Source organism: Astatotilapia calliptera, chromosome 9 (genome assembly GCF_900246225.1).
Source record: "Astatotilapia calliptera chromosome 9, fAstCal1.2, whole genome shotgun sequence".
Taxonomy (NCBI): domain Eukaryota; kingdom Metazoa; phylum Chordata; class Actinopteri; order Cichliformes; family Cichlidae; genus Astatotilapia; species Astatotilapia calliptera.
This window is the reverse complement of record NC_039310.1, coordinates 4,617,853-4,689,941: the sequence shown is the minus strand read 5'-3', so window position 1 is coordinate 4,689,941 and position 72,089 is coordinate 4,617,853. Positions and strand designations below refer to the sequence as shown.

The following is a 72,089-nucleotide window of genomic DNA, read 5'->3' as shown; positions in this document are numbered from 1 at the left end:
AATATGCTTAAAAAAAGGTATTCAGAGCTGAGGCTTACCAGTGGAGGGGCAGGGATGCCACGCACAAACTCAAAAAAAAGAAAAGAAAACACACCAATACACAAGTGCAACACACTCTCACACACTCACACTAATAAAAGAAGACAGGTGTGTAACACTCAAAGGATCCCACACCAAGGCGCCCCCAGTCTCCTCCACGTCAGCCCTCCACATCTGAATAAAAGAAACAATTTTTTTTTAATATATTACAACAAAACTAATATGCAGCGCTGGGGGATAACCCAACTGCAGGACCACACTGGTGATCTGCAGATAGAAAAAGGGCCTCCCACCAGTGGCGTAACAAAAATCCAAACTGCAAATCCAAACAACAGAAAAACAACATACAATCTAAATAAAACTTTAGAATCTGGAGCAGACGGAATCGCCGTATTGCTCCAACTTGCCGTCTGCCCGACTATAAGTTAATCGTCCAGTCAATCAATGTGCACGCCAGCCGACTCCCGTAGCCGGCATGCATATGGCCGCTGTCCACGCCGACGTCCACTTTAGGAGGCTGGCAGCAGCAGGAAAAGAAACCTCGCAACAGGAACAGACGGTAAAAGCAAAGCAGCAGCACTTCAGTTAGCGTAGCGTTGTGTAAAACTAAGGCCCACACTTCTGAGTAAACAGCGTCATGAATCATGAGCAGAGTGGGTCATAGGAGGCTTCTACAGCTACGACCTAAAAACAACATCTGTTTACCACCAAGTAAGGTAATGTACACACTACAATGAGTAAACAGCCGCGATGGAGGCTTCAGAAGGGTAACCCGCAGATGATCTCTGCAACACCAAGTCAGGTGTTTACGTTTACACCGTAACTTTAAGCTAGCACCATAAAGACGGTAAAACACGTAATAATATCTACAAATGCATCTTAAAGCTGTTATATTAGCACTCGGTGTGTTACGTTTACACCGTAACTTTAAGCTAGCACCATAAAGACGGTAAAACACGTAATAATATCTACAAATGCATCTTAAAGCTGTTATATTAGCACTCGGTGTGTTACTAAGATAACCACATTAACATTACTGACACTCGCTGACTTTTAACAGTCATTCTATAAATGCTGTCCGTTTAAACGGTCTTACCTGTACCCACTGCATATCCACCGGATTCCAGCCAGAGTGGATTCTGGAGTCTTCCACGCTCCTGTTAGTGATCCTCCATCTGGATGGATGAGAAGAACCTTCTGAACAATGTAGCAGGAGATGGCCCATATCTATGGGACTGATTTGTGCTAATAACGCCCATTGTATGGACTGATAACAGCCGAAGAGGGTGAATAAAGTCACCCAATCGCTAGCTGTACCATTACCCAGCATACATCATCCCTCCATCAATGCAATAAACGATACAAAAAAATAGCCTGTATTTAATTTATCTACTGTATCTGCTGTTTCTCATGTAGTTGTTTACATTATATAATTTATCGTGTTCTGTACACGTCACTACCATGTGATTTTGGGAATATATAAATATACGGACAACAGGCTCTTCCGCGGCGTTTAGGGAGCTCTATAGCATTCAATAACAGGACCCTGCACATCAATTGTGGACACGAGGGGGGTACCCTGCGCGTCGATACTGTCACGGTTCTGGGTCCGTTGGACACAGTATTTTGAGTTTATTATGTTTTGGTTTTATTTTGCATCATGGATTGTTTCCTTGTTCTCTTGTGGTTGTGGGGATTATTATTATTATTATTAGAGTTTCATGTTTCTGTTATCCATGTTTTAGGAATTGTGGTTTCATGTATAGTTCAGTTCCATGTGTCATTTTCTGTCTCTGTGTTGAGTCCATGTCTCTGAGTGGTGATTCATGTTTCCTGTTTTATTGTGAAAGTCTTTGTCTTATGTTAGTGTGTGCAGCTTTGTTCCCCCTGTCTCGTTAGCCCTGATCTCCCCCAGCTGTGTCTCCCTCCTGTTGCCGATTCCCCCGTTACTACCCTGTGTATATAAGCCCTGTGTTTTCCCATGCTCGCTGTCGTGTCGTACCCTCAGATTATGCCTGTGTGTTCCTGGTCTCCGGTTTCAGTGGTCACTTCACGTTTGGTTTTCATGTCAGCAATGAAGCTGAGGTTTTGAGTTTCACGTTTGTGTCCGAGTCCTGCGTTTGGATCCTCCTCTCCGCCTGCCCGCACACAGAGCCCTGACAGATAAGTGACGCAGAGGGAGCCTCACCATGCGTCAGGCTTGAGTTTGCTTGGTAACAGATGACTCAGAATAAGTCAGGAAGTATACTTCTAAAATGTCTTTGTTTCCTCTGTAAAGTGTACATTTTTTGGTTGTTATTTTGAGGAGCCGTTTGGATTATGCTATTTGAATAACCAAGTTATTCATTATTATCTTTTATTTGTTTATATGCTTTTTTATTAAGCTTGTAGTAGTGGCATTTGATTAAAACATTTATTCAACATATTACATATATGGGCTGTATGGCCTATATTTGTATAGTGCTTTTACTAGTCCCCCCTAGGGACCCCAAAGCGCTTTACACACCCAGTCATCCACCCATTCACAGCTACAGGCAGCTACAGTTGTAGCCACAGCTGCATATATACATATATAAAGAAGTCCAGACGCTTTTCTTTGCAAGCTCCTTTGACAATGTGCATATATAGTTTCTGTTAGGTTATTACACACATGAGAGTGGCCTCTGTCTGTGAGGTGAGACAGAGTGCATTTGAGGTCGACACACATAGAGTAGACACACTCATTTTTAGGTAAGAGTTCAACCATAGCTTGCAAAGCCTGTGACTGCAACTGTTGTAAGACGTGCGTCTGATGTTGCAGGAGATAAGCGAGGGTTAGAAGATCAACAGGAAGCACCTGACGTGCTGACGGAGAAAACGTTCTTTTTAAATGTGTCGAGAGTTGTCAACAGAACATTTGTGGTTTTGAAACTTAATCATGTATTGTACCTGCTTGATGTAAGAGTCCAACCGTGATGTTGTAAAAACAACTGCTTGTATATTATTGGGCGGAGATCGATGCTGATGTTGCAGTGTTAATCTCCCCACGATGCGTGTTTCATTAAAATCATCATTTGACTTAACTCTTCTGGACCATGGTTGTTTTTGCTTTCATCCTCAGTATTTGAACCCGCAACACATATACATATACATATATCTCCACAGCAAGAGACCAAGTTCCCTTCATTAATAAACGTTAGAGCTATACTCTACTGCCCTCTGCTGGCTTCTTAATCAAGGATTTTATTTTTAAACACTATATAGACTGTAATATAATTCTAACTTTCACGTCATCATCACCTGGATGAAGGAGAACAGCAAAAAGAACAAATAAGTCCAATGAAAGGAAATTGATCAATATCAATTTACAGGATATGGAATAGTGAAAACATCAGTCATTTGGCAGTTTATTGAAACTACAGATATATAGTTGCGTCTACAAAATGCCAGAAAATAGTTAAAATTGTAAATGTAGGTACAAATAATGTGATTTATAGAGCAGCTATGATTTTGGGGTTTTTTGTTTTTCCTTTGTTAACTTGTGTGATTGTTTTTACTCACACAGAGATGGTACATATTTGTTTAAACATGCTTAAATGACATAAATATGTTCCTTTAATCCCTCTGTACACTTCTTAAAAATCCTTTTAAATAGCTGAAAGTAATTTCACAACCCAATGGGCTACACTGTGCAAGTTAAATAAAGGCAAGAAAGACTAAAACTGCTGGCAAGAAGAGAAAAACCAGAAAGGAGAGCTACGTCATCGACGTGTACAAGGTGCTGAAGCAGGTGCACCCCGATACCAGCATCTTGTCCAAGGCCATGAGCATCATGAACTTGTGACATTGTCGAGCAAATCGCTCCTGAGACCTCCCACCTGTCTCACTCCACCATTTCATCCAAATAAACAAACACAAAAATGTTCAAAAAAACCCCTCAGCACGTTGTTCACTACCGCCTGAAAAACAGCAGGGGCAGTAGTGAGTCCAAAAGACACGGCATGATTCAAAATGTCCATGGTGTGTGTTCAATTCAATTTTATTTATACAGCGCCAAATTACAGCAACAGTCGCCTCGAGGTGCTTTACATTGCTATGCTAGCTAGACCCAACAAGAATACATACAGAGAAAAACCCAACAATCATATGACCCCCTATGAGCAGCACTTTGGCGACAGTGGGAAGGAAAAACTCCCTTTTAACAGGAAGAAACCTCCGGCAGAACCAGGCTCAGGGAGGGGCGGGGCCATCTGCTGTGATTGGTTGGGGCGAGAGAAGGAAGACAGGATGAAGACATGCTGTGGAAGAGAGACAGAGGTTAATAACAGATATGATTCAATGCAGAGAGGTCTGTTAACACATAGTGAGTGAGAAAGGTGACTGGAAAGGAAAAACTCAATGCATCATGGGAATCCCCGGCAGCCTACGTCTATTGCAGCATAACTAAGGGAGGATTCAGGGTCACCTGGTCCAGCCCTAACTATATGCTTTAGCAAAAAGGAAAGTTTGAAGCCTAATCTTGAAAGTAGAGATAGTGTCTGTCTCCTGAATCCAAACTGGAAGCTGATTCCACAGAAGAGGGGCCTGAAAACTGAAGGCTCTGCCTCCCATTCTACTTTTAAATACTCTAGGAACAACAAGTAGGCCTGCAGAGCGAGAGCGGAGCGCTCTAATAGGGTGATATGGTACTACAAGGTCATTAAGATAAGATGGGGTCTGATTATTTAAGACCTTGTATGTGAGGAGCAGGATTTTGAATTCTGGATTTAACAGGAAGCCAAAACAGGAGAAATCTGCTCTCTCTTTCTAGTCCCTGTCAGGACTCTTGCTGCAGCATTTTGGATTAGCTGAAGGCTTGTCAGCAAGTTTTTTGGACATCCTGATACTAATGAATTACAGTCGTCCAGCCTGGAAGTAATAAATGCATGAACTAGTTTTTCAGCGTCACTCTGAGACAGGATATTTCTAACTTTAGAGATGTTGCACAAATGGAAGAAAGCAGTCTTACATATTTGTTTAATATGTGTGTTAAAGGACATGTCCTGGTCAAAAATGACTCCAAGGTTCCTCACAGCGTTACTGGAGGCCAAGGTAATGCCATCCAGAGTAAGAATCTGCTTAGATACCATATTTCTAAGCTTTTCAGTGTTGTACAGTGTTGGGAAAGAAATGACACCCACCTCTCCCACAGGGGAATTGTAGAAAAGGGGAGGGGCCAAAAGGGGTACCCCAAAATTTACAGGGTTGCACCAAAGAAGAAGAATGAGGAGGGGCTCTAACTGATAATAACCATAAGTGCAGACTTGGAGGTCCTGAAAGTCAGGTATCAAAGGAACAGTTTGGTTCCAATAATAAACTACATACTAATGCTCACTATTGTGTAGTTATTATAAAGTGCGACTAAATCCTCCCTCTGGATGGGAAGAGTCCATGTGTCAGTATTCAGACACCTGGCTTGGGTTTCTGCAGCTAATTTGTCACCAGTGAGGACTCAAACCCACAGCATGCAGGGCATTTCTACATCTGTCGGTGTGTCCTCAGTTTCCCAGCATGCCTTGGCTGTGCTCATGGAAGTGAATGAGGGGGAAAGATCAGTACTCGGATTTCATACCTGGTGATCTCAGAGGACAACAGCAGCGTTACAGCGGCGCACATCGATGAGAGCTGATGCTCTCAACACTTCAGACCTCCGCCCGTCTCTGAGAAAACCAACAATGGCTGTCAGCAGCAACTACACCTGCTCCACCAGTGCTGGGAGAGAAGAGCTGAGACTGACAGCTCTTTGTACAGGTCAGTACTGCAGAGGTCATTTAAAAACATCTTTGAGCTAAAATCCATGGAAGTCACAGAGGAAAGAAGAGACACTGCAGAGAGGATCCAGAATATTTGATGTTTTCTGATGACAGTTAAAGTTTCCAGCTATCAAAAAGTGTCACAGCGCAGCCTTCATGTCCTTTCAGTTCTCCATCATTAATGATGACTGTCCGTTATAAATCATGTTGGCTAGTTTTCTAACTCAGTCCATGTCTCCAAAGCAAACTTGTGTCCCACACTTTCTGTGCTGAGTCTTCAGGGATTCTTTTCACTTGGTGCTGAACTAACTTTAATGAATTGGGGCTCCAAAGAAACCCAGCCCTCCCTAAACAAGGCTAACAAGCAATGCAACAACTCTGTGGGCACTCTGTAGTGTAGCTATTAATCACAATCAGCTTCACTGACCACAGATATGCACACATGACAGCTTCATGACAGAAACACACAGCCCTCATTTACTCAATACCATTAAATAAATGGGCTTTGGGTGCTTTCTCTAGTGTACTCTCGTACGATACTCTTACATTAACTCCTCTTTTGTTTCTGGGATCAATGAAGCTTATTCCTTAACAGTAGCAGTTAGGGATGGGTATCGAAAACCGGTTCTTGTTGAGAACCGGTTCCCACTGTTTCAATTCCTTGGAATCGTTTGCCATTTTTGCAAAGGATTCCCTTATCGATTCCAGTCGCCCCGAATGACGTCACCACGTTGCGGAGCGTCATTTACCTGGCAGGAAACACGGCGCGTAAGCGGCTCAAACGCTCAAAAGTTTACGAGAACGGATGACAACAGGGCAACTTGCAATACTTGCAAAGTAGATACTTCATTTAAGGGAGGAAACACTACGAATATGCAAAAGCATTTGCTCACAAAACACGTGATAACCTTAAATGAATGTCATGTTTTTAATTCAGCTCCGGGCTCGTGAATCTCAACCCAGCAGCAGCGGTAACGTTTGCACGTCCTCTCCCGTTAATGCGGCAGGTAAATAATCAACTAACAGTGCATATTATGTTAGCGCGATCTGCCTTATTACAAAACCTGCTATTACTGTGCATGTAGGTGACCATGATGAGACAGACAGAGTCTGGCTCAGATGCTGGCAGTTCTCACTGCAGTCTACCGTTAGCGTCTCCTTTCAGGCCAGGATAGACAAATGTCACCGAGCAGTGACTAAGTTTGTGGTAAAATGCTTGAACCAGTGTTGCCAACTCCTCAGTAAGGAAAATCGCTATTGGCTGTCCTAAAAGTCGCTAGAAGTCGCTAAATGATGTCATCGCCTGATTTGCATAATTGGTCATGCTAATCTAATTGTAACCTATGTTGTTGGAGAGAGAAATAACATCGTGGAAGAGACATAAAGTGAGTAAAAAAATTCCTAAATGCATTTAGAGTTTATTTAGAACTACAAATTAAATTTATTTTAGCAATTATTGGTTTTTTTAATGTCACAATTCCAACCCTGCTCCTTTATCCGGGCTTGGACCGGCAAAAGTGACCTGAAATAGGCGCTCTGGTGGAGTTACTTTGTGTGTGTGTTTATAAGTAGTTTTAAACCTTGTGATCCACAAAACAGCATACGAGTAAAAGAAGAACTGACTGCGTTACAGCACCCACTGCTTGTTGAGAGTAAAATCGATACACGCTTTCACGTCCTTTTTTTAGCGACCTTTTTTCTAAAAAAAAAGTCGCTAAGGGGTCTGAAAACTCGCTAAATATAGCGACAAAGTCGCTAAGTTGGAAACACTGGCTTGAACCCATTTGCCACAGCAGATGCCCCCAATTTTAGGTAAGTGAATGTGTTTAATTGTAGGCAGGGACATTACTGGATATTCTTGTGTAATTGCTACTGAATAATTTATGTTATGCTTTGTTATTGCTACAGAAGAAGATTTATTTTATTATTTTACATTTACAATTTTTTTTCCTGGGGACCCTGTGACACCCCATTGAAGAGCCGTAGGCTGGATCTCTTAAGATCTCACTGTTGGGTTTGTAAGGCCATGTTACTCCTAAATTTCTATCTTGTTCAAAGAGAAGATATAAAACAAAGTTCTAAGCTAATCGACCTTAGTGTTCTCCTTTTTTAAAAATAAGAATCGATAAAGAATCGAATCGTTAAACAGAATCGAAAATGGAATCGGAATCGTGAAAATCTTATCAATACCCATCCCTAGTAGCAGTACACACGAAAATGAACACAAGTGTCTACAGTGCAGCAAATCATGTCATACACATTGTAAAGTAGAGCATGCAACCCTTCTTTAATTTACCAAACAATGAAAAACAATAAAATAATAAAATGTCAGGTTTCAGTATTCAGGCAAACCAAAAACACACACAGCAATTTACCCACTGTACACAGAATCCCCCCACACACAGTGTAAACCACCAGTGATAACACAATTACAGTCCCAAACTAAACCTAAAGCCGGCAGAGATAAACCCTACGTTGCAGGCCTGTGTTGATCCATGTTGTTTAATAAAGTTTCTATGGAGAAAAAAAGGGGGCTGTCCACAGCCGCTCACTTCCTGACTACCCGTCCGTCTAAGGACACTACCTTGTGACGTAGGTAGGTAGTGTCCTCATGAGCATCCTTCCCCTGAATTCGGACACAGCAAGAGTTTTCTATCAGATTGATCCACCCTGAGGTCAGGGGTCAGCTCTGTCTCACACCCAGTACAAACCACCAGCATCACTCAGTCTGCAAGTGTCACGTTAGTCGACTTTTTTTAATTCATAAGGACTGAAATACACACACAAACAGTTTTACTGCAATGACAGCTCCATGAGGTAACTCCCATCCCAGCAACACAGCCACTGTGTTTAAGGTGGACTGGATGAAGAGTCGTCAGTAAGAACAGACAGATGAAGGTGAACGAATGCTCAGACATGTGAGATAAAGGCTGTGTACTTGTGCTGGTAGATGTCTGGGTCTGGGCTGGTTCTGATGTCCAGGTCGTCCCATAGACAGCAGCACCGCGTACCTCATCACTCCAATCCTGTTTGTAATCTGCAAGAAACCAGGAAGGCTCACTGCTCTGTGCAAGCAAATGTGTTTTTGAAAGGATTTCCTCAAACTACCAGTCTTTGCATCTCGTACGAGCACATCACACATTATCAGGAAATGATGCTTTTGTCTTCTCTGAAAGCTGTGATGCTGCTTGGAGGCATAAGTACCAAAGTAACGTGTTCAGCAGCAGCAGCTCAGAGCTGGAAGTACAAGTGTGCAACATGTGGCCAGAGTGGTGACAGAGCTGAACACTAACCTCTGTTATAAATAATGCAGCTGCATCATTAAGGCTCCTCATGGCTGCACAATACAGGCAGCAGCAAAGGACAATGATCCCAACTAGGAGGAGAGCCCAATACGGTATTCAGAAAGGCACGAATAACTTTAAAAATATTTGTATTCTGGAACAAGAACAACGTTATGTCAAAAACCTTTATTTAAGCCGGAAGTGAAGGTTAGAAACTCTTTGTGAGAGTGTGTTGAAGTGACACAGGCAGTTTGAACTTCATGTCAACATGACTCCATCCTGTAGGACACGGTGGAGGCTCTTCAGGCTCTCTGCTCCACTCTGGTGTTCAGTCCTGAAGGTCGGAGCACAGGGACAGTTCAGGCTCCAGCAGTCTGCTGACATTTGATGGAAATCAGGGCAACAAACTGCTCTGTCGCGGCCTTTTACTTTCCAAACACCAAAAAAGTCCAAGAAAAGGCCGTGGGTGGCAACGGGAGGTTTGTTTTAGAACGCACTTCTGACTCCATTGTTTAAAAATCATATGCCGTTTATTTCGTGAAAAATTACAAACAGAAATCAGCCAAATAACTTCTTAAAACTTAAAATTAAACGAAAGTTAACTTAATTTGCTTTAACAACTTCAAAAGTGGTCAAAAAAATCATTTTCTAACCCTCCCGTCTTCCCTGACATTTGGCAAACAAAAACCTCTCTACCACACCCATCCAGGGTGCTCTTAATCTCTTGATTAATGGGAGCTACTCTGACCTGATGAAACATCCCTTTAATGTCTGTCATAAGTGCTATTGAAGCACAATCATACACAACACGCAGTGTTTTCATGGTAGACCCCATGATGAGGTATATACCACACCTTTCCTTCCTCATTCTTCAACTGTTCTTGTGGTATGATTTCTGAATGTCCATACTAACATTGTGCATGAATTCTTTGTATTCTTTAAAGAATAACTGGTCCTTCTGAAACCGTTTTAGCAGATATTGCGCCCTCTGCTGAGCCACCTGCTTGTTGTTTGGCATTCTTACTTCAGGTTTACGAAAGGGTAATTTCAAGTAATAATGGCCATCCTTAAGTACAGCTGACTCTGACATTATGTTCATGAACTGTTTATCTTCTACAGACATTTCTGCACGCTCATTACACTGGTTCTCCACAAAATCTTGATTATACTGCTTAACCAGCATTTCCTCTAAACTACTTATAGAAATGCGGTTTACCTGGACAAAACTAGCATCATGCTCATCCTTTTCACTACCCTGATTGAGTGGCCCATTGACAACCCAACCAAGACGAGTTAGCACAGCATAGGGTCCATTACCCTCACTGTTAATGATTCTCCAAGGTTCCAGCGCTTTGGGGGAATTTACACCAATAAGCAGCCCAATGCCAGCATTTATCGGTGTCAACTCAACATCCTTTAAGTAAGGCCATTTTCCTAAGTTTTCTTCTTTAGGGATATTTTCTTTAGTGACAGGAATAAACTTGAGTGTACACATCAGGCAACCTCAAATACTCATTCTGCTTCAAAGCAGCTACTTCCATACCAAAAGGTTTATAGCTACTTACTGGCCTTTCCTGACCCATAGTCTTTAACATGATTTCCACTTTTTTTCCAGATGCATTTAACTGCATCATCAACGCCTCAGTGCAAAAGGTTGCAGAGCTGCCGGGATCAAGAAAGGCGTACGTCTCCACAACCTTCGTCCCATTTTCCAACTTCACTTTTACTGGAACAACTGACAAGGCACATTCATTAGCCCCGGCCCCAGTATGGCTACCAAAGTTCAAAGAAACAAGAGCATTTGAGACTGATGATTCCTTACATTCAGCTTTAGCTGCTTGCCACTGCCGTTCATTTGAGTCTATGTGGAGAACAGTAGGGTGATTTTTGTTACAGGTGTGGCACGTCAAACGATGTGGACAAGCTTTACTCATGTGGCCTCTCTGTAAGCAACCAAAGCATAAACCTTTACTCTTAAGGAATGTCACCTTTTCTTTGTTGGCTTTTAGTTTGAATGAGTCACATACGTCCAAAAAATGAGTTTGGTCACAAAACAAGCACCGAGTTTGATTTAACCCTTTAACTTCATGGCTTATCTGAATCCGTTCCGGTTTGTGTTTGTCATTGATCTGTTCTGAAACTACAGCAACAGAAGTAGCAAAGCTACTGCTTTTAGTTTTAAGCGGTGTCTTTGATGGTTTTGAAGCCATCTTTTCTTTTGTGTTTTGACTTTCTCCAAAAACAGGATCTAATGCAGCTCTTGTTTGCTTTTCAAGAAAATCAAGAAGATCTTTAAATCCTGCACTGCGATCGCACTTTTCTGTTATATCAACGATTATTAGTCGCCATTTATCACGAAGTCTAAAAGGCAACTTTGAAACAAGAATCCTCATATTGGTTGAATTTTCCAGCTCATCAAGAAACCCAGCTTCATCCATTGTGTTGAAGCAGCTTCTTAGAAAGAATGTGTAAGCTCGTAATGCTGAAGCATCATCAGACTTTAAAACTGACCAGTTAAGAGCCTTGTCTATAAATGCAGACGTTATCTTTGCTCTGTTACCAAAGTTCCACTCAAGCTGCCTTTTTGCCTCAACATAAGCTGTCTGTGGACTCATGTCACTAAAATTCTGGGCTGTCCTGTAGTAAACTGTTCTAAATAATAAAGCCTATCCTGCATATTATCAGTTTTAGTCTCTATTCCTTGTTCAAAAGCCTTAAGAAAGGATCTAAAACGCAAAGGATCACCACCAAAAACAGGAATGTCTATAGCTGGAAGCAGTGACAACCTCTGTTGTTTTACAAGCATCTGAGCAATTTCATTTTGCTTTGTCATAATCTCTATTAGGGCACTGCTGTGAACATCAACCTGTGAAGAGATTGGCCTTGGGCTTTCCCCTTCTGGTTTGACCTTAGCAGGTGCATGTGTCTCTAGGGGCATTGGCAAAGGAGAATGAACTAAAGGGGCTTTCTCTGTTCTTGGAGCCTTTCGAGCTGTAGCAGCAGGTATGAACTCAGTAGATGTTCCAGAAGGCGCTGTAATCCCGCCTTCTGATTCAACCTCAGCCTTGGATGCAAGGCTCTGCCGATCCTGAGCAGAGGTAAGAATTTGCCTTTTTGCATCAGCCTTAACCAACTTAGTTCTTAGAGCCAATGCTTCTTTTCTTGCTTTTAATTGAACTTCTTCCAGTTCGAGCGCATGTTTTTCTTGCAGTGCGTCCACCTCCGCTTTCAAAGCGGCTCTTTCCACTTCCGCTTCCATCAGCGCAATTGAAGCCGCACGCGAGCTTTTACTCCTTAAACTTAAGGCTGCAGTTACATTACTGGGCGCTTTACTAGAGCCCTTGCTGCCAGGTTTAGCAACTCGTTCAGAAATCATGTCGCTCGCTTCTTGCGCTACTTGTGAGACACTATCATGCGGCGCAATGTCACTGTCATGAGATTCTACCTGTGATTCAACATTAGAGGCTGCAACTTCATCCTTTTGTGGATCAGGGTCTGCATTTATCCAAGTGTCGATTTCATGCAGAAAGTCTTTAAAACTGATCAGCTTAGGTTCATACCAATCGCTGTGATCTGTTTCTTTTTCATCATCGTTCAGCAATTTTTGAACTGAAGTCTGTAAGTCCATAAACTCTCCCAAATAATCATTAAATGTTCTCATGTGTTCATCTATGGAGGCTTTTGATTCTCCAGCATCAATGAGAGCATTAATGTCATTTCGTTTTCTTGTCAGAACGCCAAGCTTCGCTCTGCGTTTTTTAATTATATTAAAAAGCTCTCTTTCTTGTTCCTCCATTTTAACCAGAAAATTCGTTTCACAAGGTCCAAAGGATAATTGTTTAATACAAATGTTTCATGTTGCAGCTCAGCATCTCGGTTGATCCAAACAAAGTTTCGCATTTACTCACGAACTTTGCGTCATTTTTTCAGTCCATTCTGCGAAGATCCAATCTTCCAAGTCCAATTCTTGCAAGTTTTCCCATCTTCCAAGTTGACATCCAAGCGAGTCAAAATGATTTTTTGACTTAAATGTCGCGGCCTTTTACTTTCCAAACACCAAAAAAGTCCAAGAAAAGGCCGTGGGTAGTGATGTGACGTTCTGTATCGAGGCTTCGGAGCGTGTGTCGAGTAATGGAGGGGGCGTTTCCGCGAAGCGCGTATCGAGGCTTGCTTCATTTATGGGAGCTATTCATGCCAGCTATTATTTTTACGTCCAGTAGGTGTCCTGCTAGAGCAAATGAAGCTTCAAGAAGCTTTGCGTTGGGGTGAATCAATTGGATGGAAAGCTTCAGTGCTTCATGGGGCTTCATCTGCCCATCACTAGCCGTGGGTGGCAACGGGAGGTTTGTTTTAGAACGCACTTCTGACTCCATTGTTTAAAATCATATGCCGTTTATTTCGTGAAAAATTACAAACAGAAATCAGCCAAATAACTTCTTAAAACTTAAAATTAAACGAAAGTTAACTTAATTTGCTTTAACAACTTCAAAAGTGGTCAAAAAAATCATTTTCTAACCCTCCCGTCTTCCCTGACATTTGGCAAACAAAAACCTCTCTACCACACCCATCCAGGGTGCTCTTAATCTCTTGATTAATGGGAGGGTCCATAAGCTAATAAACCAATCACTTTCCAAAAGCTTATCCAATAAAATTAATTACAAATTTACAGAATAAAACCAGGTCAGTATATTCTTACACCTTTAAAGAAAGAACAAAAATGAATACAAATTGCATTTTATAAACATTCAACAAAAATGGCCACAACATGCTCTACCAGGAGGAGGCGCTGCAGGACGTGTCAGGAAAATACAGGCTGGAGGTGAAGACTCTGTGGACTGATGAGACAAAAGCTTTCTGACAGCTTTGAGTCCTGTTACATCTGAAACTAACACAGCATCAATGAAAAGGAGCCAACAGTCACATATGTAGTGTGATGGTCCCATGTGATGCATCATGGCAGCAACAATACAACAACAAATACACACACGTGACAAATGTACAACAACAGATCATTAAGTGTCACGGCGCCGTGCACATTAGTATGTTTGACTTAAGCTTAATAATCAGAATGATGCTCTGATCTCTTCAAATAAATGAAATCATACCTTTCTACTGAAACCTTTTCCTGAACCAGACCCTGCAGGATCCACCTGAGGGTCCCAGTCCTGGACCCTGTTTGTAACCAGGAGGATCCCAGGCCTGATTATTGCTGATGTGTTATAAATATTCTTGTTTTATTCTCATTAAATAAATATGTGTATAAATATGTGGACTCATGTTTCAGTCCTGGACGTTGATGCTTGTTTAAAAGGACACAGATGGACCTTGTCTCCTTCTTTCCTTCCTTTTGTGTCCTCTGTGCTTCATCTGCTGCTCTTCACTCTGTTACTTTGGACTGATTTCACTCACACTTTGTTTCCATGGTTTCTTTGCGTCACGCTGACAGCACGTGAACAACACGACATGTTTGATCTCAAAGAAGGAGCAGCATCCTCTCTCCACCCTGTTTCTCCATCTTCTACATCACCTGATTCATTCCAGTTTCTCTGCTTTCACTTTGATTCCTGAGCGTCTGTGATGAACACACTATCAGCATCACTGACATGTTTCATCATTTAAAAACACTTCCTGTCCCTCTGTGGTTACAGTGACATCATGCAGTTTGTGCTTTGACCTCCAGAGGGCGACAAATCAGCACAGACAGAGAGCTCCATTCAAACTTTGCTGCCATTGTAACCCAGTGTTAATTTGGTTATCTGATATTGTGTGATATTCAGTATATATGTATATATCTATATTGGGTGTTATAAAATGTTCTTCAATGATTTTGAGTTTTTTTTAATTGCTATTGGTTTGCGGCTGCTTTACGACAGTCGACTGTGGTAGTACATCCTAGCAGGAGGGGCTATGAGCTCACGTGGCTTGTAGCTGTGCCAGAGAGCAAGCTTGGGTGAGCTAGCGAGGAATATCTCCTTCTGCAGTAGCCTTAAAAAAGAGACTATTGTTCGTTCTCCTGCCAGACGCCTCGCTGCTGTGCTGTCTTACTGCTGTGCTGTCTTACTGCTGTGCTGTCTTACTGCTGTGCTGCCTTACTGCTGTGCTGTCTTACTACTGTGCTATCTTACTGCTGTGCTGTCTTACTGCTGTGCTGCCTTACTGCTGTGCTGTCTTACTGCTGTGCTGTCTTACTGCTGTGCTGTCTTACTGCTGTGCTGCCTTACTGCTGTGCTGCCTTACTGCTGTGCTGTCTTACTGCTGTGCTGTCTTACTGCTGTGCTGCCTTGCTGCTGTGCTGTCTTACTGCTGTGCTGTCTTACTGCTGTGCTGTCTTACTGCTGTGCTGTCTTACTGCTGTGCTGCCTTACTGCTGTGCTGTCTTACTGCTGTGCTATCTTACTGCTGTGCTGTCTTACTGCTGTGCTGCCTTACTGCTGTGCTGCCTTACTGCTGTGCTGTCTTACTGCTGTGCTGTCTTACTGCTGTGCTGTCTTACTGCTGTGCTGCCTTACTGCTGTGCTGCCTTACTGCTGTGCTGTCTTACTGCTGTGCTGTCTTACTGCTGTGCTGCCTTGCTGCTGTGCTGCCTCGCTGCTGTGCTGCCTCGCTGCTGTGCTGCCTCGCTGCTGTGCTGCCTCGCTGCTGCGCTGTCTCGCTGCTGTGCTGTCTTACTGCTGTGCTGTCTTACTGCTGTGCTGTCTTACTGCTGTGCTGCCTCGCTGCTGTGCTGTCTTACTGCTGTGCTGCCTCGCTGCTGTGCTGTCTTACTGCTGTGCTGCCTTGCTGCTGTGCTGTCTCGCTGCTGTGCTGTCTTACTGCTGTGCTGCCTTGCTGCTGTGCTGCCTCGCTGCTGTGCTGCCTCGCTGCTGTGCTGCCTCGCTGCTGCGCTGTCTCGCTGGTGCCATTAAAGGACAAGTGGCCGCCATCCGTTCATCCATCCGGACCTCGATTATTTGGACCGAAGTACTCACACACACGCCCGCACTCAGTGCCATACACTCTCTTTATTTTGCTGGCCAGCTAACACCATTGTTTTTTTCTGTTTGCATTCACAAAGACTATCCAAAGACATTTTGGTTGTTGTCAAATAGACACTCTCTGATTACGGACTGAGGAGGTTGTGCTGTTACAACCCCAGGACTGAGAAAAAGGACTCTTTACATAATATCTTCACTTGTCTCCTGGCTAGGAGAAGTGACTATTGATGGAAATATTTTTCTTCTTCTTCTTGTCTTTGTTTACATTGTATCCCAGAGAAGTTTTAAGATGTTCAGGTTGAAACATTTGCACTTAGAGTCGGCTAAGTTTCCTTTGATGTATCCGTGTCACGCTGATGTTTAAGTGGGTATGTTAAGGACAGATGTGCTCCAGTCCAATCCTTTAAAGTGCTGGACATCGATGGTAAATTGCCATCAGACCCTAAATAAATTGTCCTCTGCTGTTATCCATATTGCTTCACTCATTCTTTGGTGAGTAGACGTATTGGTTACACCATGAGTAATAATGCTTCAAATATAATCATCAGTGTTTGAGCAGCTATGATATCAGGGACAATCTAGACACGTGTGACAATACTGAACATGTCACATGACTCACCTTAAACATCATGTGATCCACTCTCAGTCTGCACTTTCATTCATGACTTCAACAGGTTGAAATGAGCTTTGAACAAACATCAGTTCAGTGCTGAAATATTCAAACGCTGCAGGAAGAAGAACAACAAAGTGATGACACATGTTTGTGCTTCAAACAGGAAAACCGGCAGAAATGAATCAACCAAGGTGTTGGTTGAAGATTTGTGAATTTCCAAGTTTCACTTGAATGCAACACAGACTTCCTTCTGAGTGTCCTCAAACGCCTCTCTGGGTGTTTCCTTCCTGCTCGAAGTTTTTTTTTTTTTTTTTTTCCTGCTCGAAGTTCGTCTTTGCTGAGCTTCGTGGAGTGGAGCTTGTTGTTGGTATGAAGAAACTGTAAGTTTGCTTCGTTTCCTCCTTTAACAGTTTGTGTTTAGGAACTTTACAGTTTCTTCACACAACAAACTGTGCGTGTTTGTATTTCCGGTCTCTCCGTTAAAGTCAGTGTGTAATGTTTTCTAATGAGGCCGAGTGTGTCCGCCATTTTTTGTTAGTGTGTGATCAGACTCCGGGAGTCGGACCAAACACACTGAATGTGGTCTGAGCTCGGCCGGAGAGCCTCTGAGCTCCGGGTGTTTATATTTACAGGGACAGCAGGATATTACTTAATATTTAGATATATTTGCTTACATTAATATTTAGGATAGAAGTGTGCTAGATACAGATTCAACATGGCGGTCTTACAGAAGTTATTGTAGTTCACTAAAACTGAACTCACAACTAAAACTAGAGCTCAAAAAGTTCAAACAGAAATAAAAACTAAACACAAAAAATGAAGCTAAATTATTGATAATAATAAATGAAATTAATTTGGAAGATTAAACAACGTTTTATAGGAAATGTCCTGTTAGTGTTTTTTAGTTTGGCTAAAAAAAACAACAAAAATGAAAAACGTGCCTCATTATTTTTCAATAGACATTTATTTGGCATTTATTTATGACAATGAAGGCTATTCTATTATTTAGATGTTGGATGTGAGTTCAGTTTGTAATGGCTGCATTAATCTCTGACACAGACCCTGAATACATAATAAATAAAACTAACATCTAAATTTAAAGAAGCAAACAAAACCTGATTAAACTGTAATATAAAGTATAACACCTGTGCTGTCTGTGGATATGTTTTGGGCTTCAGCCATCACAGACGTTCATCAGGACTCTGTGCTTAGTTTCTAGCCAGTCCTTGGTGGATTTGCTGGTATGCTTTGGTGTATTGTCAGTAGGGGTGGGTTTTGATAATCGATTCATCGATTAAAATCGATTCTGGCTTGGATAACGTGATATCGATTCATTAAAATCCTGAATCGATTTTTTAATATAAATTTATTTTGCCTGAAATGCCAGAATCTCAGTTTCGACAACCACCAAACATTTAAAACAGTAAATGAGAGCAGGTACACAGCTTCTGCACAAAGACGTAAACACAAAGCGCGGACCCGCAGATCAGAATCAGTGAGACGTCGCCTTTCTCACCCGACGGCACGGACATGGTCGGGGCTGAAAGCCGACAGCTCGCTGATTTTGATGTTTCGGCGGGTCCGCGCTTTGTGTTTACGCCCTTTTTGCGCTGATTCTAAAGCTGTTAGTTTGATGTCTCTCCAAACAATATTGACTGAACCAGCAGCAAAAGAAGATCCAAACTATGCTTCACATAAACATCGTCATGAATTCACTCTTTTACTGTTTTGCTTCCACCACGATGCACAGCTCTCTCTCTCTCTGTCTGTACTTCAAGAACAGTTTCCCGTCTAAAAATCTGTTTTCTGCATTATTCGCTTGCTTGCTATCACAAGTCTACCGTTGTTTACAGGCTGTCGGCCGCTGTTTTTTCCCTTTTACTTACTTCCGAAAAGAAAACCTAATTTCTGCCGTTCAATAGGCTTCTGAACAAATTTAAACTTTTTAAAATTATGCAAAATGCAAAACGCTGTGTCTCTAATAAAACCGCTGTAACGTCAGAGGTAATGTTCATAAGTTGATTAATGGTTTTGTTTCGTTTTTGATGTACTGCAGAATATTTTTATAAAATCCCAGAACAGGAAAATCACCTTCATGTGTTTCTGTGTTTTATCTTCAGCTACTTTGACACAAAGGCCTCTGCTGTGATGTTTACACATTTGATAAAGTCTTGTGAGTGTCAGCTTCCTTTTTATAGATACAAAAATATGTAAATGTACTGATCTGAATTCTAATATTTCTGACTGTCTGAGGCAAAATTTCCCAGATTCAAATCGAATTGAATCGAATTGAATCGAATCGTGGATCGAATCGATTCGGGACCTTGTGAATCGGAATCGAATCGATTCTAGAAATCAGTGACGATACCCAGCCCTAATTGTCAGGCTGCAGTGTCCAGTTCTGCTTCAGCTTTAATTTTTTAACAGATGGTTTCACATGTTCTTCAAGCACCCCCTGATACACAGTCAGATGATGATCTATGATGGTGAGCTGGCCAGGTGCTGCTGCAGCAAAGCATCCCCAAACTATGATACTGCCACCTCCATGCTTCACAGTTGGTATGAGGTTCTTTTCTTTGAAGATTGGATTTGGTTTACGCCAAACATCTTGACTGCTCTGGTGTCCAAATGACTCATCTCTCCAAAGAACTTTATTCCAGAAGTCGTGGTCTTTGTCTACGTTCGGTCTGACTTCAGTCTAGCCTTAATGTTTCTCGTGGCGATCGTGGCTCAAGAGTTGGGAGTTCGTCTTGTAATCGGAAGGGTGCTGATTCGAGCCCCGGCTTGGACAGTCTCGGTCGTTGTGTCCTTGGGCAACCAGTCATCCACACATTCACACACTGGTGATGGCAGCTACATTGTAGCAAGACACTTCCCCCGTTGCCTACTGGTGGTGGTCAGAGGGCCCGGTGGCGCCTGTGTCCGGCAGCCTCGCCTCTGTCAGTGCGCCCCAGGGTGGCTGTGGCTACATGTAGCTGCCATCACCAGTGTGTGAATGGGTGGATGACTGGATGTGTAAAGCGCTTTGGGGTCCTTAGGGACTAGTAAAGCGCTATACAGGCCATTTACCATTTTCTCAGAGAGCAGCGGTTTTCTCCTTCCACAGCTCCTGTGAAAGTCAAACTGGTGTAGTCTCTGTCTGATAGTAGAGTTGTGCACTTTCACATCGAGCCAGAGCCTGCTGTAGTTCCTGTGATGACATTTTAGGATTTTTGATGACTTCTTTGAGAATCTTGCACTATGAATATGCAAGAATATGCTTGGACGGCCAGACCTGGGCATGGTGGCAGTTGTTTTGAATGTCCACCACTTATAAACAATCTTCCGGATGGTGGAAGGGCTGATGTCAAATTCTTTTGAGTTGTTTTTAAACCCCTTACCAGTCTTTCTGAGGGCATCACACAGCTCTTTAGATCTCACCATGGCGCTCACTTCGACAGTCAGGAGCACACCAAACTCAATCTGAGGTTTAAATAGGGCTCCTTTAAAATGCTGGGTAACAATCTACTGATCGTGTGCACCTGACGTGATGTTTAACCAGTTTAAGTAGGATGACACGTGGGGGTGTACTAATTTATTCCTCACCAGAAATTGCATTCTTTCTAAATTACATTTCACATAAAGTTTTAAAAAGGATTTTCTTATTTTTTAATTGTTTAGTTATGTTGTTTGGATCCCTCAGTATGATTTTAATTGATATTAAATATCTATATGTCCAAATATGTTGTACAATATACAGGTTTTCATAGGGTGTCCTAGTTTTCTCATGTGACTGTCCTCCGATGAGTAATTTAGCCAGTAAATGTTGGATCTACTTCAACAGGGAGTCATTATCACCACCAGTCTATGACAGTACACAGAGGTGGTTGCTTCTGTTATTCAGACTGACGTCTTTAGACCGAACAAAATGATTATATTACTGGGAACATGAACAGACATATGAGCTGTCAGGTATGTCAACAGGTGAAGTCAGATGTTGAGACAGAAGAAAGATGTTGCAAATAAATTGTCATGAACTGTGTGGAGCAGGCAGGACTGTGGCTCAAAAACATCCAGCTTTATTGCATGAAGGAAAAATAAATACAACACTCGACCAGGATAAAACACAAAACTAAACTCACAAACGAACACACAGCCATGAGGGAGGTCGCGATGCAGCACAGAGGGAGACACACACATAAATGTGGGCAAATGGGGATGGCAGCACAGCTGAAGGTGAGCTAACTTACAAAACAGGCAAACAAAGCTGAACAGGAAGCACACCAGACTACCAAAAGTAAAACAGGAAACACTATGGCGCAGACTAACTCACACAAGAGGTTGCTTTTGTGTGGAAAAGACTTTCAGGGTTAGGGAGATAATGGGAGGAGACAGCGAGGCGATGTGGAAACGCCACTGTGTGGTGGTGTGATTGAGAGACCGTATCGCCTGCGGGAAGAAGCTCCTCCTCAGTCTCTCTGTGTTGGTCTTCAGGGAGCGGAATCGCTTTCCTGACCTCAGCAGAGAGAACAGTCTGTTGTTGGGATGGCTGAGGTCCTTATACTTATTTTCCACCCTGATTTACAAATAAATTCTTTACAAATCCTACCATGTGGATTCATGGATATTTTTTTTTTCCCATTCTGTCTCTCACAGTTGAAGTGTACCTCTGGTGCAAATTACTGACCTCTGTCATCATTTTAGGTGGGGGAACTTGCACAATCGGTGGCTGACTAAATACTTTTTTGCCCCACTGTACGTGTATTCTAGCTAAAGCACTTCTGGATGGATGCAAACTGTTGCCTTGTACTTGTGATGTGTGCAATGACAATAAAGTTGAATTCTATTCTGTTCAGATTCTGATGGCACAAAGTTCTGCTCATATCACGGCTCCATCTAGTGGCCTGATAGCAGAGCAGCTGATGGCAGCTTCCTCTGCCTCACACTGCTGTCTGGCTGCATCCAGCTGACACTGAGATGAAGCAGGAAAGAAGCAGCTGATGTTTGGACAGCACACATGATGGACATCAGTTGATGTGCACATGAATGATTTGTGTTTCCTCTGCAGGTAGAAAGTGTGTGTGAGCTGAGCAGCATGGATCAGTGTGAGGACAGAGAGGAGGGAGCCCCTCCCTCTAAGAGAGCCAGAGAGAGCCAGACCAAAGCTCAGAGGTGAGATGACCATCTCTAACTGTCCATGACTCTTCTCCATGTCACAGCTCAGCACTCACATCACTGCTCCATCATTATTCACAGGAACCAGCCTGGACCTCCACCCAGCTGTGTGTCCTGTAAGAGTGACCGGTCGAATGGTCACATCATTAATTTTAAAGGCCGGCCTGTGTCTGCTGCAGAGAGGTGAGCTGTTAGTAACATGAACTCTTTGCTGTCACTTTGGTGTCTGATTTAAATGAACTGTTTGATGTTTCCTGGTCTCTAATGAATGAGGAATTCCTTTATTCTATAAAACATTTAAAACTCTTGCTGCTCACAGTGGGACCATCAACAACACAGACTCACCTCAGATGCATTTAATGTAAGGTACAGGTATCTGTTTAAAAACAAGTAGCCCTGCACAGTGTAGATGACTGTGTTTACCTCTGGGTGGCGCTCTGTTCTTGCACTGCTAACACTAGTTCAGATGATCCTTCTGCTCATTCTCAGCCTTTAAACAAGTTTCTCTTTGGGATGATGAAGGTAATCTAAGTCTTCATCAGCTTCTGTTGCTCCAAATGGAAAAACACATTTTTCTTCTGTGACAGGATCAGTGGGAGCCCTGCTGGACCTGAACCTGGACCCAGCTCTGCGTCCTGTAAGAGTGACCGATCTAATGGTCGCATCGTTACTTTTAAACGCCAGCCTGAGTCTGCTGCAAGGAGGTGAGCTGTTAGTAACGTAAAGCAACCTGTTTCTCTGTTTGGGATGATGAAGGTAATCTAAGTCTTCATCAGCTTCTGCAAATGAAAAACACATTTTTCTTCTCTAACAGGATCAAAGGGAGACCAGCTGGACCTGGACCTGGACCTGGACCTCCACCCAGCTGTGTGTCCTGTAAGAGTGGCTGGTCTGCAGATCGTCCCATTAATTTTAAATCCCAGCCTGTGTCTGCTGCAGAGAGGTGAGCTGTTAGCAACATGAACTCTTTGCTGTCACTTTGGTGTCGTCCACCTGTCCTCCTCCTCTTGCTCCACACCTCCACTTTAGTGGTCACAGAGGGACTCGGAGCTGCTCCTGAATGATGGTGCCTGTGTTTCAGCAGACTGCTTAGCCTCAGCTGCAGAGTACAGAGCTGCTAACACTGCTTTTATTGACACTTTTAATCTGTTTGTGAAATCCTTTTTCCCACGAACCCACAGAGTCCGTCATCTTTTGCCTGATTTGTCATAACTAACTGCTCCTTCTTCACCCTGACCTGTCGTGTTTGGCTCTGCAGAACTAAAATACCAGCGTAAATCCTGCTGCTTTTACACACGTACTTACATAACGGTCAGCGATTCTTTGCACACTCAGCCTCTCACATGTTTAAGCTGCGAGAGATTTCACTTGTCGCGTTTGAATAGTAAGCTAACGATTGATAAGACGATGTCAGAGGAATTGGTGCACAATTAATCTGTGACTCACCAATCAGTGCTGCTGCTCTCTACACACAGTTCGTGCGATTGCAAAGTGAAAGCAAAAAACAAGCGCAAATTCAAACGTGATTTCAATATGTCACATATTGACAGTGGCTCACCGATGACGTAATTACTCAGCTACATTTGTGAAAGAATGCAAAAGCATTGACATATCTTTCCTTAATATGACAGCCCGATTATGGAGTGCCAGGACTGCTATAATGAATTAATTAAATACACCAAGGCAAGGCAAGTTTATTTGTATAGCACAATTCAACAACAAGGTGATTCAAAGTGCTTTACAGAGACATTAGAAACAAGAACAAATAAAAAGCATGATTTAAAATTGATTAAAACAAGCAAACAAACTAACTAATTAACAAACAAACAAACAAACAAAACAGTATATAAAATCAAAACAGATAAAATCAAAGATAAAATCAGTAGTTAAATGTAAGTTTTGAAATTTAAGCTTAAAGTGTGGATTTGGTGCTTTATTCAAATGCAGCTGAGAACAGGTGAGTCTTCAACCTGGATTTAAATAAACTGAGTGTTTCAGCTGATCTGAGGCTTTCTGGGAGTTTGTTCCAGATATAAGGAGCATAAAAGCTGAATGCAGCTTCTCCGTGTCTGGTTCTGACTCTGGGAACTGATAAAAGACCGGATCCAGATGACCTGAGGGATCTGGATGGTTCATACTGGGTCAGGAGGTCATTGATGTATTTTGGTCCTAAACCATTCACAGCTTTATAGACCAGCATCAGGACTTTAAAGTCTATCCTCTGACGGACAGGCAGCCAGTGTAAAGACCTCAGAGCTGGACTGATGTGGTCCACTTTTTTGGTCTTAGTGAGGACTCGAGCAGCAGAGTTCTGAATGAGCTGTAGTTGTCTGACTGATTTTTTAGGTAGACCTGTAAAGATGCTGTTACAGTAATCAAGCCTACTAAAGATGAATGCATGGACTAGTTTTTCCAGGTCCTGTTGAGACATCAGATCTTTTATCCTTGATATATTCTTGAGGTGATAGTAAGCTGACTTTGTTATTGTCTTAATGTGTTTTTCTAAGTTTAGGTCTGCATCCATCACTACACCCACATTTCTCGCCTGGTTTGTGGTTTTTAGGTGTATAGATTGAAGTTCTCTGGTGACCTGTAATCGTTTTAAGAAGTAACTGAGCTGTTGAGAAACTGCTTTTTCAATGATCTTACTTAAAAACGGGAGATTTGAGATCGGCCTGTAGTTGTTCATTTGTGTCTTGTCAAGATTGTCCTTTTTCAGTATAGGTTTGATTACAGCAGTTTTTAGTGATTCTGGAAACACACCTGATAATAAAGAAAAGTTGACGATCTGTAACAGGTCTGACTCCAAAGTCTTTGAGACCTTTTTGAAAAAACTTGTTGGCAGGACATCTAAACAGCAGGAGGAGGAGTTCAGTTGACCTAAGATGTCCTCCAGGTCTTTGCTGTTAATAGGTTGAAACTGTTTCATGGTGTTTAAACAGTTTTTTGGTGGACACAGTACATATCCTGGATCTGCTGTTGATGTACCAATTGCTTGTCTAATTTTTTGGATTTTGTCTGTGAAGAATTTGGCAAAGTCATTGCAGGCCATGGTTGAATGAAGTTCAGCTGCCACTGACACAGGAGGGTTTGTTAGCCTGTCCACTGTAGAAAATAAGACCCGAGCATTATGGCTGTTTTTAGTGATGATGTCAGAGAAGTAGGACCTCCTTGCACTCCTCAGTTGTAAATTATAATTGTGAAGTTTCTCTTTATAAATGTCATAATGAACCTGGAGGTTTGTTTTTCTCCATCTGCGCTCAGCTTTCCTACACTCTCTTTTTTCATTTTTCACCAGTGTGGAGTTTCTCCATGGAGACTTTTTCCTTCCAGAGATAACCTTCACCTTAATGGGAGCAATAGTGTCCATTACATTTAACATGTTAGCATTGAAGCTATTGACGAGCTCATTGACTGACCCTCTGGACAGGTCAGGTGTTAATGGGAAGACCTGGTTAAAAATTGCACTACTGTGTTCAGTTATACACCGTTTTGTGATCACTGTTGTTGATATATTTGTGTGGGCTGAGATTTTACTTTCAAAGAAAACACAGTAATGATCAGACAGGCCCACATCAGACACAGTAACCTTTGAAATGCTCAGGCCTTTGGAGATCAGTAGGTCAAGAGTGTGTCCTCTATTATGTGTGGCCTCTGTTACATGCTGAGTCAGCCCAAAGTTGCCCAGAGTGTTACTCAGGTCTTTAGTCCCTTTGTCCTGAGGGTTGTCCACATGGATGTTAAAATCCCCAGCAATAATTACACAGTCAAAATCAACACAGATCACAGACAGCAGTTCACTGAGGTCATTAAAAAAGTCTGTGCAGTATTTGGGAGGCCTGTAAACATTAAGAAACACAACTTTGGATGGGGCCTTCAGCTGTAAAGCCACATATTCAAAAGACTGAAAACTTCCAGGAGATAGCTGCTTACATTGAAATGATTCATTAAATAAGACAGCAACCCCTCCTCCTCTCCTGCTCACCCTGGCCTCACTGATAAAACTGTAGTTAGGAGGGGTCGTCTCGATGAGAACAGCTCCACTGTTACTTTGGTCCAACCAAGTTTCAGTTAAAAACATAAAATCAAGGCTGTGCTCAGTGATTAAATCATTAATTAAAAATGTTTTCCCAGCTAAAGATCTAACGTTTAATAAAGCCAACTTAAGTGTTTTAGAGGTATTACTTGTCCCCTCGTGTTTGGGAGCAGTCTGTGGCACACAAGCTATGTTTACTATGTTTAAAGATCTTTTAGAGTGCAGCTCTCTGTGTTTTGACCAGGCCACATGTCTCCTGTCACCTAAAAGTACAGAAATTTTAAAACCTTCTAGTAAACAGGGTCCCAGCTTCTCCTGGGAAAAGTCATCACTGCCATAATCCTCACAGCCCGGACCCTCCACACATCACACATCAGACTGTGGAGACAGAGCATGAAGGTGGTAAGGAGGAACTAAGGGGGGCGAGGCTGGGCAATGTGACTTCGATTGGGACAAAAAGGGATTGGGACGGGGGGTAGATCTGAGCCCAGCATTGACCCGCTCCATCGTCTCCTCAGTGAATTTCAGGTGTGGGGAGGAGGGAGAAAGGGAGGGGGAGGAGGGTGATGGGGGTGATGGCCTGTCAGGGGTTTGGGGACTGGGGAAGGTCGTGGTCCCTTGTCCTGGTCGTTGGAGTTGTTGAGAGAGTTGGAGGCAAATAGGGACCCCTCTTCTTGCCTCAGATGTCTCTCCTTTCTGAGGCTCTTCCCGGGTGGGGGCAGATGAGGCTCCTCCTCAAGGTTTCTGCTGGGCTTTGTCTGTTCTTGGAGTACTGTTTGTTCCTCTTTATGAGATAACTCCTCGTTTATCTCAGCCTTGGCACCAAGCACGGATGGATGACGTATGGAATAAAACAAGTTGGAGGTGAACAGTTTCACCCCTGACTTGTTAAAATTAAATCCATTTGCTTTAAACAGATGCCTGCGTTCCCAAAAAATATTAAAGTTGTTGATAAAATGCACCGAGTGGTCAGCACATGCTGATATAAGCCATTTATTCAGTGTAAACAACCTGCTGAATCTCTCGTCTCCTCCTCTGACCGGCGGTACAGGCCCACTGATGAATACAGCTGCATTCAGAGAGTTTACAGTGTTTAATATTCCAGTAAAGTCCCGTTTCAGAACCTCCGACTGTTGTTTGGACACATCGTTTGACCCTGTATGCAGAACAATGTTTGTCACAGTTGGATATTCATCTGCAATTTGAAGAATTCTCTCCTTCAGGTTGTTGACCATATCGTTAGGAAAGCAGAGGACTTTAGTCTTCTTACCGCACATCCTTTGTACATCCTTTACGGCAGAGTCACCCACAATCAGAGTTTCAGGCCTAGCCTTTAGCTTTCCCTGTGGCCTTTCACTTTTCAACAGATTTTCAGACCTACCTTCACTGCTTTTAGATGGATGGTTGTCCGATATAGATCCAGGGTCCTTTGATAGTGACACCATTAAATAATTAATTTAATGTGGCAATAATTAATTAAAATTGGAATTAATTAATTAAATAAATAGTTATGACACATGTAATTAATTAATGACACATTTAATTAATTATTGACACATGTAATTAATTATTTATGTATTTCACATTTTAATTAATTATTGACACATGTAATTAATTAATTATTGACTCATTTAATTAATTAATTATTGACACATTTAATTAATTATTTAATGATATATTTATTTATTTCATTTTGGCAGTCCTGGCGCCTGGCTCTCATCATGAAATAATTTTATCTGTCAGCCTCACCCATCAAACTCAGGGGGCGGGGCTAACGCTGATCGAGTCAAAACCATTGCTTTGGCCTGGTGGCCATTGTTTCTAGCACACAACAACCGGCATGTGGAAGCTAACAGAACTGAGCTTTGAAAAACCCTGTGTGTGTGTCACCAAATACCGTTTTAATATTTTTTTAGCCGAGAATGTAGCGGTTTAATCTTCATGTGTCTGGTCGGTTTGTCAAGATACAGCCTCTTTGCAAAAGTGCTTCGATGATTTCGGAGATGTCTGCCCAGTCTCACGGCAAAGCGTGGGATAGACCCGCTCGCCTCGCAAGCAATCCCACCGACAAAGCGCAGGCCCCGGTACACAGCTGTAGTAACCCCCGCTGACTTCTTTTACTGAGGTTATATTTATCGGTGTTTTATTTCCTGATGTTCTTATGTGTCCTACGTGTTTCAGTCTGAATTATAACTAACATTAAAAACATGTTTAAGGAGGCGAGAGAGCAAATAAATCTGTTTAACATCTGATCTTTGGGTTTTTGTTCAGTAATCAGCGTGACCTGTGTATAAACACATAAAAGAGATAACGTTGGTGTTTCCGTCATGTAGTAACTGCTGGCTTTAACTGTACAAAGGTTGTTCCACACTATGAAACACATACAGACTTCATGATGTTCGGCTAATATTTTTATTGTGAATATTAATCATGCTGACCTCGCTCTGTACACCACGCAGCGAGGTCAGCATGTCCACGATATCCTCAGCTCCATGAGTTAACACAAAGTTTCCCAGCTGACTATCTAACTGTCAACTATTCCAGAGACGTGAAAATCTACAGCATAAAAAACACAAACACATAGCAGTCTAACAACACTGTAGCAGAGATGAACCGTCAGTTTGTCGCAGATCAAAGTGGAATGAAAGTTGTAAATAAAACAGCGAAGTAAACGTGACCCGACAGACAGAACCTGAGTGAATGAAGTCCAGCGTTTAACCACTGAGAGCTAAAACTCAGCTGAGGTTTCAAAGCTGTGTGCCGGTGATTGGACATCAGCCGCTGATAAAGCTGTTCGCCTATAAAGTGCTCTGTAAGGAAACGAGCTCCAGCAGCTCTGCGCTCGGGGAAAACACTATATTTACTTATCTTGTGCAGAAAAATGCGCTGACATTGCGTTATATCGAGCACCGGCTGCCCAGTTAAACTGTGACTATCACCAGGTAACTAGGCGTGTTTCTTGAATTAGCAGCAGGTGTTAAACAGCTGACAGATGAGGAGGAGGATGCATGCAGGTAAACTGAGGGTCTGCTGAGCTGATCGCTGGTTTCGTGAGAAAAATGTCAGCTCGTTCTTTATGTTACAGAAGCACAGAGACACAAAACCAGGCGGAAAGAGACGATCGTTCGGTGAAAATGAGAATCTGCGAATGCAACATGTGGAACACGGAGAGTGGAATATGTAAACAAACCGGTTAACGTAACCCCCTCGGTGCACTCTGCATGCTAACTGTTAGCAGAGCTAGTGAAATCTCTGAAAACATCTGAGCACTTTTGCAAACATGTTCTATGTTGACAACCTGACCAGACATACGGCGCGACATTCGCGGCTAAAACACTGTTAAAAGTGTAGCTGGTGACAGAAAAACGGGGTATTTTAAACTACACCACCACCATTGCTGCTTGTGATTTGATCTGCATTCTGGGATACCTGCCTGCCCCAAGTCTACACAAGCAATCGATTATCTAGGATCGACCTGTTTGTTTGCTGTGCAAAGTAAGTCAAATCAAATGTTAGAGAAGCTGCATGGGCAGCGTTAACCCCGCCCCCTGAGTTTGATGGGTGAGGCTGACAGATAAAATTATTTCATGATGAGAGCCAGGCGTCAGGACTGCCAAAATGAAATAAATAAATATATCATTAAATAATTAATTAAATGTGTCAATAATTAATTAAATGTGTCAATAATTAATTAATTACATGTGTCAATTAATTAATTACATGTGCCATAACTATTTATTTAATTAATTAATTCCAATTTTAATTAATTATTGCCACATTTAATTATTTAATGGTGTATTTAATTAATTAATTATGGCAGTCCTGGCATTCGATACCCGACGGGCAGGGCTGAGATGGATTTTGGTGGCCCAACTCGAAAAATCGCTAGCCCTGGGACGTCGGGCAGGCGGTTTTGCGAGCCCTGGACATCACAAACATTTTCTGTAAATTCTGTGAATCTCAGGCAAATCGACTTGTGTGAAGTGTTTCCAGCTGGGTGTTGTGTAGCTGGAGTTGAGTGTTTTGGCTGATGCATGAAACGATACATTCTTACACATGAGGAACGTTTTCTTTGTATTTATCACACGGCGTGGTGCGGGGAAAAGCCTTTCTAAGGTTTGAATCTGAGGTTTGTTCTTTGCTCCTCATCCGTAAATTCTCTCCACACTCTGCCTCTGTGATCACTCTGTGATTCTTGTGTAGGTGGTAGCCGAGATTTGTTGTGTTTGAGTCTGTGGTTTGTTCCATCATTTGCATCGTACAGTTTTCTGGTCCATGTCAGACTTCTCCTAACCAAACCACGTCCGTGCTACAGAGCTAGCCCCTCGTTTAGGAGTAAGGTCCTTGATTTATTTGGACTGGTCCTTCTGTTTGTCATTTGTCAGTTTATTTTGAAAAGTCTCAACAGGATCTTGAGTAGGGATGGGTATCGTTTAGGTTTTATCCGATACCGGTGCCAAACCGGTGCTTTTGAAACGGTGCCGGTGCTCAAACGGTGCTTAACGAATGGAGAACACAAAATTGGTCCAAAAACCTCTCATGTTCAGCTGTTTTTTGTAAAAAGATAACAATGTTAGCCTTTTCTGCAGCTATGGGGCATATATGGTATCACTCTTGGCTGGAAGCAGTGCTTAAACAATGGAAAAAACACCAACTTTGTCCAAAAACCTCTCATGTTTAGCTGTTTTCCTCTTTTTCTTTGGTCATTTTAGCCTTTTTGGCCAGGGTGAAGGGAGCATCTGCCATCAAACAAGAGGACAGCCGCATGTAGCTATGATGATGTTTGCTAGTTCACCTTACCTGCATTAATGTAATAACGTGGTTAGCCTACTCAACGTAAATTACACACGAACAGTAAGCTACTCACGCAGAGAAGAACGGCTGCTGCTGCATCATCATCCTCATCATTTCTGCTACACTGGCAGGGCTAGGGGCCAGGACTCTCCTCTTCAGGTTTTTGGGGGATGTTGCATAACAGGCAACCCACGCACAGTAGATGCGCTCGGTGTGAGGTCTCGCAGCAAGCTATCAAATACGGCGCATTTCTGGGCTTTTAAAAAAAACGCTATGCGTCGCCAGGTGTGTCATCAGATTCGAGGTGTTACCTCCTTTGACAGTATCACAGTATCAGCTTAAAGCACTTGTTGCTGCTGAGTTTGCATCTTTTGCTGTGAAGTACAGCCAGACTTTTGACCGCTTCACCTTGGACATTTTTAATCTGTAGCTCTGCTCTAAAAGAACGTACGTACCTGGCCCCGCCTACTATCCTCGGAAATGTAAAATGATTGGCTAGAAGTGTATCACATCTCAGGGAAAAAAAGCACCGAAATAAGCACCGAAATGTGCGCTGCTTTTCGGTCTGGTTACTACCGTTTATGTCAGAACCGGTACCCATCCCTAATCTTGAGCTTTATTGTGAAAGGTTTATGTAGAAAATAAACAAACGGATGGATTTACCATTGTTGTTGCTAATGACTACGCCTGCCTGCCTGTAGCGTGGTTATTTCAAATATAAGAGGAAGCGAGAACTTGTGACCATCAAAATGATGAAAAAATAAACCGTTTATTTTGTGACACCACCAAACAAACAATAGCGTATAATCTGAAACGACAGACGTTCACATATCGTCATAGATGGTTGTATCGAACAGCCCTAGCAGAGAACACGTCGATGCTCAGAGAATAACCTCAAGCTGAACATCACCCAAAGAAGTCATAATGGACTGCAGGAGGCACAGACAGCTCCACTGCCCTCTCATGACACCATCACCCTGGTATAAAAGGCCCAGCAGCTGCACGTCCTTTGTGTCCTGAGGAAGAATAACCTGGACCAGAAGCTGCTGCTGGCCTTCTACCCTCCTCATTGGAGAGCGTGCTCTCCTCCTGCCTGCTGTTTGTACTCAGGGGCCACGACTGAGAACAGGAAGGCTGCAGAGAGGGTCATTAACACCCCCAAATCATCACTGGCTTCCCTCTGCCACCCCTGGAGGCCATCATCAGTTCCTCCTGTCTCAGGAAAACCAGGTCACATCATTACAGCTTTAAGTGTTTAAGGTGCTAACTAAAAATAAAGACAAGATGATAGTTTATTAAATTTTAATGACATTTGCAGATTGTTTCGGTGAAGTTTAATAAACTCCTTGCTATCTAAAATATAACAGGACAACGGAGTATATTCTCGAGCATCTCACACTTCTGATAATCAGCTGTCTGCTTGACGTTTATTCAGCTGTGTGAAAACTATAATTTTAATCTCAGACAAACCGATTTACTCAGGAACAAATAAAATACTAAAAAAAAAGCCAAACAATAACATTTTAAGTTATCTAAGTGACTCATATATCATGTTTAACCTGAGTAGGAAAGACGGCGGTGGGTTTGAAAACGATTTGCCAGGAGTCCGGTGTTCTCACGGCTCTAGTTAGCCTAGCCCCCGGCTAGCTATCGAGCTAGTGGGTAACAGACGTCTCCGAAAACGTCGGAGCGCTTTTGAAAATATGCGGTGTCTTGATAAACTGAGCAGATATTTGAGGTTTACACAGCTACATTCTCGCCTGAAAATATGTTAAACGTTTATTTTGTTACCCAGAAAGAATAATAAGAGTAACATTAAAACTAACTAGCTGCCGCCATTGTTGGAAACTGAGCTGGGCTGCGCTATGAATTCTGGGATAGGTTGAGCCATGTAGGTTTTACACCCGTCCCACCCCTCAAATCTGGGGAAAAGAAGGACGCGTTTGTCGGCCGCACTTGGAGGAGTCTTCAAATTTGGACAGCCTTTGTCAAACCGCTGTGACGTAATCCGTCTACAAATGCGTCCGCCAAAGGATGCAGGCCCTCGTTCTTCCTGAAGCCCATTTGTGAGGTCAGACACTGTTTGACGAGAACTTTATATTTAAGTACTGTTGTCCAGGCAACCACCAACCAAACTCAGACTCTATCAGCCTATCAGATTGCCGGATGGAGATGTGTGATTGGTCACTCCAGAGAACACGTCTCCATGCTCTAGAGTCCATCAGAGGCTTTCATTGTGCTTGATGATGTAAAGCTTGGATGCAGCTCGGTTGCCATGGAAACACATTTCATGACGCTATCTGAACGCCATGTGAAGTTTGGTCGTCTGTAGTGATTTCCAGAAAGTCGGCGACCTCTGTGTCCCTCAGCATCCAATGACCCCACTCTGTGATCGTGACTCTTCATCGCTGTTCCACTAACAGTGACAGTGGAACATGTAGCAGTGGGGAAAGTCCCACCTGGACTCGTTGCACTGGTAGCATCCTGTCACAGTCATACGCTGTAGTTCACTGAGCTCCTGAGTCATCGTTCCACAGATGTTTGTAGCAGCAGCCTGCATGCCCAGGTTTTATACACCTGTGGTTGTGGAAGTGACTGGCACACCTGAAGTCTGTGGTTCAGTGGAGACTGAATACTTTTGACAGTATAGTGTTTGTGAGCCGAGTCTCAGGAGACAGTGACACAAAGCAAACAAGTCGTTCGTACGAGGGACGTCAGAGAAAAATAAGAAACGGTTTTAGAAGCAGCAACTAAGTCAAACTGACGTGAACGATCAGCAGTTACACAAATGTTTAGAGTTGCTGCACAAAGACGTCACAGCAGGTAATGCTTCACATACTTTTATTGTATAGGTGGAGAAGACTGCAGTGATCACCTGAAACAGTTTTGTCTGATTGGTTTGATTTCCTTTTAATCTGCTTCATGCATATGACTCATTACAAGAATGATAAAAGTAACACAAAGAAGCTTTGACAGCAAAGTTTCCTAAAGTAACATTTAGAAGTGTCTGTGAAGGTTCTCAGTCATCCAGGTCATCGTAGTCAAAGGAGCTTGCAAAGAAAAGCGTCTGGACTTCTTTAAGTTGCTTGAAGATGTTTCACCTCTCATCCGAGAAGCTTCTTCAGTTCTAAGGTCAAATGGTGGAGAGTCCCAGATATAAACCTAGTGGGAGTGACCTCCCACAGAGGGACAAAAGGACCCCCTGATGATCCTCTAATCGCCTGAGCCAAGGTGGGAAACTGGGTGTGGGTCCCAATCAGCCAGAGTTTCGGGTGTGTTCATTGTGAAACCTGGCCCCACCTTATCATGTGAATTCCTGAGATCAGATGGCCCAGGATGTGAGTGGGCGTTAAGGCGTCTGGGAAGGATCTCAAAACTGGATTATAGATGGCAGAGAGTTGGTGTCGTTGGCTCTTTCAAAGGAAGAGTACCCAGCCACTGGTACAGATATGTGGACGACACCTGGGTCAAAATCAAGACACAAGAAGTGGAATCCTTCACTGCGCACATTAACGCTGTGGATAAAAACATCAAGTTCACCAGGGAAGACACAAAGGATAACTGTTTGCCTTTCCTGGACTGCGCCGTGCACATTGAAGAGAACGGCAACCTCAACATCGAAGTTTACCGGAAGCCCACACACACGGACCAGTACCTCCTCTTTGACTCCCATCACCCTCTGGAACACAAACTTGGAGTAATCAGGACCCTACACCACCGGGCAGAACATGTTCCCTCTAAGCCTGAAGGGAAAAAGAAGGAACACACACATGTAAAGGAAGCACTCAAAACGTGCGGCTATCCTAAATGGGCGTTCTTAAAGTCAGCAAAGAGGCACAGAAAAGAAGACCAGACACCAGCGAGGGAGGATAAGAAGGACAGACGCAACAACATTGTCATCCCCTATGTAGCCGGTGTATCAGAGAAACTCAGGAGAGTTTTCTCCAAGCACAACATCCCAGTGTATTTCAGACCCAGCAACACGCTCAGACAGAAACTGGTTCACCCGAAAGACAAAACGCCAAAACACAAACTTAACAATGTGGTGTATGCTGTACAGTGCAGCGAGGAATGCTCAGACCTCTACATTGGAGAGACCAAACAGCCACTTCACAAGCGCATGGCACAACACAGAAGAGCCACCTCCACAGGACAAGACTCAGCAGTCCATCTGCATCTTAAGGTCAAAGGTCACTCTTTGAGGATGCCAATGTTCACATTTTGGACAGAGAGGACAGATGGTTTGAAAGAGGAGTGAAAGAAGCATCTATGTCCACTGTGAGCGACCATCTTTGAACAGAGGCGGGGTTTACGACACCAACTCTCTGCCATCTATAATCCAGTTTTGAGATCCTTCCCAGACGCCTTAACACCCACTCACATCCTGGGCCATCTGACCTCAGGAAATCACATGATAAGGTGGGGCCAGGTTTCACAATGAACACACCTGAAACTCTGGCTGATTGGGACCCACACCCAGTTTCACACCTTGGCTCAGGCGACTAGAGGATCATCAGGGGGTCCTTTTGTCCCTCTGTGGGGGGAAACTCCCACTAGGTTTATATCTGGGACTCTCCACCATTTGACCTTAGAACTGAAGAAGCTTCTCGGATGAGAGGTGAAACGTCTTCAAGCAACTTAAAGAAGTCCAGACGCTTTTCTTTGCAAGCTCCTTTGACAACATTTAGAAGTGTAGTTCTAATATAAGTGTTGTAGTTTGATCAGCAGAGACCGGAGCTGTGAGCATGATTGTGGTGAAGCTTCACTCCTGACACTGAACTTAGGAGATGCTGTGAAAGATTTAGAGAAAAGTCTGATTAGTTAAACCCAGAGGAAAACGTGTCCTGGTCAACATGAGCTTGTGCATCGTCCCCTTTACTGGGACTGGTGTCAGAGTCATGTTTAATGAGTTTTACATTATGGAATTAATGTGTGAATATTTCTCCAGCTTTACAAAGTCTGGCACAGATCTTTTTGTCCATTGGAGAATGAAGAGAATAATCAGAGCAGGTCTGCATGAATAAAGATAAACATGCACACAGTTATATAACGCTCTATGAAAGTCATTTATTCCTTTGGTTTGTGTTGTTAGGAGGGGGGTCGTGGGAGGGTCCATGTTTATATAGGCAGTGAGAGGAAGTCTGAAAATACAGATGTGACAAAGATAATGAAAATAGAAGAATCACACACGTGAATAATAAATAAATCTATAAAAAGGGTCTGACTGGTCCCCAGGAGAACCCAGAGATGGTACAGAAGCTGATTTGTTAGTGTTCCCTTTGATTGCATCCTTTCCTTAATCTTTCCTACCTCTCCTCCTTCCTTGTGTGGTTTGATATTATGTTACGGGCCCCAGCAATGTTGCCACAATAACAAAGATGAAATCAAATGCTGGTCAAGTTCAGGAGCGATGAAGACACCGTGCACTCGGTTTGTCTTCCATCTCAGCAGTGGGCAAAAGTCCCCAAAGCAACTGGGGAGCACCTGACCTGACAGCAATAGTTCCACCTGTGATGTTGCTCCATGTTTCTGTCCTTCTGTACAGTCCATGTCACAAAGTAATAGATTACAGAAATTAGTCATGTTTCCAAAATAATTTGGAGTCGTCATAGTCACTGAAAATAACAAATATACTAATGAATTAAATGATTAACATAAAAGTGGACACATGGTTGGCCCACTGCATGACCCTCTGAGTCAGCAGTGGGTTGATGGTAATAACTTCTCCTCTCCCTGTGCCGGCTCCTAAAGGCTACATAACTAATGCTCAGCTGGGACAAGAACTACATGTTGTGTTCAATCAGAACAAAGCAGCAAAGACAAAGATGTTTGGACCTGTGTGTGTTTGATCCTGCAGCTGGAGCAGCTGTCAGAAACCACATCTGTAATGTGGCTGACAGCTGGGACACTGTTTACATTCATACATGTTTTAGCTGCTTAGCGTTTATGCTGGAGGGGAACCTGCTCACCTTGGATATGTTTCTGGTTCTGCAGACAGTGCATCTGCTCATACTGGGACCAGTCTGCTTCATCAGGAGACTGGTCCTGTCCCCAGTGTGGAGAAAGATCCAGAGCTGGACTGCAGACAGCCAGTCAGAGCAGCTGTGTACAAAGTAAGACTGAACATCTGTCTGCTGATGGACTCATTTCTGAAACTGGACTTCTTGTTGTTCAGACATTGAAGAGTTTTCTTTCTGTTTTTCTTTCAGCAGATGTTGGTCTGCAGGAGGTTTTAGATGAACATAAGATCAGTCTGAGGAGGAGATGTGAACGTGTGACTGAAGGAAGTGATGAAACAGGAAGTAGAACCCTCCTCAACAGGATCTACACTGAGCTCTACATCACAGAGGGACAGACTGAAGAGGTTCATACCCAACATGAGGTGAGGCAGCTGGAGACAGCTTCCAAGATGGACGCCCTCCATGACGCTCCAATCAGGTGCCAGGACATCTTTAAAGCCTTACCTGACCAGCAGAGACCCATCAGAGTGGTTCTGACCAACGGCGTGGCTGGTGTTGGAAAAACCTTCTCAGTGCAGAAGTTCACTCTGGACTGGGCAGAGGGCTTGGAGAACCAACATGTCAGTGTGGTGGTTCTGCTTTCATTCAGGGAGCTGAACCTGATCAGAGATGAGCAGTACAGTCTTCTGGAGCTGCTCCATGTTTTCCATCCAACATTACAGAAGGTCTCAGCAGAGAAGCTGGCTGTCTCTCAGCTTTTGTTCATCTTTGACGGCCTGGATGAAAGCAGACTTTCATTGGATTTCACCAACAGGAAGCTGCTGTCTGATGTCACACAGAAGTCATCAGTCAGCCAGCTGCTGACAAACCTCATCCAGGGGAATCTGCTTCCCTCGGCTCTCGTCTGGATAACTTCCCGACCCGCAGCAGCCAATCAGATCCCTCCTACATGTGTTGACAGGCTAACAGAAGTACGAGGCTTCACTGACGCCCAGAAGGAGGAGTACTTCAGGAGGAGATTCAGTGATGAAGAGCTGTCCAGCAGAATCATCTCCCACATGAAGACATCCAGGAGCCTCCACATCATGTGTAGCATCCCAGTCTTCTGCTGGATCACTGCTACAGTTCTGGAGCACATGTTGACTACAGAGCAGAGAGGAGAGCTGCCCAAGACCCTGACTGACATGTACTCACACTTCCTGCTGGTTCAGACAAAGAGGAAGAAGAACAAGTACCACGAGGGACATGAGACGAGTCCACAGGAGCTGACGGAGGCTGACAGGGAAGTTCTTCTGAAGCTGGGGAGGCTGGCGTTTGAACATCTGGAGAAAGGAAACATCATGTTCTACCAAGAAGACCTGGAGCAGTGTGGTCTGGATGTGACAGAGGCCTCGGTGTACTCAGGAGTTTGTACAGAGATCTTCAAAAGAGAGTGTGTGATCTTCCAGAAACCAGTCTACTGCTTTGTTCATCTGAGCATTCAGGAGTTTCTGGCTGCAGTCTACATGTTCCACTGTTTCACCAACAGGAAGACAGAGGTGCTGAAGAACTTCCTGGGGATAGACTGGTATGAGGATGAGGAGTATGATGATGATGATGAAGATGATGATTACCAATGTATTCTGGATTATTTCCTGAGCAGAGCCATGGAGAAATCCCTCCAGAGTAAAAATGGCCACCTGGACCTGTTTGTTCGCTTCCTTCATGGCCTCTGTCTGGAGTCCAACCAGAGACTCTTAGCAGGTCTGCTGGGTCAGACAGAGATCAGTCCAGAAACCATCCAGAGAGTCATCAACAACCTGAAGTGGATGAACAGTGAAGATTATGTTGATGATGATGATGATAAAATCTCTCCTGACAGAAGCATCAACATCTTCCACTGTCTGATGGAGATGAACCACCTCTCATTATTTCAGGAGATCCAAGAGTTCCTGAAGTCAGAGAACAGATCAGAGAAACTCTCTGAGATCCACTGCTCAGCTCTGGCCTTCATGCTGCAGATGTCAGAGGAGGTTCTGGATGAGTTGGACCTGCAGAAGTACAACACATCAGAGCGGGGACGACAGAGACTGATTCCAGCTGTGAGGAACTGCAGAAAGGCTCGGTGAGTCCAGATGTGATCATTAACATCATTGATCAGTGTTGATCAGTAGTTTAGTTCTTCAGATACACACAGCACTAAACGACTCTCATTAGTTTCTCAGATAAAATAATATTTTGTGTTGATCAGAAATGTGTGTGTGCACTCAGCATGATGCTGCATTGGTAGTCGTACGCTGTGTGTTGTAGACTCACATCTACATGTAGTACCTGTGTGGTGTCATTAGGGGGCAGTATTTTAATCTGCTGCTGTTGGTCATTCAGACGCTGCTGTTAGACAGAAATAAGAATGTGTGGAGAGCTTCTTTGTAGTGAACTCTGATGTTACAGACAGAACAGACAGAACTACAGACACAGAGTTTAGTGGCACAAACATGGGGAGTGAGGATGAAGGTGCTGAGGAAGACTCTGGTTCAGTGTGATGTCCTGATGAGTGACAGTGCTGTGGTTCAGAGTGAGGCTCAGAGGTGAACCAGCTGTGCTCTGCCCACAGTGGGACAAACTGAGTGAGAAGACTCTGCTGACATCAGAACATGTGTCAGATGTGTGAGCTCACGCTGATGTGACAGCAGCTCATGGATTCACTCTCATTCCTGCTGCTGCTCCTAATGTCTGACTTCATGTCCTCATTAATCACAGAGCTCATTGTTCAGTGTTTAGTTGTTGCTGCTGAAATGTCGTCCCTGTTTCCACTGATATTGATCCTGTTCAATGACACGTTTCATATCAGTGAACATGTTCTTTAGGACGTCCACTGACATGTTTAAGTGTCCTGCTGGAAATCAAACCATCCATGAAATCCATGAAAAATCCTTTTAGTGTTTCTAACTTCAGCCTCTGTCCTCTCTCTCTCTCCATCCTCCTCACTGCTGCTTTCACTGATAATCACACAAACATCGTATTCAGCTACAAAATAACACAATAACATCATCTGCTCATCATTATTATAAGAGCAGGATCCATGTTTGATATCAGAGTAACACACTGCTTGGTTATGTGCAGTCATCATCAGTGACTGGGTCAAACAGAAGCTCTCTGATTGGTTGCTGACCTTGGTCACCTGTCCTCTCTCTTTGCTGTCTCCATCCTCTCTCTCCTCTCTCTCCCTCTCTGTCTTTGTACGTCACTCAGGTCCAATGGAAACAGTGACCTTTACAGACCAATCAAAGACGAGCTGATCCATGTCAGGTTATAACAACATATAAGTGAAATCAGCTCTGATATCAGCAGCTCTGAGTCCATCATTATTGTCCAGTGATGAGATTTCTGCTCCGTTTGGTGACAGTCAGCAGGTTTTTCCTGCGTGTGGACGTGAACAGTCGTACCTGACAGCAGGTAGCAAACAGAGATCATCTTTCCAGCTGGAACTCTTCACTGAGCTCAACTCATTCAAATGTTCAAAACAGGAAACAGTCCAAATGTGTGTCTTCACTCTGACTCTGGATCAGATCTCAGTGACAGACTGTGGACATTATGGAAGCCTAAATGTGACACCATCTTCCTCCTTCATCTGCAGATTAAAGCCAAACAAATAAAAGTCTGCAGGTCTGAGAGAGACTCGATCGTTGTGTCATGTCAAACACAGTAAGAGGAGCTGAAGCACAGATGTGAAGAGCAGATGTTCATCAGATTATGACCTCACTCTGTTTTGCCTTCATATACATTCAGTCTGTGTTTATAATGCAGATTTCTGCTTTTATAATAACACATTTTATATTTTCTATCATCACAGACTGACTCAGTGTGGACTCTCAGAGACTCACTGTGAAGTTGTGGCCTCAGCTCTGAAGTCCAACCCCTCCCATCTGACAGAGCTGGACATGAGCGAGAACAACCTGCAGGATTCAGCAGTGATGAAGCTTCTGTGTGCTGGACTGGAGAGTCCAAACTGTCGACTGGAGGCTCTGAGGTGAGTTCACTGACTGCAGCTGTTGTTTTTCTATATTTCAGGTCTTTGATGTTTGAAACTTTCCACAGTTCCTAAATGTTCAGGATGTGTCTGGAGACAAATGTGAAGAAGTTTGAGTGCTTTCAGAAAAGTTGTCTTTCCAAACGACTGAACAACAGTTTTTCCTTTTGGCTCCAAATACAAGTGACAGACTTGAGCAGGGTTCATTTAAAGGCTGACAGAAGTGGAGTGGTGACGGGGAGATGTTTGACAGGACAGTGTTTCAGCCTCCACAGGTTCATGTTGTGCTCCATCAGTCAGTGAAGATGAAGTCTGCATTGATGAGGCTGTAGACCAGGGGTCCTCAATCCCAGTCCATGAGGGCCGGTGTCCCTGCAGGTTTGGGATCTCACCCTGGGTCAACACACCTGAATCACATGATTAGGTCATTACCAGGCCTCTGAAGAACTTCAAGACATGTTGAGAAGGTAATTTATCCATTTAAATCAGCTGTGATGGATCAAGGACACATTTAAAACCTGCAGGGACACCAGCCCTCGTGGACTGGGATTGGGGACCCCTGCTATAGACTGTGTGAGGGATGTGAATGAGGATGTTGAAGATCTGATGATAGCAGATAAAAACAGGCTGCAGAGACTTGGAGCTTGTGTGGAAACAGAGAGAAAAGAAAGACATGAATTTCAAAGCTAATGAAGGTGAAGTTAGGAGCTGTGATGATGTTCATGTATCAGAAGCTGATCTGGCTGCTACAGAGACGACCCACACAGCTGCTGTGGTGAGGTGTTTCAGCATTAACTGTACGCATAGGGCGAAGGAGGGCCTCAAGTTCAGTATTACCTAAGTCAACATCAAAGATGACCGGGGAGCGGTCAGAGAACCCAGCATTGTTTATATCCTTGATGCAAATGTCCAAGCCATATGAGAAGACCAGGTCAAGGGTATGGCCTTTAGCATCATACCCTGGCCTTGGGTTGGTCCATTAACCCACTGAATGAGGTTAAAAGATTCAGTTAATGCAAGAAAATCTTTAGATAATGGGTCGTTCTTAACAGCAGACATGTATATTAAAATCACCAGTAATAAGAACACAGCCATATTTAAAAAGAACAGATCCTAAAATGTCAGCGAGTTCAGAGATGAAAGTCTTGTTGTATTTAGGCGGACGATAGACCACAACACACAGAGTAGTCAAAGAGTCAGTCGTCTCCAGTAGCTGTGCTTCAAAGCTAGGGTAGGTAGGGAGGGTAGCAGCCAAACTTTGTTTTTAAAAACCGAAGCTAAGCCACCACCTCTGCCAGTGAGCCTCGGCGAGCTACAAAAGACACAGTCTGCAGGGAGAAGCTCAGAGAAGGGGATGAACTCACCGGGACAAGTCCACGTCTCCGTCAGGAGTAAAACGTCCAGTCCCGCGGCGAGGAAAAAGTCCTTTAAAAGAAAAGCCTTGTTCGCCAGCCACCTGACATTAAATAAAGCCATCCGTGTGACGCTGAGGTTGTTGTGATGGATGCCACGACCGGAGGATGTTATCCAGGACCGAACAGGGAGGCAAGCCACTGGAAGGGCTGGGTAGGTTTGAAAACCAGCGGGGCAGATCCAGCGGAGGCTCAGCAGTTTAGCATCAGGGCGGCCTCTGCAGGAGGGGATAAAGCGTAGAATATCCCGGCTTGCATATGGATCATCCGTAACCTTGGCTTTGAGGTAGGCCTTAAAACAGACGCGAAAACCACTCCTTTTACCCCGTTTCCTGTAACGTTTCCTGTGCAGGTTGGAGTGAGGTAGGCAGGACATACTGGTGAGGGAGTCTGGCCATAGAGGGGTGGCATCACCCAGGGTCCAACATGGATCCGGGCGATGGGAGTAAGAGAATCGGAGATTCAAAAGCATATGTCTGTCGTATGTTATTAGTGCACAGCCACCTAGTGAGCATAAAACCAAAAGCAAAACAATAAGGAGTACTAAGCCAAGGCGCAGACGAGGATGGCGTGCCATACACACCGGCGCCATCTTTTGGCATGATGTGAAAGCTGTGCTGACACTAAACTGCAGGACTCAGGCTGATATTATACTGATCCACACTGAGGATCTTCATGGTAAAGTCTGTGTTGTTAGTCCAAATCAGATTAATCCAGTCACACAGGATGAGAATAATGCGATGAGAGTGACGCAGGTAAAGATAAGGTTAACAGCTGTTCCTCCTTTAATGTGTAGAGTCGACAAAAAAAGACTGGAGAAATGCTACATGGCTAACCTGAAGCTAACCTGAGAAACACTACTGATGATTCCTACAAAGTGTTGAGAGTGGAGTTTGGTAGTACTGTGTGTGCACAGATGGACGAGCCACCCTCAGTAGTACTGACATGTAAGAAATGTGTCGTCATGACTACAACTAACCTAAATCTAAGTGAATAATTCTGTCTGAACCCAAACAAACTGGAAATGAAAGATATGGAAAAACTCAAATAACTTCTGTGAGCGTCTCTGCTCTAAAGTGTTTCTGCCACAAAGAGCTGAAGGCCAACTTCTCCTACTGCTTCCTTTGGCCAAACCATGACATCAGAGCTAGGTGATTGGTCGGTTTCATGATGGTCCTGAAACAACATTAACGATGATGTTGATTAATTCTGATGTACAAACAGCAGCAGCACAGTAAGTCTGCATTTGTCCTGCAGTTTCAGTCCAACACTGAGAGTCTGTTACCGGAGCAGTTTGGCCCTCAGCACTTAAATGACCACCTCTGGATGTTCAGTGTTGAGAGTGTAGAGCGGTCGAGCTCCTGAGGAGCAGCCTTTAGCAGTTTAAACTGATCCAGGATCTGTTTGTTCCTCCAGCTCCCTCTGATACAGAGCTCCCCAGGATATCTGCTTTATCAAGAAAACTCTGAAAGGTTTGTCCAACAGTGCGGGAAACATTTCAGAGAATATCTCTGAAGCAGAAGCTGAAACATAGTTGAACAAAACCAACAACAAAAATGTTATTCATGCAAGTAGAGCTTTACAGTACTCTTTTTTTTTTTTTTTTTTTTTTTTTTAAATGACATCAGAAACAGCAGTATGCGACATTACGTGATGGCAGAGCTTCAGTTCATCCTTTGTCATTTTTTTTTTTTTTTTTTTAATAAATAGGACAGGGGGAATGAATGAGAGAAAGAGGGGGAGAGAAAGAAAGAAAACCAAAGGGGAGAAGAGACGGTGAGAAGGGGGGGGGGAAAGAGAGAAAAAAAAAAAAAAAAAAGAACTCCTGGGTCACCTGTATGGAGAAAAAAAAAAACAAACAAACAAAAACAAACAGAGGAGACAGCAAACAACAAAGAGCAACATAATAATAGAGAAAACAAAGCACCATCACAATAAACTAGCTAGCCATAGATATCAATATTTACTAAATAATAAACGATATTGTGCAGCACGCAAGATAGACAGCGCACAGTGTGCTTTGAGGCAGCAGCCAAGAAAGCTTTAGTCCGCGTCTGTGAATACCCATGTGTGCATACCTGTGTGGATCAGCATGCTTGCATTCCAAAGGTTTCTCCATGTAATGATCTGCTAGAGGGTGTGGGGGGGCCACAGCCCCGTCCTCCAGGGCATGAAGCAGGTATGGAGGAGATCAAAACTCCAGACATCCAGAGGCCCCCAGAACACAAGAGACCATGGAAGACCAACAGAGGGGCAGCCGCGCCACTGTCCCAGAAAGAGCTGAGGAGAGTCCCAGATGAGGGCTCGCCCAGCAGCCGCGGAGCAGAAGCCAGGGGGGGTTGCAGTGACGCGCCCGTGAGCTCCGCCGGCAGCCAGCTGCGCCTGAGTGACCGAGCCCCAGGCCGAGAGGCCGGGGGCACCCCACCTCCAAAGAGGCCCGAGCGAGCCCCAGGCCCCAGGCCCCGACAAGCGGCCGCCAAGGAGTGAGCCGGTGTGTACCCGGACGCCCACCCCCAGACACAAAGAACCACCAACACACCGACACCTGAGGGAGTCCGCCACCGGCAGGGGAAGTGGTGGTGGGTGGAGATAGGCCTCCAAACCTTGGAGGGCCTGAGATGTCCCCAGAGAGGTGGCGTCTGATACCCAACCTGACATATAGACACAGACATACAGGCACACACAGACACAAACATCCATTCCCACCCTCATGCTCTCATATGCACTTACTCCACACTCAACCAACGTGGAGACAGACATAAAGAGACGCTGTACACACAATCACACTCCCCAAGCGTACTCTACAAACCGGGTCTAGGTACCCTTGCCCCTGGAGGGGGAACTGCACCCAGACCCAGGTGGTGTTTCCCTTTTCCCTGCGGTGGGGAGAGGCAGACCGCCCCGACTCCGCAGCAGCAGGGAGGCCCCACACTCCAGACCGCAGTCGGACGGCCAACTCCTCCTACTAGCCCTCCCGCTCCAGCAGGACGCAGAGAATGGGGGTGGGAGAAGACTCCAAACCTCCCTCCACCCGCTCATTGTAGTGTTGATGCATGTGTGTTCTAAGGTGCAATTAAAACCCAGGAGGGCATGGACGTCAGGGGTGAGGTGTACACCCTGATGGTGATTTGGACTCCGTGTATCGTGCCCACCCCCAAGATCCTATATGTATGTGTAATGAGAGTGTGAGTAATGTGAATGTCTAAGTTGTGGGATAAAATTGAGGCAGAGGCAGCCAGAAGGGGACAGAGGGGGGGGGTAGGCTCCTCTGCACCCTGGTGACATACCCCTACTCCAAGGCCCTGCATGTGTGGGTGGTTGTGGAGGAGCGGGAAGAGGGAGGCAGCTGGAGATGGGGAGGGAAGGAAGGGAAGAAGGGCTTTACAGTACTCTTACCTGCTCAGTGTAAACGCATTGATATATTTTCCATGGCAGAAAGCAGTTCTGGTAACCATTTCAATATGATTATTAAAGACTTGTTTCAGAGACAGGGATGATATGAACAAAGTTTCTGTCTCTAACCTTTTGGACAGACAACACGTTTTTGTTTCCTGAGCTCCATCAGCTAATGTTATCAGTGCACCTTATTTCCTAAGAAGGAGTTGGATTGTTAGAGGAAAGTCACAAGTATCACTGTGCATCCTCTTCATTTAAGTGGCAGATCATGTTGATTCTTTATGATCGCATTACATTTAACAACTAGCAACAAGCAGAAACAAATAGAAGTTAACCAGTAACTGACCAAAAGACCTTAAGGAACCCTCATTGTGTTTTTCATTACATCTAAAACTACTTGTTGAAACTTAGAAATGTCTCCCCTTTGGGTATAATGGAAACCAGTCTACAACCTTATCTGTTAAACTAACTGGATCATGAAGTCTTAAGATGTCAAGATCTACCGAGTTAAAGGTAGCAGTGAGATTAAGCAGGACTGTGATGTAGTCACAAATCTCTGACTTTCTTTAAAACAGAGATTAAAGGAAAAACATTTGATTAGATTTTTATTGAGACTATATTTTCTTTATTCAGACTGAGTCAAACCTTTTTGTTCTAGAAGACAAACACATTCTGATTACTCTAATATTAGATCATGTGTTCAGCTGTTTGGAGTATGTTTCGTGTCTGAGCTGCCTGCTGTTTGTATCTAAGCTTTGATTTGACTTGATGTCAGCAGCAGACTGATGTGACGATGAACAAATAGATTTAAGTTCTACTAACGTTTTCAACTCTTTTACGTGATTCTGTGTTGTTGGCGGTTTGTGTGGTGTGGAGGTGACGTGCTGCTGGCTGCGAGGCAAACTGCCCCCCGGGAATAATAAAGTTTATCTCGACTTTGACCTTGTTTTACAACAACAGAATGATGAGTGTGTCTGATCATGTTTGAGAGAATCTCCCTGATGAGTACAGATGTGGACGAATTAGGAATTTATCTTCATGTTTTGTTCTTTATTCAGATTGTGTGGATGCAGTTTGTCAGAAACCATCTGTGCTGATCTGGTTGCGGCTCTGAAGACCAACCCCTCCCACCTGACACATCTGGACCTGGGTGAAAACAACCTGGGGGCTTTGCATATGAAGCAGCTCAGTCTTTTCCTAGAGAGTCCAGACTGTAGATTGAACATCCTCAGGTCAGTATAGAGTAACAGCGGCACTTTCTCATAATTACATTTAACAATTTAAGCCTGAGGCTACAGTCCCACACACCAGCATAAACCCTACACTAATGAGGACACACACGATCTTTCTCTTACTATTTCGGTGTGAACACAAACCTGACAATAGAAAGCAAAGCTCCTAGGCTCAGGTGTCAGGAGGTAGAGCAGCTACCAATCAGAGGGGTGGTGGTTCGATGCCCGTCTGCTCCAGTTTGCATACCTAATGTTGGGCAAGATGCATCCATCAGAGTATGAATGTGTGTGAATGTTAGATAAAAAGCACTTCTGTAGGAAAAGCATAGAAAAAAGTGCTTTGATGAGTCAGTGAATGAGGCAAGTTGTATAAATATGCTTTGAGTGCTCAGCTGGAGTATAAAAAGCTCTATATAAAAACAAGTCCATGTACCAAAGATGAAACCAGCACAAAGAGACTTTAAAACAGTCGAAAGCTGCCTAGCTGGGGTCCCTTAAACCACCTGATAAACATTCAAGTGCATGCAAAGCTGTGCCATGGGTCCTTTACGTCACAATCTGAAAAAGGTGTTGGAGATAACATTTTGTATGACTTGATCACAAGAGTTAAGATAGTTTCTTTACAACTTTCCTCAGAGTTTTCCACCCCTGACCAATCCCCTAGATGTTGTTGTTTCTGTTCAGTGGCCCTGAAACACTATCGTGTTACCGATTAATGAGAAGGTCGACATTCTGAAGCTCCTTCAGCTCTGAGCAGATGATGAAACACTGAATGATTACAAGCTCACTTCGTCTAGTAAACTTACATCTTTCATTCTTTATTCAGACTGGTCAACTGCAGTCTGTCAGAGATCAGCGCTTTTGTCTCAGCACTGAGCTCCAACCCCTCCCATCTGACGGAGCTGCACCTGAGTGGAAACGACCTGCAGGATTCAGGAGTGAAGCCACTGTGGGGTTTTCTGAAGAGTCCAGAATGTCGACTTCAAATTCTGGGGTCAGTCACCACATTTTAGTTCTGCTAACAATAAACAGCAGGCTAACAAGATGCTGACCAATAGGTTTCTATTAAAGGTTGTAATTTGTATATGAAAAAGTGCTTTGGCTCAGCAGGGATCAGCTTACAGGTAGAATCCAGCTGCTGGGTGGGATTAGCATGTCATAGCTATCTACCACACTGCTAACTGGGGGATTTCAGGCCACCTATGGATCATTTTTGCTAACTGTTTATTCAGCTTAGGCTCACAGGGCTGCAGCCTGTGCCCCAGCTGTCATAGGGCAAGAGGCGTGGTCCACCTGCACAGGTGAGTCCATCACAGGGCCAACAGACAGAGAAGCACTCTCTCACATCCACACCTACGGCCAATGTAGAAGCACCAATGAACCTAAGCAGCATTTCACTGGACTGTGGGAGAACATCCAGCCTCCACAGAAAGGCCAACAAGCTTCAACCTACAACCTTCTTGCTTTAAGGCACTAGTGCCAACCACTTTTCCCCATTTCAGCCCAAATCCTGCATCTTCCTGTTTCTGACTCCAGGCCAGCTCCACTCACACTTTCTCATCAGACACTGCCACCTAGTGGAGGAAGTCTTAGTTCCATTACAAGCTTCAGATTACAGTTAGTTCCTTTACAAAGAGGTGGAGGTGGTGGGGCCACAGCACCATCATCACTGAGTGCCACAGGACACTTAACCAGAGGTGGGTCGAGGAGCCAAAAATTGTACTCAAGTAAAAGTAGCATTACTTTAAAATCTTATTACTCAAGTAAAAGTGAAAAGTAGTCGTCAAAAAAGTTACTCAAGTAAGAGTAAAAAAGTACTTGGTGAAAAGACTACTCAAGTAGGGAGTAACTGTTTGAAATGTCAGATTTATTTTATAAACAAAAGCTATCAGACAAACAAAACTAAATGTACAAACTTTAGTATTTTCAACAGGAATATGTGTAAAAACATCAACAAAATAAGGCACAACAATTCTAATGTCCAGGTTTCAGTTTTTCACAACATGAAGCTTTTTTCACCAAAACCTGCAGTAAATAATATACCGTATTTCCCGGACTACAAAGTGCACCCGAATATTAGCCGCACAAGCTAAAATCAGGGGAAAATCCTGTTTTGTACATACATTAGCCGCACCTGACTAAAGGCCGCAGGTGTTTCAATGTTGACTTATCATATGTAAGAGAATATGCACAAAGCGAATTGTCAGGAAAGAGATGGCTGTTTGGAGACACACCCCTTTTATTAATATTTTGAAAAACAAGTTATGGGTACATATTTGCATAACTTTTTAGGTATATGTACAAGTAGCGGTAATTACAAGTACAAAACATGTACTGTGCTTCATAAATGAGTAACAAATGTAGTACATAACAATAACCTACAGCACACCAGAACAATTGATTCGGACTACCTTTTAGGCTCAGGTGCAGTGACACGGCTTTAACAAGAAGAAAAGTCAGTCATTCACCATCTTTCTCTTCTTCCTGCGCACTAAAACCACCAAAGTCCTCTCCTCCAGTGTCGGAAACAAACAGGCTCAGGGTGGCTTCGTCATCCACTCTCAGCTTCTTTCTTTCGTTGTCACTTTCAAAACCAAAGAAATCCTCGTTGTCAGTGTCAGAGTCGAACACCCTCAGAAGGGCCGTGGCGGTGTCCTCCTCTCCATCATGCAGCATTCAGCCCTTCGAAATCTGTTGGTGATCGTGGATGTTTTCACACTTTTCCACGCTGTCAGAATCCAATGGTGGAGTTGGGCATAACTTGCTTTTCGCATTGTTTTTCGCGCTACTTGTACGGCACTATGTTGTCTGGCGGATGGACACGTGACCAACACACCACTCTTGAACCCCGATACTGTGTGTCTGATCACATGCCCTTCCGCCAGGCAACGTAGTGCCGTACAACAGCGGAACAAACAAAACAAATCGTCTTACGATATGACAAAAATCATGGACAATCCATAGAAAAGCCGCACCTGACTAAAAGCTGCAGGGTTCAAAGCTGGTGCAAAAAGTAGCGGCTTATAGCCCGACAATTACGGTAAATATATAAACAGTGCAAACAATTTCCAGTGACAAGATATGCTGTAAACTGGAGAACTGGTGCCAGAGGAACAACCTCCTTCTAAACGTCAGTAAGACAAAGGAGCTGATAGTGGACTTCAGCACTAAGCAGGAGAGGAACTACCAGACCCCCGTCATCAACGAGTGCCCAGTGGAGAGAGTGGACAGCTTCAAATACCTCGGAGTTCACATCACGCAGGACCTGTCATGGTCCTGTCACATCAACACCGTGGTGAAAAAGGCCCGACAGCGTCTCTACCACCTCAGACGCTTGAGAGACTTCCAACTGCCCTCCAAGGTGCTCAGGAACTTTTACTCGTGCACCATAGAGAGCATCCTGACGGGAAACATCTTAACCTGGTTCGGGAACAGCACCATGCAGGACAGACGAGCTCTACAGAGGGTTGTGCGGTCAGCTGAGCGCACCATCCGCTCCGAGCTCCCTGACCTGCACTCAATCTACAGCAGGCGGTGCTGGACCAAGGCCAGGAAGATGGTGAAGGACCTCAGCCATCCCAACAACAGACTGTTCTCTCTGCTGAGGTCAGGAAAGCGATTCCGCTCCCTGAAGACCAACACAGAGAGACTGAGGAGGAGCTTCTTCCCGCAGGCGATACGGTCTCTCAATCACACCACCACACAGTACTGACCCACACATATGGTTCTTACACACACACTGGACTTTCTGGACTTTGGTTTTGCACAACACTGGTCACTATATTCTTCATTCCAGTTAATACTTGTACAGCTGCTGTTATTGTGTATATATTTATTTATATTTCTTCATACATTCTTATATAGTTCTATATTGTGTATTTTGTTGTACAGTTATTTTATTTTCAACTTTAATTTATATATTTTATCTTATTCTTCCCAGTTAAATTTACCCTTCATTCTAATTTGTGTTGTACAGTTATTTCATTTTTAACCTTAATTTATATTTTATTCCTTCCTAGTAAAATTTACCCTTTTTAATTTTTCATATTTATTTCCTATCTTATTCATAGCCTTTTCCTTTTTTGTTTTCTTTAGGTCACGAGCAGTTGTCCAAGCATTTCACTACATATCGTACTGTGTATGACTGTGTACGTGACAAATAAAAAATTGAATTTGAATTTGAAAAAATTTGAATTTGAAACTTTATATTCATCTTTGCTCCAAATGGCACAGCAGCCTCAGAGAAAACAGAGCGAGGCATCTTCAACATGTGTTCATACAAGGCAGCTCAGGTTACCATAAGTTGCATGGGTGTGCATCTATTTCTGCATATTTAAATGTGCCCTTTCTTCACTCACTGAGGAGATGGTTCAGCTTCAGCAGCAGTTTGCTCTCAAGGTTCTTTCTGTGAAGCTGTAACTGTTCAGCAGTGAACAGGAGTCCTGCATGACTGAGAAGTCCTTCACAAGCTCCAGATGCAGGAAGAGCTGTGCTGATTTTGATCGACAGCTTCTTGATGTGAGGAACACCATGCAATAGATCCACACCTCCAGTGACATGAAAGGTACCTCTCCAGCTCCCCTGCTTCTGGCTTTGCTGTCCCCATGGATCCATCATCTTCGTCGGTTAGGCTGCTGTTTGTGCTGGTCTCATCCAGCTCTGAGTCTAGGTGATGTCTGATGAAGTGGAGACCTGTGGAAAGATGTTTTCAAAGGAATTAGGTCTGGTCATTATGGCGCTGTATACACTGCCAAGCTGCAGATGTTTGGCAAGAAGATTGGATCACACTGGAGATGATTTTACTAACTCTTGTAGAAAAACAAAATCCTGTCATTCATATCCCACACAAACAGTTTGCAATGAAGTCCAGATCAAGTTTAAAATAAGAAGGTGTGCAAGGCTAAGCAGTGCTCGCCAATAGATCCTCCTGTTTGGCTGTTACTCTGGGATCTCCTCCATACCTTCTTCATGCCCTGGAGGACGGGGCTGTGGCCCCCCCACACCCTCTAGCAGATCATTACATGAAGGAACCTTTTAAAAACAAGCGCGTCCATGCTCACAGGTGTGCACACGGGTGATCACACCCACAAACTACACCCTTTTTGGCTCCTACCTCAAAGCACACGGTGTTCTGTTGATCTTATGTGCTGCACAATAATGTTTAACATTTAGTATTTACTGTCATATTCCCATATATCATTGTGATGTTGTTTATTCTATTACTCTTGTTCTTTTCTGCTTGTTTTCCTTTTTCTTTCTCAACAGGTGATCCAGGTGATCCATAGATGCTTTTTTTTCCTGCCCATTCTGTTGCTTTTTGTTTTTTGCCCTTCTCCCCCGTCCCTCTTCTCAGCTCTTTCTCTTTCTTTCTCCCCTTCTTTCTCCCAGTCAAGTCTGTCCCGTATTCAGCAAGTGACAATAAAATAAACAATAAAAGGTGAATCAAATGGACCATTATGGCAAGGCTGGGATGGTCAATTTGGTAAAGTAAATCTGTTGGGCATCTTTCTTTGCCTTTAGACAATAATTCTGATGCAAAAGAGCCAAACGGGACAGGCAGAAAACAAAAAGACTCTCAGCCAGGTTCCCCATAGCACTCCTTTTATTGTGGTTACATGAATATGCATAGGGTCATTAACATATAACATCTTACATAGGTATACATGTGAACAAAGAATACTGTGTGTGTGTGTGTGTGTGTGTGTGTGTGTGTGTGTGTGTGTGTGTGTGTGTGTGTGTGTGTGTGTGTGTGTGTGTGTGTGTGTGTGTGTGTGTGTGTGTGTGTGTGTGTGTGTGTGTGTCCATAAAGATTTCCCTAAACCTGCTGGTCTCAAAGTCCAGCAGTTCATCAAACCAAAGGCACTTAGACTAAGACAGATAAAGCTACGTTCATCCTACCATAAAACAATAAGACAAGGTACCACCTCTCTCGTGCTCCCAGAGTGCTCTCTAATGCACACAAAGTTTGCAGACTATCAAGGATCAAACCTCTACCAATCTACAACTAATTAAAAACTCTAATAAGTAGATATTTCTAAGCATAAATGACAATCAACAATACAAAACCTAACAGGTGATAGTGTGGCCTGTGTAGGTTGTCTTCAGGTTCTCTGCTTCCTCCCACAGTCCAAAAACATGCATGCTGGGTTAACTGGAGTGATTGTGAGCATAAATGTTTATCTGTCTCTGTCCTAGCTCGGTGTCTACCTGGCTACATCACCGTGGTTACTGATGCTGAACCCATAACCTGGTCTGGATCAGGTTATATTCAGAGTGTGTGTTTAAAATTGACTGAAGTGCCTCGTTTTCACTGAGCCTTTCATTTACAGAAAGCTTTAAGTGTGATATAGATTCAGTCATATCTGACTAATGTCAGTGAGTGAGGCCGAGCTGTAAAGGAGTTTAGGCTCCATGCATTCAGCTGGTGCTGCAGAAAAAGTAGAAATGTTTCTGTTTGGTTCTAATCTGCTGCTGAGTCTCTTTTACAAAGATGGAACTGCAGCTAGTCCTGCTCATGTAGCCAGTTAGTAAAAACTCAAGTCACCGTCAGACACAGCAGACATTTAGTGATAATCTCACTGTATGTGGTATTTTAGCGCCTCCTAGTGGTGAACATGTGGAGTGTTGTTAGTCTGTGCTGTGTGACAGGTGTAACTATTGAGTAAGACACACTCAACATGCTGCATGCTGGTAGCTTAGCCACAGCTCAGGTGTGGAGAAGCTGAAAAAGAAGGTTTTCTATTTTGTAAGAAGGAAAAAACTGAGAGGACTGAGTTAAAGAGAGGCTAGAGAGTAACACAGAGCAGCCACAAAAGCTGCTCACACAGTTTAGACAGTTTAGCATCAAATGTTCTAGTGAGTTAGATCCCAGCTAACTAGCAGACCGGCTAACTAGTACACCGGCTATCTAGCAAGCCAGCTAAGTAGCAGACCAGCTGACTAGTGAACCGGCTAACTAGCACACCGGCTATCTAGCAAACCAGCTAAGTAGCAGACCAGCTAACTAGCACACCGGCTAACTAGTACACCGGCTATCTAGCAAGCCAGCTAAGTAGCAGACCAGCTAACTAGTGAACCGGCTAACTAGCACACTGGCTAACTAGCACACCAGCTGACTAGCAGACCAGCCGACTAGCGAACCGGCTAACTAGCATACCAGCTAACTAGCACACCAGCTGACTAGCGAACCGGCTAAATAGCACACCGGCTAACTAGCACACCAGCTAACTAGCAGACCAGCTAACTGCAGCCACAGGCTGAAGGACGATTAAATGTAGTGGAGATATCAGGGATAACACTGGTGTGTCTGATTCACGACAAATAAGATGAATAGATAAGTTACATATCCAGTTAGCTCCATACGTTAGTATAGCTAACATAAAGTAGCTGAAGATAAAACACAGAAAAACATGAAAGTGATTTTCCTGGCCTGGGATTTTATAAAAATATTCTGCAGTGCATCAAAAACGAAAGAAAACCATTAATCAACATATGAACGTTACCTCTGACGTTACAGCGGTTTTATTAGAGACACGGCTAAGCGTTTAGCATTTTGCATAATTTTAAAAAGTTTAAATTTGTTCAGTATTGAACGGCAGAAATTAGATTTTCTTTTCAGAAGTAAGTAAAAGGAAAAAAAAAAAACAGCGGCCGACAGCCTGTAAATAACGGTAGACTTATGCGGAACAAGCAAGCGAATAATACCCACCCCTACTATCCTATCAGTGATCAGAGTACTGTAGTATACTTCTACTACATAAACTATACAAACTGAACGGCATTAGTGTGACTTTAAGTTACCATCAGTACAGACGAACTGATGGTAGTTGGACAAAATAAAGGCTTTGCAATTATTGTGAAGGGCTTCCGCTTAAACTAAGATCAGCTGATTACCTCATAACAAATTGTTTGCTATAGAACGCAGCGCCCACTCTTCATTAATATCATGTACTGTAACTCCCAGGTAACCATGGTTACCCAGCCACGCCCAGTAGTCTCCAGAGAGACCAACAGCTGGTGCACGGTGTAACGCCGTGGCTTTCGTAGTCTCTCCTTTTTCTACAGCTCATGTGTTCTTCTTCCAAATTAGACTTTGGTGACAAACTGGTGTGATCTCCATGTTTCCTTTGTTGGACTGTGGGCGAGTGTCAGAGCTGAATGTACTGAGTAACATGTAGAGTTTAAACATGTGTCAGTTCCAGTTTTAGAGCTCTAAAGTGCAGCTATCATGTTAGGAATATGTGAGGAATAGACAGGAACACTGAGCACACTGAGGTCAGATCTTTATTTTACCACTCGCTGCATTCTTGATGTTCATGAATTCAGCAGCTTCATGATTGTCTGCAGCATTAATCTCATATTTCCATTAAAGTGTTGAATTTGACTGATGTTCTTTATGATCTCTGGCACCAGTTCATCTGTAGGCTGAGCCCAGTCCATCCATTTAGTGAAATGATGTTTAAAGGTCTCCTTGTTCTGTGAGCGTGCACAGATCCTGAAGCAGGAAGCCTGGGTTACAGAGAAATGATCATCACTGTGATGATGCTCATCATCTCTGACTGGGATTTGAGGTTTTGTCAAAGCAGCAAAGAAAGCCTGGCTATGTTGGACTGGGTGTGGCAGCAGCTCCCAGTTTGAGTTCAGGAGACAGACACCCTCTCTACTTTGAAGATCAGCTTCAAACTTTCCTTTTTGATAAAGCTTATAGTTCGAGCTGGATCAGGTGACCCTGAACCATCCCTTAGTTATGCTGCTATAGGCTCAGGCTGTTGGTGGACTTCCCATGATGCTCTGCTTTCTTCTCCCCTCTTTTCACTCCTGATGCTTTTATATGTCACTACTGCATGTCCTTAACTTTTGTCTTCTCTCTCCTTAGTTTGTGTTTTGTTCTTGTCTCTCTGAGCTCATCTCTTCTCTTTCCCCTCACCCTGCAACCAGTCATGGTAGATGCTCCTCCTGGAGCCTGTTTTCACTGGGAGGATCTTTGTGTCAAAGGGAGTTCTTCTTCCCACCATCACCAAGTGCTGCTCACAGTGGATTGTCTGATGTTTGGGGCTTTCACTCTGATATTGGAGGCTGTTACCTTACTCTGTTAAACAGCTTGAGATGTTTTGTGTGTCTGCAGTCTGTCAGGCTGTCTGATCACAGAGGAAGGCTGTACTTCTCTGGCCTCAGCTCTGAGCTACAACCCCTCCCACCTGAGAGAGCTGGACCTGCGCTATAATCATCCAGGTGATTCAGGAATGAAGCTGCTGGATGATGGACTGAAGGATCCAGGCTGGAGACTGGACACTCTCAGGTATGGAGAGAATGTCTGATAGAGAAGGAAGAGCTGGAAACACATAACCGTATTGGCATTAGCTGCTAAGAATACTTAAGATTAGTTGCTCACATTGTTTGAAACCAAAGGAAAACCGTGTCAGCATTAGCGGATAATACTAATTCACATTAAATTAGCAGTTTCTGTGACGGTGACCTACTTACTGTATTAGCATTGGCTGCTAATGGGTTTTCACCATAATTTATCAGTAGGCGCTAACGGCTGCCTACTTAACATTTGCTGCTCACATTGTATTAAAGCTAGGCATAACGGTATTAGCATTAGGTCCTAATGAATTTTCACCTTAAATTAGCATTAGTCGCTAATAGTGAGGAGTTAATCCTTAGCATTAACTCCTTACATAGTTATAATGCAAGGCAAAAGGGCATAAGTGTTAGCTATTCACATAGTTAAAAAGGAAGGGGAAATGATGTTAGCGTTAGCAGATAATGAAAATTCACATCAAGTTAGTATTAGCTGCGAACTGTGCTAATCAGAGCAGTTAACACTCAGTGTTGCCAACTCCTCAGTAAGGAAAATCGCTATTGGTTGTCCTAAAAGTCGCTAGAAGTCGCTAAATGACGTCATCATCTAATTTGCATAATTGATCATGCTAATCTAATTGTAACCTACGTTGTTGGAGAGAGAAATATGGTAAATGGTAAATGGCCTGCATTTGTATAGCGCTTTTCTAGTCCATAGGACCCCAAAGCACTTTACACTACATTCAGTCATTCACCCATTCACACACACATTCACACACTGGCAATAGCAAGCTACATTGTAGCCACAGCTGCCCTGGGGCGCACTGACAGAGGCGAGGCTGCCGGACACAGGCGCCACCGGGCCCTCTGACCACCACCAGTAATAATAACATCGTGAAAGAGACATAAAGTGAGTTAAAAACATCCTAAATGTATTTAGAGTTTATTTAGAACTACAAATTAAATTTCTTTTAGCAATTATTGTTTTTTAATGTCACAATTCCAACCCTGCTCCTTTACCTGGGCTTGGACCGGCAAAAGTGACCCGAAATAGGCACTCTGGTGGAGTTACTTTGTGTGTGTGTTTATAAGTAGTTTTAAACCTTGTGATCCACAAAACAGCATAAGAGTAAAAGAAGAATTGACTGTGTTACAGCACCCGCTGCTTGTTGAGAGTAAAAGCGATACGCGCTTTCACGTCTTTTTCTAGCGACTTTCTTTAGAAAAAAAGTCGCTAAGGGGTCTGAAAACTCGCTAAATATAGTGACAAAGTGACAAAGACAAAGTTGGCAACACTGGCTGTCGGCTGGACTGAAGGATCAAGGCTGGAGACTGGACACTCTCAGGTATGGAGAGTGTCCTCTGATAGAGGAGGAAGAGCTGGAAACATTTCCTGTCCTTCACTTCCTGTTTGTTTCCTGCAGATGAGACACAAACAATCACACACGCAGGAATATTTTCACGCACAGACACACTAAGTACATAGATATTTATGTAGGGAGTCTCCAAGGAGTCTGTTTGCAGGAACATCTAGGTCACAGGTGTACCTGAGATCGATGCCACTGTGTACCTAATAAAGTGTCAGCCATGTGTATGTTTCCCATGCTGTATGTCCACAGTGATAGTGACAGAAGTATGAAACAAGGCTGTGAATCATTTCAGTCTGTGTGTGTGACAAAGACGCAGACAGGAGCAACTAACATTTGGAAATGGAAGCTTAAACTCTACATTCACAGCTGAATTCACAATAAATTTGTTCTCAAGTGCACATTTATCAGAATCAGAATCAGAATCAGAATACTTTATTGATCCCTGGGGGAAATTATTTTTTGTTACAGTGCTCCATTTTAAACCAACATTAAGACAAGACAGACAATACGCTAACTAAGAATAGTACAATATATACATATATATACATACATACATACATACATAAGTCACTTATAAATAAATATTTGGAAAAGAAACATGTGTAGTTGTAGCAGCAAACAGTGTGTTAAGTGGATGCGTTAGCAGCTAATGCTAATACTGTTTTCCCTTGCTTTCTACAACTTGAGCAGCTATTGCTAAGTAGGCCACTTTGCTCTGCTAAGGATTTGTGTGACCATCATAGAAACTCTGATAAGCTAATGCTGCTAAGCTAATGCTGTTTATGGGCCCTGTTAGAATCAATATTTCATTCTCATTCTGTTGTTTGGGAACAATATTAACGTCTCACATTATTAGAACACAAGAAAAAAGGGTAATAGCGTTAGCTACTAATGTTTATTCACCTCAAATTAGCTTTAGCTTCTAATAGGAGCCTACTTAGCATAGACCCTTTATATCATTACAATGCAAGGGAAAAGAGTTACTCATGGCAGCCTATTTAGCATTAAGGTCACATCATTATAACACAAGAGAAAATGGTATTGGCATTAGCTACTAGTGCTTATTCACCTCAAATTACCTTTAGCTGCTAATGGCAGCCTACTTAGCATTGACTCCTGACATCATTATAATGCAGGGGAAAAGAGTTACCATTATCGGATAATGCTAATTCACATCACTTTCTGTCATTCTTACAAAGCAAACAGTATGGACATTAGCTGTTAATGGTTTTTCATCTCAAATTAGAATTAGCCACTAATGGCGTATTGTTAAAAAGTAAGAAAAAATATTGTTAGCATAAGCGGATAATGCTAATTCACCTCAAATTAGTATTAGGTAATAACGGCAATCTGCTTTGCATTAGCTGGTTATCAGGCAATAAAATATGGTATTAGCATTAGCTGCTAATTTTAGCTGAATTTCCTATTCAGCTAATTTCCTATTCAGCTAAAATTAGCATTAGCCACTAGTGGCAGTCTAAATAACATTAACTCCTCACTAATACAATGCTGATTCACATCAAATTAGCATTAGCTGCTAGTATTAGCTTACCTAGCACTAGCTGCTCACATTATTAAAAGGGAAGGGAAAAGTTTTAGCGTTATCGGGTAATGCTAACTCGCATCAAACTAGCATTAGCTAATAACAGCAGCATTCTTAGCATTAGCTGCTCACATTGTTATAATGCAAGGGAAAAGAGTTAGCATTACATTAGAGTTAGTAAAATTCACGTCAAATTAGCATTAGCTTGTAATGGCAGTCTACTTAGCATTAAATCCTTACATCGTTATAATGCAAAGGAAAATAGTTAGCATTATCTGGTAATGCTAATTCACATCAAATTAGCAATAGTTATTAACGGTAACACACATCACATTGTTAAAATGGAAGGAAAAATAGTATAAGCATTAGCTACTCATATTGTTAAAATGTAAGAAAAACATTGTTAGCATTAGCGGATTAATTAGTATTACCTAATAACGGCAAACTACTTAGCATTAGCTGCTCATATTGTTAGAAATCAAGACAATATGGTATTAGCATTAGTTGCATATTTATCTAAAATTAGCATTAGCCACTAATAGTAGCCTATTTAGCATAAACTTCTTAATGCTAAATTAAGTTAAGTAATGCTAAATTGGCTTAACTGAAATGAAAGTAGTGTTAGCATTAGCTGCTGATATTGTTAAAAAGTAATAAGAAGTAAGACAAAACATTGCTAGCAGTAGCGGATAATGCTAACAAACATCAAATTAGCATTACCTAATAATGGCCGCCTTCTTAGCATAAACTGCTCATATTGTTTTAATTCAAGGGAAAAGAGTTGGCAAAAACATTGTTAGCATTAGTGGATAATGCTTATTCACCTAAATTAGCATTAGCTAATTATGGCTACGTACCTAGCATTAACTACTGATATTGATTTAAAGCAAGAAAATACGGTATTAGCATTAGCTTCTAATGCTTTTTCATCTTAAATTAGAACTAGCCACTAATGGCATCCTATTTAGCATTAACTCTTCAAATCGCAGGGGAAAACTCAAATTTGAATAAAAAAAGTGTTCACATTAGTTACTCGTATTGTTAAAGAGTAAGAAAAAACATTGTTAGCATAATACACCTCAAATTAGTATTAGCTCATTACGGCAACCTACTTAGCATTAGCTGGTCACATTGTTATAAAGCAAGAAAATATGGTATTAGGATTAGCTGCCAATTCCTATTCATCTAAAATTAGCATTAGCCACTAATGGCAGTCTACTTAGCATTAATTGCTCACTAATATAACGCTAATTCACATCAAATTAGCATTAGCAGCTAACATCAGCCAACCTAGAACTAGCTGTAAACATTGTTAAAAGGGAAGGGAAAACGATATTAGCATTAGCTGGTAATAATTATTCACCACTAATTAGAATTAGCCACTAATGGCAGCATACTTAGCATTAACTCCTCACATTGTTAAAAAGTAAATGTTAACATTAGTGGATAATGCTAATTCACGTCAAATTAGCATTAATTAATAATGACAGTCTATTTAGCATTAGCAGATAATGTTGACCTTGGCCCACTGGAAAAGTTCAGAACTAAAGATTTAGGAGTGTTTCTCGATAGGTCTTTCTCATTTGAGAAACAAATAAATTCGGTTATTAAAACCAGATGTAAGGTTTATAATGTTGATTGTCATTTATGCTTAGAAATATTTACTCATATATGCTTAGAGTTTTATAATCGATTGCATAATGATAGAGGTTTGATCCTTAGTAGTCTGTAAAGACTCTGTGTGCCTTCCAGAGTGCTCTGGCATGCACACACCACTTGGGGCCATGAGAGAGGTCGTACCCTCTCTTATTGATTTATGGTGTAGGAGGACACCTACTCTGTGTCTGGATAAGTATAAGAGCCCTTTGTTAGGGGGACCGCTGGACTCTTAGCACCAGCTTTGGGGTCACAGGGTCACATCTGGAACACAAACCTACACTATGCACAGACTGGTACTCTTTGTTCATACCTGTGTAAGACGTCATAATGAACTTGTGCATATTCATGTAAGCTCAATAAAGAGCAGTGTTACGAGGGAGCAGACGAGAGCGACTGAGGTCAAGTGAAGGAACGGCGCTGTCACAGTTCTCTCCCTCATCAATTGTCTGCTTCCAGCGGTGGGTCTGTGCTAGACGACCCATCACCAGCTTTTTCCACTGGTTACCAGTACGTGGTAGAATCCACTTCCAGATCTGGTTGTCTTTAAATCTGTGAATGGATTGGCTCCATCTTATCTCTCTTTAACAAAAGAATCCAAGTGGAGCCCTCAGGTCTGCAGATAAGCAGCTTCTGACCAGAACTAGACGTAAAAACAGAGGTGAGCTTTATCGATGGCTGCAGCCAAACTCTGGAACAGTCGCCCTTCACATCAGGTCGTCACCAACACTGGACATTTTTAAAAGCCGGTTGGAAACACATTTGTACTCTGTAGCTTTCAATCCTGACCAGTCTTTATAGTCATTACTGTGTATGTTTCCTATTTTCTCTCTACTCTGTGCAGCACTTTGGCTCAAGCTGTTTTTAAATGTGCTGATAAATAAATGTAGATTTCTTTGAATAAAACAGTGGAGCCGAGCTTTGAGCTCAGTGTGTAACAGTGTGTGTGTGAGAGCCATGTAATGTCCATGTGTGCATGCTGACTGTGCTGCTCTGACCCCCCTCCTCCTTTCAGGGTGGAGCCTGCTGGAGTCCGATGGTTGAGACCAGGTCTGAGGAAGTGTAAGTGTGTTTTTAATGGGATTCATGAAAACAAAGCAGCACACATTCAACCATCTTCATCATGTCAGGAGTCATCATCAAAGTGTCAATCAATGAACAGATGATGGATCAATAACTGCAGCTGGATTGTGTTTGTTCTCTCCATCAGATTCCTGTCAACTCACAATCGACACAAACACAGTGAACACAAAGCTCCAACTGTCTGACAACAACAGGAAGGTGACACATGTGAAGGAGGTTCAGTCATATCCTGATCATCCAGACAGATTTGATGTTTATCATCAGCTGCTGTGTAGAAATGGTCTGACTGGTCGCTGTTACTGGGAGGTCGAGTGGAGAGGAAACGTTCATATATCAGTGAGTTACAGAAGCATCAGAAGGAAAGGAGGCAGCTATGACTGTGAGTTTGGATGGAATGATCAGTCCTGGAGTCTGATCTGCTATAATGATGGTCCTGATTATGTCTGTCACAATAACAGACAAACACTCATCTCCTCCTCCTCCTCCTCTGTCTCTAACAGAGCAGCAGTGTATGTGGACTGTCCTGCTGGCACTCTGTCCTTCTACAGAGTCTCCTCTGACACTCTGATCCACCTCCACACCTTCAACACCACATTCACTCAAACTCTTTATCCTGGGTTTAGGTTCTGGTCTGGTGCCTCAGTGTCCCTGTGCTGAGTGGAGTGTAAAGAGTGTCTCCTGTTACAGAAACACTCTGACTGTTGAACAGATAGTTCAGTCTGTACATGTCTGTAAACTTCTTCCTCTTCAGTCCTTTCAGTCCTTTCACCAGCTCTCACACAACATCAGCACCAATGATCCACGTCCTCATAAACCTCTGAATCAGGTCCTGAAGCAGTGACGTCCTGAGTGAAGACCTCACTGATCACATGACTCTGGTCACCTGACTCAGTGTTTCTGAAGCAGTGTGCTGGGTTTTTAAAAATCCGTGGCTGCTGCCTGATGTTGGGCCCACAGAGGAAGACGACTCACTCGCTCTTCTTCACTTCCTCCTTAAACATGTGGAAGGAGAGCAAAGTGCTGCCAGACTCTTATTTCTGACAGGAACAGAAGAAACCACAGCAAACTGGTCCAGTTCTTCATCTTCATCACAATCTGTTTATTTCTGATGGTGTCTTCAGTCTGAGGTTTGAAGTTTCCATGTCTGTGTGATGTGTGGTGTGAAGGCTGCTGGTTAAACTGGGACGCACTGAGTGCTCATAGAGATGCTCCATGAGTCCCAGTACAGACTACAAACATGGTGGAAACTTAGCTTTGATATCCACACACTCTGCACGTCTGTGAGTAACTGTGATGAAGATGTGCAGAGATCTGTGTCCAAACAGGAGAAAGACTGTAAAGACTCTGTGCTTCTAACAGCCTCTGTTAACATATGTGAGGCTGTTTGTTGTTGTTGCCATGGAGCTTTGCACTGTTTGGGTCAGCAGGTCATGTGATCAGGTTTGTTCTGCTGGACGATGGTTCAGTGTCGGGTTTGTTTGCATTCATCAATAAATATCTAAATAAATCAAAGACTCCATGTTTGTTCTTTCATCATGTGACCTCTGCTCATCCATCTCTGTGTGTATCAGGATACATTTGGTTCATAATACACAGAAAAATCAGAGTTATTACCTGTAATAAATGTGACAGATTCCTGCAGTGATAACCAGGCAGGACTGAAACACATCCAAGCTGTCACCACGGTAACAGCAGCGTCCATCCACAGGTGAGGGGAGGAGCAAAAAGAGGGACTGTCACCATTTTATACTAAAAACACTCAACTAATGTTTCTAATATGAAACAAATAAGCCCACATTAATGTGAGCGTTTATTAAATAATAATAATCATGATTTCCTCCTGATCTCATTTCCACAGCAGAGAAAACTGTGGTGTATATTGAGGTGGAGGGTGTGGTCTGTGGCTCAGGTGTAGAGTGAGGGTGGGGTGCACCACAGCAGCATGGTGTTTTTGTCCAGATGAGCCCAGAGAAGAAACACGAGTGTTCACAGACATCAGAAGCTCAGAGAGGTGAAACATGAGGTTGGAGTCCTGGTCAGCATCCAGAGCTGCTGTGAAACCCTGAGTACTCATGACCAGAGATGGGCAGTAACGCGTTACATGTAACCTGTTACATGGAGGTGCTGGAGTTCACCTCCATGTAACAGGTTCACACCTGAATCTGGGCCCGGGGTGCCAGAGTGTTCAGGGTCAGACGTGCTTCAGGTGCACGAGTGCTTCAGGAGCTCAGCACAGTGTGGAACATCCCATCACTGCTGCTCTGGAGTCAGCCTGGATGAAACACCTGTGAGGCTCCACAGTGAGCGAGCACACCTGCACTTTACAGCTTCTCATCATGTCACTGTTGTAAAGTTAGACTGCTGTGCAGCTGTTAGCTTCACCAACAACTTTAACCTTCTTTCTACACTTAGCAACATTACGCTGTGTCCATGAAGAATGTACAGATATGAATTTTGTCATGATCCTGGGTCATGTTGACCCGGCATTTTAACTTTTTGTGTGTTTTGTTCTTTATTTATGCCTTGACTTGGTTTTAAACACTGCTGCATCCACCAGATCCCAGCCAGAGTGGATTCTGGAGTCTTCCACGCTCCTGTTAGTGATCCTCCATCTGGGTGGATGAGAACAACCTTCTGAACAATCTAGCAGGAGATGGTCCATATCTGTGGGACTGATTTGTGCTAGTGTGGCCGAGCAGTGGTAGCGTGGCCGAGCGGTCTAAGGCGCTGGATTAAGGCTCCAGTCTCTTACTGAATTTCCCAGAGGAACCCACCCGAGGGATTAATAAAGTTTTATCTTATCTTAATAACGCCCATTGTATGGACTGATGACATCTGAAGCGGGTGAATAAAGTCACCCAGTCACTAGCTGTGCCATTACCCAGCATGCACCACTCCCTCCACCAATGCAATAAATGACACAAAGTAATAGCCTATAATTAATTTATCTGCTGTGTCTGATGGTTTCAGGTAGTTGTTTACATTACACGTCACTACCATGTGATTTTGGAAATGTATAAATATACGGACAACAGGCTCTTCCGCGGCGTTTAGGGAGCTCTATAGCATTCAATAACAGGACCCTGCACATCAATTCTCGACGCGAGGGGCGTACCCGGCGTGTCCATAAGTGACGCAGAGGGAGCCTGACCATGCGTCACACATTTGACGAGTTAGGAGTGAGAAGGTGCTGACAGGATGGAAATGTTCCACTGCTGCAGTCACAGCACTCAGTGTCTGTGGAGGCTGTTCCTATGACAACAACAGCATCACATCAACCTCTGTGGATCAGTGTGACAGACTGACACACACCAAGAAGCTTTGCTGTGCACACAAACAGCAACACAAAGACTCAATGAGGGAGGTGAGAATAGAGCCGAGGAGTTGAATCTGTTTTTCAATAGATTCGACACCACAGTGTCTGCTCCCACCCCCACAACCTCACCTGCAGTCAGCCTGGAATCCAGAGCCACACCACTGTGCCAGCCTCTCTCTTCACATGTTGCCTCCTGTGAGATTCCTGACACCCCTCCCCCACCCATCACCTTCACTCAATACCAGGTTGAGATGCAAATGAGGAGACTTCACTCAGGCAAGTCTGCTGGACCAGACGGAGTGAGTCCCCTCGTCCTCAAGGCCTGTGCCCCCCAGCTGTGTGGAGTCTTTCATAAACTGTTTATGCTGAGTCTGAGTCTGCAGAGGGTCCCGGTGATGTGGAAGACATCATGCCTCGTCCCTGTACCAAAGACGCCTCGTCCCAGTGGCCCCCAGGATTACAGGCCCGTGGCACTGACCTCCCACATCATGAAGACCCTGGAAAGGCTCATCCTGGACCAGCTGCGACCCATAGTAAGACCACATCTGGATCCCCTTCAGTTCGCTTATCAGCCTCGTCTCGGAACAGAGGACGCCATCATCTACCTGCTCAATCGTGTCTACACCCATCTGGACCAGCCGGCGAGCACTGTGAGGGTCATGTTTTTTGACTTTTCCAGTGCTTTCAACACCATCAGGCCGACCCTCCTGGGTGATAAGTTAGCAGCGATGCAGGTGGATGCTTCTCTGGTGTCCTGGATTGTTGATTACCTGACAGGAAGACCACAATATGTACGTCTCCCACAGTGTGTGTCTGACAAGGTGATTAGCAACACAGGGGCACCACAGGGGACTGTCCTCTCCCCCTTCCTCTTCACCCTCTACACCACAGACTTCAGCCACTGCACAGAGACCTCCATCTTCAGAAGTTTTCTGATGACTCTGCGGTGGTTGGATGCATCAGCAGGGATGATGAGACAGAGTACCGGGCTGTGGTCGACTCCTTTGTCACGTGGTGTGAGCAGAATCATCTGCAGCTCAACGTGGCAACGACCAAGGAACTGATCGTGGACTTCAGGAAGACCAGGAAACACTTGACCCCTGTTTCAATCCAGGGGGTCAGTGTTGACATTGTGGAGGACTATAAATACCTTGGAGTACACATTGACAATAAACTGGACTGGGCTAAAAACACCACAGCACTTTACAGGAAGGGCCAGAGTCGTCTCTATTTTTTGAGGCGACTGAGGTCCTTCAACATCTGCCAGAAAATGCTGAGGATTTTCTATGAGTCTGTGGTGGCCAGTGCGATCCTCTATGCTGTTGCATGCTGGGGGAGCAGGCTGAGGGTCGCAGATGCCAACAGACTTAATAAACTGATCCGTAAGGCCAGCAATGTTGTGGGGATGGAGCTGGACTCCCTCAAGGTGGTGTCGGAGAGGCGGATGCTGTCCAAGATAAAGACAATGTTGGATAACACCTCCCACCCACTCCATGACATGCTGGTCAGTCACAGGAGCTCGTTCAGTGAGAGACTGAGATTACCGAAAAGCACCACTGAACGACACAGGACATCATTCCTGCCTGTGGCCATCTCCCTGTACAACGCATCCACTTAACACACTGTTTGCTGCTACAGCTACACATGTTTCTTTTCCAAATATTTATTTATAAGTGACTTATGTATGTATGTATGTATATATATGTATATATTGTACTATTCTTAGTTAGCGTATTGTCTGTCTTGTCTTAATGTTGGTTTAAAATGGAGCACTGTAACAAAAAATAATTTCCCCCAGGGATCAATAAAGTATTCTGATTCTGATTCTGATTCAATCAGGACCTGCTGATAGTTCAGTGTTTGTCTGTGATGTCTCTCACACTGCGTCCAAACATGGCTCTGTTTTACCCCGAGCTGCTCAGTGCACACAAACCTGGGGGGCCACCCGGCCCATCAGCCATCACATCTGCCCTCACTGATGCAGTGAGTCATCATAGTCATCAATCTAATTCTAATGAATAATAAACAGGTGTCAGATAATCCTGTTTGTAGTTGTGTTCATGTACATTTGTGTTTCTACATGAGACACTTTGCACCTTTACTGTGGATCAAAAGCATCAAGCTGCAGGAAGTGGAGGTGAAGATGAGCCTGAATGGTCACAGCGGACATTTCTACATGATGCAGTTAAATGCTGCTGTTTCTTCATGTGTGTGTTGCTGTTTGAATGCAACAAACAGTAAATGTGATCAGCTTCATTCAGAAACAGAAAGCTAACATGTTTGCTGATGTCCTGTCCGGGTTCACAGCTGCTGTGTCTCTGGGCTCTCTCACAGCTGTGTCCTACAGAGGAAACACAGTCCAGTCCCTCCAGATGTTCACAGACTGGACCTGATGTTACTGTACAGGCTGCCTTTACCTGCAGACCAGAACCTGCCAACAGAAAGAGACTCAACATGTTTCATGTGTTTGTCAGTGTTTCATTTGTGATTTCTGACTGAAAACAGCTCATTATGACCTGAACTTTAGGAAACATGATTATCTTTCATTAGTTATTAGCTTCACAATCAAAATCTGCTTTTCAGCCCTCAAACATTTCCAGTTGCTGTTAAACAGAGCAGGAACTTCTCACACATCCTTTCCAAACATCCTGCTTTTAGTTTGGATGCTGACATCATTTGACTTTGGAAACAGAAACTACCAGGGTCACATGATCAGTCTGGCTCTAAGCTGGAACTGATGCACAAATTGATCTGAGACCTCTCAGTCCGTTCTGTCCTGGGTTACAGGGACGTCTTTCCTGACTCAGCCAAGTCCTTCACTCGTGTCTCTGCAGCTGTTCGGCCTCTTTAGACACATCTTTCACCAGTTTTCTTTCCAAAGTCTTTGAATCTTTGCTTCCTGCCTCTGCCAGGTCTGTGTGTAGAAGCATGTGTGTTACTGTTTGACGTCTGTTCATGAATCCTGCCATGTTTAGTTCAATATAGTGACGTGCTGATCTTTACCATGTTGTTCTGTAGTTGTGATCCCTCTGGATTCAAATGATGAACAGATCAGTCCTGTGTGTCCATGGAGCTGACACGTGTCACCCTGACACAACTCTGAAAGCACACGAAGGAAAAGCTCCACCAACAACTTCGGAGGTGGGGTGCCCCCGGCCTCTCGGCCTGGGGCTCGGTCACTCAGGCACAGCTGGGGGCCGGCGGAGCTCACGGGCGCGTCACTGCAACTCCCCCTGGCTTCTGCTCCGCGGCTGCTGAGTGAGCCCTCATCTGGGACTCTCCTCAGCTCTTTCTGGAACAGTGGCGCGGCTGCCCCTCTGTTGGTCTTCCATGGTCTCTTGTGTTCTGGGGGCCTCTGGATGTCTGGAGTTTTGATCTCCTCCATACCTGCTTCATACCCTGGAGGACGGGGGTGTGGCCCCCCCACACTCCCTAGCAGATCGTTACATGGAGAAACCTTTGGAATACAAGCACGCTGATCCACACAGGTGTTCACTGCTCGTAGACCCAAATTACACCTTTCTTGGCTGCTACTTCGAAGCACATCTGTCCTGCGTGCTGCACAACAACATTGAATATTTAGTATTTACTGCTGTTTACACTTAGCTAGATTAATGCGATGGTGTTGTGTTTAGTATGTTGCTTTGTTTTTTTTGTCTTCCATTCTTCTCTCAACAGGTGATCCAGGAGATTTTTTTTTTTCTCCCCCCTTTCTCACTGTCCCTCTCCCCTTCTGTTTTTCTTTTCCTTCCTCTTTCTTTCTCCCTTTCCTATCCCTCACTGATGTCTGTCCCGTCTGTAACATCTGAAAATAAAATATAATAAATAATAAAAACAAAGATCGACCAAATGGACCAATACGGCAATGCCACGAAGATCCATTTGGCAAAGTAAATCCATTGGGTATCCTTGTTGGTCTTCAGACAACAATTCTGATGGCTAAAGAACCAAATGGGACAGGCGAGAAAAAAAAAAAAAAAAAAAAAAAAAGCTCCACCAACAACTTTTCCTTCATCTAACTGCACATTTGTTTCTGTCTGTGTACAAACTGATGTCTGTCCCACTTCAGACTGGATTCAGCTTCTTCAGGTCAAACCTTCTTGCATTCACTGCAAAAACAGAAAAGTCGTCTGACTCTCAGACTGAGTCCGAGTAAAGTTCACGTGCTGACATACAATGTTAGGGTTGTCACTCAAACACAGTAATGTATCACACACATACTTTCATACTGTTCTTAAAAGTAATGCATTATCTTCATCAGTTACTGGTTGCAGAAAGTCCTCTCCCCTGCAGCCGACCTTGCTGAGCCTGGTTAGTGAACCGAATCAGTGCTTCTTCCATGTTTGTTGCAGCCTCTAACATGACGACATGTTCAGCAGATGTCTCTGATATGGAGAACACACTTCAACATCTGCAGCAGATTTGGGATTTTTGTGTCTTTTGTTGCTTGATAATCTTGTGAGAAGTGTTTGATGACGCAAACACAGACAGTAGATACAGAAGCACTGAGAACAGAGTGGAGGGTAACCCAAAGACACAAGCACAGCTTTATTTACACAGCACCAAATCACAACAACAGTCGACTCAAGGCGCTTTATATCGTACAGTCGACCCTACAATAAACCATACAGAGAAAAACCCAACGACCAGGCTACTAGTTACTGAAAGACTGTTTGTGCTTAAAGTGCTTTGGCACTCTTTGGCAGTATTGTAGACAATGTTAAACTTATTCATCTCATCGGCCTCTGACGACCTGTTTGCTGCTGCCTGCCATCTCACTGCGTCCTGTCGGCGCTCTGTGTTCACGTCTTTGTGTGGAATCTGTTTACCTGCTCTCATTTACTGTTTTTTTCACGGTTGATGATGGCCAACCGTGGGGATGCGAGGAAGGAGGAGCCAAATGCTCTGTGATGAAGACAGTGCGTTTATTTACAGTGAGGTAAATAACCAGTACACAATAAATCCCCGTAGCTCCCTGGACTCCCGTGTCTCACTCAAACGTCTGTGCTCTCCGCTCCCGTGTTTCCTGTGCATGCTGTCCTGTTCTGCTCCTCCTGCAGGGAAACAGCAGAGGCAGCCATCAACACAACTCCCACGGGCATACACGACCTGCACGACACTACACTAGACACCAGAGGTGTGGACTCAAGTCACGTGACTTGGACTTGAGTCACATGACTTGGACTCGAGTCACGTGACTTGGACTCAAGTCACGTGACTTGGACTTGAGTCACATGACTTGGACTCGAGTCATTCATTTTATGACTTTAGACTTGACTTGAAAAAATGTTGTAAGACTTGTGACTTGACTTGAACCTGTTTACTTGAAAAGACTTGATATTTTACCCAAATCTAAAATTTAACATACATATCATATAAAAAGTGCGGACCATTAATTCTCTTCATTCATTCTTACCACACTCCGTACGTATGTGAGCGTGAGCTGTAGCACAGCCAATCAAATTAACCAGATTTAAAAACAACAAAAACGCTCGAGCCAAAAATGCTCCCAAGAGTAATTTCTTTCAGGTACATAAACTACGAAGTAGTAAACAAAAAACAAAATGCAACATACAAAACATGCAAGAAGAGAATCACAGACGGAGATGGAACAACTTCCTACTTGGTCCGACATTTCAAGTTGCATAAAGAACGGTAGGTGCTGCCTTTTTTTGCTACGACGAGATAGCGACTTAGCTAACTTCATCTTATTAGCAGATGTTCTCCGGCTACGTTGATGACACTGTTTGGCTTTAACATGTATGATATGTTTGTCATGCTATTTTAAATCCGGTCCTACGAGCGCATCCAACAATAACGTGCAACTTGTTAGCTCAGAATTGAATTGAATGGTGAGCAGGGTCTGTTTCAGAAAGTGGGTTTTGTAGCTGTACTCAGGGAAGAGAGTTTCTCCCCGTCTCCTCCCCATCATGGTTTAGACTGACAAATATTTATTTTGCATAATGTCTGAGCCAGGGAAATGTTGTTTTGGTTAGAAAATCTGGCCCACCTCAGTGTGTAATTGAGTAGTCCTGCTATACATGGCCTTTTTCTTCTGTCTTTTATGTCAATACATCAAATAAAATACAAATTGACTACGATGACCTGGATGACTGAGAACCTTCACAGACATGTTGTATATATGAAATTTATGGGGGACCACAAGAACCACGCGCATCGAAATAAAGAATTCTGTGCTTAAATCATGAATTGCAGAATAAATTTGTAAATTCATCTTTGAATTCCATGTTAAAAAACTGATTTTTAAAATGGTGATTCCACTCCTCATTTCAATCCCTTCCCTGTTGATCACAGATTAGCTCAGGGATTAACATTTGGATTAGCAGCTGGATTTGCAACTTTACTTTAAAAATCCTGCTGCATGTAAAGAGCTCTCTGACCGGTTGGACAGACACAGGCCGGCTGCCTGGATTTCTCCTCACTTCTTGCTGACAGCTTTGCCCTGCTTAGAAGTGTGTGTGTACAAAGGCCGCTCAGCCTCAGGATTTACACTCGGCCCGACACGCATGTGAAGAACAAAGAGACCCTGCAGCAAAGCTGAACCTCTGGCTGTGTGCCTGTTTATTATTTCAGTATAGATGATGGAATATGACCAGTCTGCTGTCAGCCTGCTCCTCTGACAGCGCCTCTCTGTGCTGCCCCCTGCTGGCTCTGGTCATTACTGACTGAGTCCTTGCTGCCACTTTATTAGGTACAGCTTGCTAACACAGCCTCAGACCTGCTTTGAATCTTCATGGCTCAGATTCAGCGAGGTGCTGGAAACATCCCTCAGAGTCATGTGATCAGTGACGTCTGCTTCAGCACCGACAGATAAATAAATAAATAAATACATTTGTATTTCTATAGCACCTTTCAAGACAGAATCACAAAGTGCTGCACATAAGATTACAAGTCATAAAAAGATTTAAAAAGAGAAAATAAAACAGGCAAAAAAATTAACCAAAGCAGTTTTAAAAAGGTGAGTTTTGAGTTGTTTTTTAAAAACAGCTGCTGAGTCCACAGTTCTTAATGTTTGGGGGAGAGAGTTCCACAGTCTGGGGGCCACAGTGGCAAAAGCTCTACCACCCTTAGTCCTCCTCTTAGTATTTTTTAAAGCAAGTAAGCCCTGATCAGATGACATCGG

The 72,089-nt window shown here is 43.5% G+C and overlaps 1 protein-coding gene across 1 annotated transcript; it reads left to right on the top strand.

Annotated features, from left to right (window-relative positions):
* Window positions 1–21,755: 21,755 nt before the first annotated feature.
* On the top strand, window positions 21,756–56,553 carry LOC113029743 (NLR family CARD domain-containing protein 3-like). Its single transcript, XM_026180734.1, has 9 exons — window positions 21,756–21,832; window positions 21,917–22,018; window positions 22,650–22,778; window positions 36,660–36,778; window positions 36,875–38,729; window positions 40,458–40,634; window positions 46,501–46,674; window positions 47,501–47,668; window positions 55,799–56,553. Exons 1-9 carry the CDS (start codon window positions 21,756–21,758, stop codon window positions 55,989–55,991), a joined length of 2,994 nt encoding a protein of 997 aa, XP_026036519.1. The 3' UTR covers window positions 55,992–56,553.
* The last annotated feature ends 15,536 nt before the right edge of the window (window positions 56,554–72,089 follow it).

What these genes read in the sequence shown, in the direction of transcription:
- LOC113029743 (XM_026180734.1), top strand. Translation starts at nt 21,756, where the DNA reads ATGGATCAGTGTGAGGACAGAGAGGAGGGAGCCCCTCCCTCTAAGAGA. An exon ending in AGGAACTGCAGAAAGGCTCG is followed by an intron (nt 38,730 to 40,457) that starts GTGAGTCCAGAT and finishes CTATCATCACAG; the next exon opens with ACTGACTCAGTGTGGACTCT. An exon ending in TGTCGACTTCAAATTCTGGG is followed by an intron (nt 47,669 to 55,798) that starts GTCAGTCACCAC and finishes GTGTGTCTGCAG; the next exon opens with TCTGTCAGGCTGTCTGATCA.